Below are 64,471 nucleotides of genomic sequence, written 5' to 3' on the forward strand. Positions count from 1 at the left end.
TGCAGAAAACAAGCAGAGGTACTTAGGAGGATGCATATTATGCTAAAACATGAGTCCATCAGAGGCAGCTGTGTTACAAAATGGAATGATCTCTTCACATTGTTCTGCTAGAGCTGGGAAGCTTCATCTGAAGATCTCTTGTGAAGGCTGGAAGTCAGTTTGCCAAAGCAGTTCTCTTGTCCTGAGAAGAAAGAGACAGGATGAGTGCTACCCCAGTGCCTTGCATGTGAACCTTGCTGTCTAGAAGGGAGCCATACTGCAAGACTCCCTAGCACCGATCTCAAGTAGGATTTTGGCTTCTTGTTGGACCACACAGGCATCTCTTAAGGCTCTCTGCCTTCTCCTGTTTTTCCTCACCTGTCCTCTGTAGCCCTTCATGCCGGACAGGGTTATGGTTGTTGTTAGTGGTTGCTGATCATTTCAGATGGCCTTTTTTCCTCCCTCGGGGCTCCCACCCCTCCCCATCCCGGTCCTGGTTATATGTGATGTTCCCTCTTCCTGCCTTGTCCCAACATTTGTTCTCTGTTCTCACTCCCTCATTCTCCAAAGGGCTTGGCATGTGTCTTTCATCTGCCTAGAGTGGGCTCCATGGGTATGCAATGAGCACAGAAGATAATTAGTGACTGATGCCTCAGGGTTTTAATTTGAACCTCGTGGTGCAGCCAGGCCTTGAATGTAAATAAGGCACATGCTTTTGTTTGTGTGAGCATGTGGGGTCCTTCGAGAGCTCTTCAGTGGAGACTAACCTGCTGCTCAGGCCCAGGTGTGACCTCTACAAACAACCTCCGACATACTCAGAAGGCTTACGGTGTGCTACTCACTAACTCTTTTGAAAATTTCCCTCAGTGCTTGAACTTGCAACAAATTCCACTGGAAACACTGGTGAGCTACTTGCAACTGCACACGTGCGTGAAAACTGTGGAGTTCGCTATGAATCTTTAGCGAGGGAACTGTGGGCAAATTTGGAGGACGTGGTCAAGCTTTCAGATGGCCAACTGGCATCCATTTCTGACACACACCCCCGGCCCCTATTTACTAAAAGAAACTAAGTCTAAACAAAGGGAGTAAAATCAAGGAAAAGATGCTCCTAAAGCTCAGTTATTAACATTACAAAGAAAATGAGGCAACAAATCAAAATCAAATAAACGCATCAAGATGATCTCAATAATCTCAACGCTAAAACAGTTAATCCTTATAAACACTAAGAAAGGCTCTTGGGAAAGCAGCTGTCCCTTTGGTTACAAACATGCTAAAGTCAATTTATCATAGAAACTGGAGCTGCTTAAATAGTTTAGTTTTGAGACATTACTATCTAATGTTCACATCACAGAGACAGTTATAAAGCTCCCGTCTTAGATTTCCGTTCCTGCAGAGTAGGTAACCCTTTCCTCCCCTCTGTTGGCAGATTTCAACAGAACAACAGAACAACTCTAATAAGCAGAATTTTGATGTGTCTTTTTAACCAGAAACTATCTGGGGCAGTGTCAAGGACTCTACATTTTTTTTTAGCATAAAATACTTTATGAGCCCACATTTAATTCTAAAATATTTTCTTCCTAGTGCAGATTTTAGGGATGGACACATGCATGCATGCACACAGCAACACTTTCATGACATAGTGTGAAGTCTAAGAAAGTCCAGACATTTCCTAGACATTAAACACAAACAGCAAACACTGATAAAGAAGTCACTTCCCAGAGGACTGGGCCTGGAGCTGCAGTCACGGATGCAGCAGATGTCCTCTTGGCTCAATCCTTCTCATGAACAGACCTTGTTTGGGTGCTGTCAGGGAGGCAGGAGGCAGGGACAACATGACTGAGCAGGGTTTTGACTTCTTCTCTTTCAAAGGACTGTGCTTGGAGAGACCGGAGGGCCAGGCTTCTTTCAACAGACTCATTGACCTTAAAGGTGAGATATCCCAGACTGGTCCTTAAGCTTCGTGAACTTTGCTTACTCTGCCTGGTGACACCTCCCTCCCCAGCCCACAAGCAAATCCGGTGCAAGGCCTGACTTGGAGCTACCTCAGATTTGAACTTAGCAAGTGGCAGGTTTGGAAAAAGTCCCATTTACATCCACAGAATAAAAAGGTATTTGGTGCCTTACGGAGCAGACACTGTACGTCTGCAAACATTCTCCCGAGCCTTCATTCCCCGCCCTCCCCCTGCTTTTGTAAATAAAAAATTAAACGCGCAAGATGTTTCCTGAAGATTTTGGCTTGGTCTTATCTGGATAAAAGGTCTCATGATGACTCTGTTGCCAACTTATAGAAATTTCAACACAAAACTATCCTATAAAAATAGCTGCTTGCCAGGGTTTTGTTTGTTTTCTTCCCAACCATCGCTTGACATTCACCCATCTGCAAACTCAAAAATAAATGTGTACAATTTATTACTACTGTCATCGTTCTTCTCCTAAAGAAGGCAACTTATAGTCAGCGTTCTATTTTGGAAATAAGCTAGAAGTCAAGCAGTTTGCCTCTTGCATTCCTTTAGTGTAGCAGAACTTGACAATTATTTCTTTGCTGACTTGGCCTCCAAACAATGCTGGGCAATGCTGCCCCACGCTTCCACAGCTGATACCAAAAACCTCCTGTACCCCACCAAGAACAGCGTTTGTGGTATCCCTTTGGAGAAGGAGAGGCCGTGGTGTTTCCGAGGGGCTGGGATCTTATCATCAACCCCCGAGGAGACTGGCCTGGCTGCGGGGCAAGGGGACAGGGAGCAGGGGCTGAGCCCCGAGAGCTTTGCCCCAGGGCGATGCCACCGCGGGCAGGGTGGCAGAGCCCTCGTCTCCTCTCCCTGTGCACAGTCCTGCTGATGGGCCCCGAGCAGCAGTGGGGCAGCGTCACCCTGTTCCCCATCTTGGGGGAAAAGGAAAAGTGTCACGGTGGGGGAGAGAGAGAGAAGGGAGCCATCATGTTTCTCCCTCCCCAGCTGCCCTCCCTTCCTGCTTTTTGGAGGAACAGTGACGATAGCACTGCTCCGACGCCATCATCAGTTTATAGTAAATAGTAATAAAAATACATATTCTGTGTCCTTGGCCTTGCCTGGCAGGGAGAAAGCCTTGTCCCTCATCCAGAGAGTTTGGAACCTGAAGATGAACAACTCGGTGGGACTGGGAAGACCAGCTTTTCTCTCCTCCATCGCAGACTCAATGTGCAACAAGGAAAAGATGTCCAGAGCTGCAGAGAAGCGCCCAGTTGGCTCATCCTTTGAAAACCAGACCCTAAACCTTCTGTGCCTCAGCTCTCCCTCTCTGGTTAATGACAAAAGCACTACCCCATGTCCTGCTGAAAAATGTATTCAAAACTGAGGAGCGCTCAGTGATGGGGCACCCAAGTCCTCATAATAATAACAGGGAGCAAGATACTGAGGGAGGTGTTGTCCTAGAATGTCCCATTGCTCTTGGTGGGACTGGACCACCACGTTGATGGAAACTGAGCCATGCCGCCACATTGGCTTTGCAGAGGCACAAGGAGCTGAGGGCTTTGGCCTGGCGAGGAGAATGGCTGGAAGTGAGGATCACCTGGGGCTCACGGCACTGGCAGTCCCAGGGAAGAGAAGGCAGGCCCACCGCTTCCTTGCTCCAAAGAGGAGGGAAAAGAGGAGACTTGGATCCAGTCACCTGGTATAAACATTAAAGGGATTTTGCATGCTTATATTTTTTTCCTCGCAGACAAATTATGCGGCTTTGGGTTGCCATGGCTCCTGGTTTCCCTGGTTACCCCTCGGTATGGGGTGGGGGACAAGGGAAGATGAGGGGAGAGAAGGAGGAGCCCAAAAAAGACAGGAGCCAATTGCAAAGATCCTGAACAAGGCAGATGACGTTGGCAGGCTTTTTTTCCCCAGGAAAAAGAACAAAAAGGCAGAATGGGTGTCTGTTGGCAAAGACGGTGGCTGTGTTTTGCACCCTTTGATGTTTTAGAATTCAAAAGGGGGAGAAGACTGTGCAACAAAATTAACTGTCGGTGAAAACCTACAGCCCGGTGTTTAATACTTCCTTAAACTCAGAAACAAGAGGATCAGTGGGGAGAGAACCATGATGTGAAAGAAGAAATCACAGTGATGGGAGTGCCTGGGGCCAAGTGTGGGCTGGCAGGCGAGGCCAGGCTGCCTCTATTGGCACCTACAGCAGGCCGGCATGGCCAGGCAGTAGAAGAGCGTTGATGGGACTGCAGCTCCAGAGCAAGCAGGTCAACACAGCTCTCCTCACCAGCCCCATCCCACAAAGCCTCACGCAGACCATCCCCTTCCAAAAATCAACAGGACAATGTACACAAGGAGGGCTTCTTTACTTGGCCAAGCCCTTAGTCCTTAGTGAAACACCCATGTTGTTTTCAAGCTTTGAGTGTGGACTAAACCAAGCCTGCGTGAACCCTCTTTCTACAACTGCATGTTTCAGTGGTTGGACAAGAAATCCAATCTGATCCCAGCGGCAGCTCGCCAATAATCCTCTCACCTTTCTCTTAATATCCTGTGACTCAGTGATATATGTCAGGCCATTTAAACCCCGGCAGTGGAGTTCAGGTGCTGTACCAATTATATTGAGTGGATGGGGAGACATGCTAGTTGAACGGGAAATAGGTCAGAGGAATGATTTAACTAATAAATTATATTAATGAAAAGTTCTTTAGGGAGCTGTTGGGTTTATAGTTCTGCGGAGGAGAAGGGGGTCAGCAGGAGCCAGGAGAAAAATGAGGGAGTGGGTAATGAGAGGACCTGGCAATAGACCTGGGTAAAGCAGGGAAGAGCAATGAATGGGCGGCTGAGGAGATGGGAAACAAGATGAGTTGAGCATGTCTGCTCTCTCCGGCACAGACCCAACTGCACTGGGCACTGCAGTCATCTTCGCATGGCACAGACATGCTTGGGCTATCTCACGTCAGGAGGAAAATCGCTGCCTTAACTGAGCTCTCTGCCCAGGTCAAAATAGGCAGTTTCTCATCAAGGCTAATTAGCTGGGATATGGTGTCTCACCAGCACAGCTATACCGACCTCCAGCCCAGGCAGTAGCTCATTTGGGCCTAGCCCGGGAGCCTTTACACAGCGTTGCATTTGCCACATAGAAATACCTACAGGCCTGTCCAAAATCTGCTGACATCGAGTCTTCCCAGCACTGGGCTTTGAATCAAGCCCAAGTCTGGCGTCTAGAAATAGAGTTAGCAAAACTGAAACCATTGCCAGGAACACATAGTATCCTTGGGTTACCTTCATTAACAGTTCAGTTTGAAACGATTCCTCAGAACTAATTTGCTGTGCTCTGATTGCTGGCGTTTGGAAGCGCAGGGAAGGGTTTCAGCAAGGGGGGAGCAGAGATCCTGCTCCTTTCTGCAGGGTCCCTTGTTGTACCTGAAGACAAATCAAGCCAAGGCACACTTTCAAATAGGACTAAAGGTAATTCATTCAGTGTCCTACAGGGAGTGTAGGGCATTACTAAATGTTGGGTGCAAATTACAACAATGAATTAACAAGGTACCTTTGGAGTCTGGTCCCTGCCTGTGATAACAGAGAGATAACTTCAAAGTTACGTTGTCATCACTGCAAATGAGGACCTAGAAGTTCATGACATCTAGTTTTACTTGTTTTGAAGTTAGACAACTGTCGGCAGCCAGGGCCGTAGCTCCACCTGTGTGGAAGGGAGGAGGCCAGCTGGGACCGTGTGCCTTGGAGGTGTCCCTCTTGGGTATCTTCTGTAGGGTGGGATGAAGCCTCTCCTGGTAGTGCCTGTTTCTCTCCACCACTTTCAGACAAAGCCCAGCCAACTGATTTCAGTTACCTGACTTGTGAGTGGACCATGCCAGGTGTGCAAGCCCCACCTGTTCGGTCTGTGATGGCTGTTGGCAATGAAAGCTGTGTCCCCTGTCCCCAGAGCTCCTGCTGCATGTGCCCAGGCCTGAAACCCCTCCTGGCAGCTAAGGACAAAACCGCTCCTGGAGGGAGATGGGATTTTGGCCTTCTGGTTTCTCTCTGCCATACAGCATCCAGTCCACACAGTTTATTGCAGGTTGTGGCTGAATTTCATTTAGGGCTGATGCTGAGTGAACCACAGAAACAGGGCCTTTATCAGAGCAAATTTATTTTTGTAGCAAGGTTTGAAGAAGTTTTACAGTACCAGCCGTTCAAAAAATAATCTTAAGCATTCATGAAACGTTATAAATAGGGGCTTTTATGTATTACAGACAGGGCAATAAATGCCAAAGGGGATTTATTGGTTATTGCTGCTCTGATAAAAGAGTCATTAAGAGTTGTAAAAGTCCAAACGATAATGGGGAGATGTTGTAAATGCTGTAAGTGAATAGAATGAAAGAACATGATATAGTCGTCAGCTGAGGTCACTTCCTAATAGCTTATAACCCTCTTCTAACCACTGAAGAGCAGCCAGGGTTTGCCCAGCCAGGCAACTGAAAATGCCCATCAGCCACTCCTGTTGGGGTACTGGGGCTTCCTAGCCAGCATCTCACTGATGAGCATCTTGAGAAAGCCCGAGCCTATAGACTAAGCCTATACCATGTGGGGACTGATCTCTGAAAGGGCAAGCGTGGACCGCGGGTGTGTGTCACACGTGGGACAGCACCGGGGGCCGTCCTGAGCGAGGCACTAAAACGGTCAGACCTACCTGCCCTGAATCTGCAGCTGTGGTGGAGACAAGCCCCATCCTCCTCTGAAATGCAAAGGGAATTTTGTCTGAAACACTCCTGCAGGATTGCCAATGACTTAGCAACACTCTTTGCTTTATCTGCCCGGCACACAGTGTCTGACCAATGAGTGCCATCAAAATTTAAATGCGAAAATGATTTTAAAATGAACACCATCAATTCCCACAGCTTATTATGAGCAGAGCTGCTGACAGCATCAGTTATTAAGGTCTCCAGCATGTCCCATTAGGAGCCTTGTTTTCTGTTGCTTGTGATTTTGTCAAACTTGAACCAAAATTTTTCATTCCAAATCTCTGTCTCCTGTTGAATTACTGTGGAAAATTTCAGGCAGATCAGTGCAGCTGTGTCCAGCTGTGAGGCTAGAGGAAAAGACATCATTCGGCCTGTGTTAAAATAAGACACTGGTGACTTTTTCTTTGAGGAAGTTTAATTTCTCTATACTCAGAAGTCTGTCATGGCAACGTTATTTCTTTTCGGCAATCTACTTTTTCGCAATTTCATGGGAAAATCAGAGAAATCTGGTAAATTATGTTCTCTGAGAGAAAAGTAAATCAGCATGTACCCAGTCGAGATGCCAGTGCATCACACCTGACCCTCCCGGGATGCTCCAGCCCAAGGTGGCCGTGACTTTACCTGCAGTTACAAGTGGGAAGTGGTGTCGGTCCAACGAGGGCTGGATGCCACAACTAAGGGGAAAAGGTGATTTTCGGTCCCTAACGCGACCTCTGAATGCAGCTGTGAAGAAGTTGTCGCCCCATACGAATGCAGACCTGTGGGAAATAAAATGATTTATAGGATATAGGTGGGATAAAGTGTGGGAAGGAGGGAGAGGAGGTTTACAGCGGGGCAAGGAGTTGTGGATGGAGGTGGAGTGTCTGTACAGGAGACTTTGAATTTTGCTGGTGAGTCGAGTGGGCTTTGCTGCAATAGCGCCCGAGGGAATTGCCCTTGGTTTGTTTTCCCCATTTCCCCGCACAGGTGAAACCCCCACCTTCCGCCCCCTCGGCAGCGTTACTGCAATTGCCAGGTCAAACATCCGCAGATGGGAAAAGCCTGGGACTCCCAGCACATCTTCTGTTTTTCTGAGGTACTCCAGCGATATGATCGTACGAAAAAAAACCACATAGGAATAAATAGCTCGGTTTTCAAAGCAAGAGAGCATACAGTAAATATGGGCTGGGCACACTCAACGCAGAGTAAACAAACTGCTCATCCTGGGCAGCGCAGGAGGGGAAGACACCAGTGGGCGATCATGTGGCTAGAGATTGTATCATTAATCATAAATCAACTGGGAGAGAGATGCCGGTTGAGTAAGCATCCTTAATTCGGGCATTTCTTAACTTTTGAGTGCTTGCCTGTGCAACCCAATCGTGTTTTCAGCTTCTGTGACACATATGATACCGTGGCATGCTGCGTATCAAGGCACGGCAGGCTCTCTCTGACCTAGTAAGAGAGGCACGTCAGATTTATTCCCATAACAAGCCTTGAGCAGGCACACTGCAGACCTGTGCTCTGCAGCAGATGAGCTAAGGAGCTTGGCATTTCACCTGGCCTTAATTCCCCCAGTCAGCGCAGACCAGCCGAGGCTCCTTGTGGAACCTGACGGAATGCAGAAACCCTATAGAGCCCAGCCTTGGTTAGTAACTTATTTGCTCTGGCAGGTACCGCAGCACCTTGGAATATCGATTGCACATGAGTAAACTAATCTGAAGAGGATTACAAGATTGTCTGGCATGTGGGCAAACAAGATGGATAATTTTTCTTCTAGTGGGATCTATAAGTCATCTTTTATTTGACTAGCCAGATAACTTTCAGATATTAAAATACCTCTTAAAAATACTTCTTGAAAAGTCTTTTAAACCCTTTACTTATTTTAATCAAAAGAGCATTGTTGTTGGTTATACCTGGTTTTAAAAGCTTTTCATTTTCCAGCCAGGAGCAAGTACAATGATGCATTTTACAGCTAAACTATAAAACACAAGGAATAAAGAATTTCTGAACATCACATGAAACAAGAACTTACTCTCTGAATTATTCGCAGAACACACAAATAAGGAATTTATGTAGAGAAAATGGGGACCACTATGCCTACTCAAAAAGGAAGTTCATTAATGAAATAGTATGAGCAACTATAACTGTAAACAGCATTTTAAAAAACAGTATCAGAGAAGGCTTCTTAGGCAAATATTGTCAAAGAACTGACCGATTTGACATTACTAAGAAAAAATAAGGCAGGTCCCAGCCCTGCAAAGGCCTCAGCAAATTATCAGCATCCTCAGAGCGGATAACCTCATTTCCAGGGCACCGCTGAGAACAGCCAGACAAGTTGGTTTTGTTTTCCATTTCGTTTTTGTCTTCTTGTTATGGTAAATGGTATGCTGTTGTTTTGGTTTCCAGCGCTTATGGTTAAGCTACTTACAAACAGCATGACTGTAACTTCACCCATGGAAATGACGGTGGATTTATTTACAAGATATTCATTTGCACTTGTGTAATTGAGTGGAGAATTCTCCTCCGACCTGCGTGTTCTCGCCTGGCATTCTTCCTGTTTGCTTCTTTTTAATTACTTCTAATATGCATACTAATGCTCTTAATAACTTCGCCCATGAAGTCTACATCTGCAGCGGGCTTTTAATTTACAGCTTGAATGTTATTGTTTTCGTTTTCTTCTGTCCAATAACAAAGCAGCTACTGATGCTTCCAATGTGATCAGAGGATTTAAACACCCCTTCGGTGTGTAATGGGATGCTCACTGCTTTGCCAGTGCCGTTCCTGGAGCGAGACAGGAACACGCACGGGACAACCCCGCGTTTGTACCGGTCAGTACGTCACCTGCTTACAAGCCCTGAGCATCCTCCTCCACAAAGCCCAGGCGGGCCCCGCGTTAAGGTTCCTAACTGCTGAAGCACACTGCAAAAGGAAAATCAGCAGCCTTGTTCCAACCCGTGTTCTCCTCATCAGTTCCGTTTCTTGACTTCTGCATCCCTCTTTCCCTTGTCACCAGTTAAAACAACGTCACAGCCTTCATAGAAAGCAACCTGCCACTTCTACGTCAAATCCTGGCTGTGATTGTTGTTGCTTTGCTTACTCATGCGGCAGCATGGGTTTCATAAATTACAGCGTAGCACGGAGCCTCTCATGCACTAACAAACCTCACATCAGGGGATTAACTTAGAAGCCACGAGAGTAATATATTGGGGATGCACTTGCCTGCATGGTTTTGAGTCTTGGAAAGAGTCTTTCTTTCATCTAATTGCAAAAGTTGGGAATTTGCTTTTTTTTTTAAAAAAAAAAAAATCCAAACCAAAAAACAAACACAAAGAAAAACAGAAAGATAACTGAGATTCTTCCCCAGGCACGTGGCTTCTGGAATGTGAGTTAAAAGCAAAACATAAAACAAATATAAAGCTTTAGAAGTCACGAAAAGCAGAACCACTGCAAAGACTAATTTGTGTGTCATATTTATTGTGCTACACAAGTAAATAAACTCTGAGGTCACATAGCAAATAATGATTGTGACAGATGATCTACACTGTAAAAAGTTCTAGGTTTGGTCCAGATTTTTAAACATAAACTAAATAATCTTCTGATAAACTATGTTTAATGTACATGCGCTTTAAAAGCCCTTTAGCTCTGCAGTACTATGTGGAGTAAACAAAAATCAAACTCTGTATTTACATACAGTAAATGTGCAGTGATGTGTTTTGAAAAGGAGGAGAATTAATGATGCATGAAGGGTGCTACAGGTGGAGGTGGAAGTATTGACCTCTGGTTGCTGAAAACTTCTGAGATGCAAAGGGAGTCACACAAAAATTTAACTGTTAGCTTTCCTGGGAGGTTTTTCTGGGGTTTGTTGGTAAAGTTGTGATTCACCTTATTTTCTGTTGAAAACAAAAAAAAAAAAGTTTTCTGGAAAAAAAAAAAATGAAAGAACGGTCTCAAATGAAACAAATATTAGCTTAAAGAAAATAAAAATTATATTAAAATTTTACAAATTTACATTTATTTACATTCTCCATTAAATGAAAAATATAATAAAATATAATTAATATCTTAAAAATAAACTACTGAGAAGATGTTAGTAGAAGTTTTGTGGACTTCTTTACTAATGACATACTAGATGACCCACACTCTAAAATCTCCTTCTTCTTCTCTACTTATCCTATATATTTGTTACCTTCAGTTTGTCCTTCTTAGTATTAAGCCTTTTTCTCTCTTTCTAACCCCCACAGTTGTGCTGCTCAGGCACCGCCAGCTCTCACTGTGGATACAGCTCCAGGTATGGCTCTTGCCACCTCTCCTAGCCAGCTCTCTCAGGATGGGATGAGTGGCCCTCAGGAGATGTCTCTGTCTATCCCATTAGCTCAGCTGGAGCTGGGATGAGGAGCTGCATTGGCATGCCAGGCATTCAGATGGATCAAGATAGGGGAGAGGAATCTCACCCCTCATTTCCTGGTTTTCCCAGGATGACATGGCACTGAACTGTTCAGCCTGGGAGGAAAGAGAGGAACCAGAATAACCAAAGAAGAAATCTGATTCCACCAGGACCTACCTAACCCGAGCTCTAAAAATGGGGTGGAAATATTCATTTGTGTTTCATTTTAAGTAACCCTCATTTATAAAGCAGTGTAAAAGAGAAGGGATCTTCTGCCTTTCAGAGAGCAGAGCTCCCACAGGAAATACATTTAGTGATCATGGCCACGGGGCATCAGATCGGGTATGACAAGAGCCATTAAGTTAATAAATCACTACGAAACCAACGGCCAGTGCTACTGGGAATCAAACAGAAAAGAGCACAAGACTGGCTGAATTCTGCACTGATCAACTTAAAACAAATTAAGTGGCAATTTGAGGGCTATCAAGGATTCAAAGAAGGTCAAATCTCTCCCACAGCGGTTGGCATCAGATGGGGCATGGCGTTTGCTAAGTGAGAGAGGCTGCCCTGCCCTTCTCCACCCTGAACCTGTTTGTGGGTAAATACAGTAATTCAACGTCCCAAATGACTTCAGAATTTCAGGCTACTACCCTGACCCTCAACTCCATCTTTCTTGAAGCCTTGTTTATCAGTGCTAACGACCTATTTCTAGGGGCAAGTCTTTATCTTGGCTGATATACTGTGTTCCCAAGGGCTGATGTAACAAGGGTCGCAAATGTCTTGTGACAAATCTCTTCCATCCTCTCTAATTCCCATGTGAAATCAACTCGCATGTCTCCTAGATTATACACTGTCGAGCAAGGAGACGGCGTCTTGGCACGAGCACATTTAAATCCCCCAGGTGCAGGGAAGGAGAAACAAAGATTCATTACAGTAATAAAGTTTCAGCCTTCTAGGGATGAGGTCAAATGAGAGCAGCAGAGCGCTGGCTAACAGGAGAGCAGCATCTTATGCACATGCGAGCTATAAATAAGCCTCCCAACGCATGTCTGTTCCACAGGGTCCACTGAGGGAAAATGTCCACCCCATCAACGAACATTTCACAGGGCAAGAAATGTTCATTGGGCAGTGTAGGATTATTTATTTTTTTTCTGTCTGAATTGGCTTTCTTGGCTTATTTACCTTTGAACCCGGCCAGCAAGTGATGAGTCCTGACAATTTCTGTATGTTGAATCCAGTGGAAAACTGCTATGTGTTACTGGTGCACTTCACAATTTTGTATTTACTGAGAATCCTTTTTTTGTAATGATGGAAATTTAGCGTTTAGGGTAGGAACCACTCATTGCAATCAAGTCTGGAAACGGCAAGGGTGCGCCCCAGAACGCTGCCCACTTCTTTTGAGTCATTGAAAACACGCGTTTGTACTAATATGATTATATTACCACATATTAGTATGTTTTTGTTACACAGTAAAAGCTACCAATCAAAATGACAAAGCAAACTGAAAAGTACAACTAATATCTAGGTTGCAACATGTTGCCATAACATTTCCAAGAAACAGGAGCCTCCTGGGAGTGGTGTAGGTGGCATTCGCTCACCTCGGAGCCCCAGCGTCTCTATCAAATTGCATTTCCCCGCCACCGCGCATGCCGGAGCCTGCCTTAATTTAGACTCTGCTCTCATAAGACCGTGAACTCCCTCCAATGCTCCCTATTGTGGGCACAAACGGCAGCCAGAATCTCCCAGGACTGGTCCCATCAGCCTCTTGCCCCTCCATTCAGTTCAGCAGAGTTACATGACATACACGTTAGCTTGGATTTCGTTCGGTACTTCTCCAAATGCAGGAGGAGGAGGGAAGAAAACTCCGCAAGCACATGTAATACCCGCAGGCTGATACTTCCATTAACCTTTCTAAGGAAAGGCAGGCACGCTTGTTTTCTAGCAGTCTATCAGTTTTCTCCCCATTTATATACATAGTCTTTGCCCTGGCCATAAGGTGTCTAAAAGAAAATTTATTGCAGGGGACTGTCTATTGATTTGTAACCCGGCACATCTGGAAGACATGAACAAAAAAAAAAAAAAAAGCCTATTCTTTGAACTAATGAAAACTTAAACTTTAGCAAATAAGAAATTGTTTCAGAGTAAAATTGACTGACATTTTGAATACTCACCATATATGCCTGGTTTTAATTTATAGTCAAATCTTGTTTACAAAACTCACTAGAGAAGTTTCAGTGATATTTGTGGGACTATTTGAATTCGGGGCCCTTACAGTGATTAATTATACCCTCCTGAGGTATATTCCAGGGAAGGGTTACGTGATTGCTGCTTCTCAGGGTCCGTGATGTCAATGGGATGGATACCGTAGACTCTCTTGAGACTATCCGTAGTGTTTTCTGTGAATGAAACAAGCTAGTCCAAGACCAAGCAATTCAAGTAAACTTTCTTTCTGGGAGGGAATCCAGGTTTCCCCCTCTTTGTGTTTCGTTCCTTCACATCTCTGCCAAAAATGATGAGTTCAAGGACTATGTCTAAATTTCCTGTCAATTCCTGTCCAAGTCGTTGCTGTTGACATCCCGACTCACTGAAGAGGAAGGTATTATCTGCCTCTGTCAACAAACATCATTCTCTTTGCAGTTCCTAGGGCAGGACCAAACTCTTCACCTGTAAGGTCAGAGTTACGTAAAGCTGGGAAGGGTATTTAACTAATGACTCTGACTTGATGCACACAGGAAAAAGTAGCGCGGCCAGCTAAGCTCAACCACAAAACCTGGTTTCCTCAGATTCTCCCATCACAGGAACCATATAAGCATTTGGCACTTTCACTAGCAATACGTACCAACATGTTGAATGTTTGCTCATCTGAACTCTCCTCATAAATCTCTTCAAATTAATGTCTTCATAAATTGCTCATTAATGATAGATCTCTCATCCACCTCCCATCCAGGCTGTCTGTTGTACCTGTGCTGAAAACACTTGCATCATCCACTCAAAAACGCCCAGAAAGATTTACAAGTAAGCAAAGAATCTGCTTTTGTTTTGAGATGACTGTATTCACATCAAATGTCAAGTTTAGCCACGTCTTCCTTGAAGCAAACCCATAGCTTTCCTTCCCTCCCTCCACCTGCCAATGTATATCTGCTTCTTGTGTAAGGATTGCAATAAGGCATTACAGTAACAGCCATTATAACATCAGTAATAATACCACTGATAGTAAATATCCTGCACTAATATAGCACCTTTCCTCTAGGGATCACACTGTGCTTTAAAAAATCAGCGTGGGCATCTTCTCCAGAGCTTCCATTTGAATGGAATAAGCAGAGATCCCTGCCTAGCCACCTCCTCCCTCATGACATTGCTCCCTTTTGCCCCCCTCTCCGTCCAAGTACATCCCTTCAACACAATAAGGTTTCATCCAGAGCTAGCTGAACGAGTTAAACAAGCTATCGGGGGGTACCACAGTGGTACGACCACTTTCGCTGGAAGCAGAGCACAAACTTGAGTGCGGCGAGCATTGCAGCAATGCAGCTGTGCTGCTTTCTGCGCCCAAGGTCTGACCAACTTGATGTGTCTTGGGTGGTGGAACTGTTTGAGAAGAAATATGCAAAAATGATTCCAAGGCGAGTGGCATAAGGATGGGGAGACTTCGGATGGAAGAGGAACAAAAGAGTCACATCATGGCTTGTATGCTTAGGTGTGTTGCCCCCGCTAATAGAAATGCATCTGTCAAGAAGGGGAAGAGTTGGTCTGCAAACAAGCTAGCGATATTCTAGTAACGACGTGAGCTTTAACATGTGGCGTAAATCATTCCTCTTCTTCAGACGACCCAGTTTTATCACTGGATCAATCTCTCATCTTCATTAATTACTATTGAAATGGCAGGCAGCAATCCATTTACTGTAGAACAAGCAGGAAACAAAGTATTCAAAGTATGATGATTCAGTGCTTTAACTAGCCCAAACATGATAGGCAAAGCTTGCTGCCGTCACTGGTGATTCCCCAAGAAAAGCATTTATGTAACTGTATAGTTACGCATAATTATACAGGGATGTGTGTCCTCCTTACGTGTTAGGTTGATTTGTTCCATGCATTTTTCATAATGCCCCGTGTCTCATAAAAGCAGTTATACGGACTGATGTAGGTGCCAGTAAAAGCAATAATTTTGAAAGCTGCAGTTTAATTCAGACAACGCCAGGCTTGGGGACCATCAGTTCTGGGAATGAAGTCAAAGCCCAGCAATGCCGACTGGGAGTCAAGAAAAGCTCAGGGAGCAGAACTGCGCTCCCTAGAGGAATCATACTTCTCCTTAACAAACTGCCTGGCTTACGTTTTCTCCTCGGAAAATTGCAGCCGGCATTTCCAGATCTGTTTGGGAGTTGAGAACCCGCATCCCAGGTGGAAGTTGCACCCTAGATTAAAAGTGACATATAGTCCCATCCACTTCTTTTCCTGCTGTCTAGGAAATTCTAGCAGGCAGCAAACAGTTTGGTAGCTTGGTAATAGCTAATCTGCCTGGTTGGAGTGTGTTTTGCCCGTGTTGGAGTCTGTTTCTACTCAATCCACTGAAAAGCAGCACCAGCTGCAGAGGGCTGCTCCAGTCCAAGATGTTTTAATAACACTAGATGCAACTCTTGAGGAGGGATCTAGTGTCTGCTTAGTGTTAGGGCTATGAGTTGTATTCCTGATTTATAATCTACAAGCATCAGGCCAAACTCTTTCCCGCTTAAAGCTGGAAACCCATCAAAAGCAGTGATACTGCCCTTCCTTCTGCCAGCAGCAACACAGCCGGACAAGAATATGGGGCTAAGGGTGGGAGTGGCTGTGTTGGGATGGGGCAATGTGCCCAACCTGGACACTAAGGCATAAATACATTAACAATTGCCCTGCACCACTTTTCTGAAAAATACTTACGTGAAAAACCAAGCGTGATAATTCCAAGAGCAATTTCCTGGATGTGCTCAGTTATTCCTGCTGATGTCAGTGCCAGGGACGCGGCTCCAGTGACTTCCAGTCATGCTAGCCCTGCCCTGCAGGGATAACAAGGTGCCTGAGAAGTGACCTGGATTCTAGCGCTTGTTTTGCACCAGCTGAAGTGTTTGCTAAGCGCTCATCATCAGCACCTGTGTGATGCCACAAACTGCACTGTCATCACACAAATGTCACCAGGGACGTCACCGGGAGCTGGGGAGGCTGTGCTGCTCGTGGCCAAGCAGCTGATTAATGGTGAGGATGCTGCATGGGGAGGCAAGGGGCCAGGCTGCCTTTCCATGTTGGCAGGGCAGGCGGGAGCAGCACCTTTTTCCTCTAGTAATGCACCCCCGACAGCCAGGCTCCAGAGACAAAAGAGCCTCCAGCCGCCAAAATCTGCAGGGGATGCTTAAAAAACCAAAGGCTGTCAAACCCAAGGGAAGGGAGAAAGGGGGAAATACAGCTTTGACCAACCATAGTGAAACAAGCACAGCTCGGATCTAGCAGACGTGATAGTGAAATCAGGGATGTGAGCTGCAAGGGGTGTCACCATAAGCAATAAAAAAACAAATTGTGGTTTAGTAAGAGCTGACCGATGTCCTAGGTGGCAAAGCGTGAGTCAAAGGAAGTGCTGAGCTGTGAGTCATCCACCTCAAAAGGCTTTATCCTTGGATAAAAGTCAAAGAGACAGCTCAGGGAGAAAAAAGGAGTGCAGGAAAGAGCCCAGGCAGTGGCAGAGCACTGGGCCCCCTCGCAGAGCAGAGGCCACGTGGAGGGCAAGGCTGCTATCGGCCAGTTATGCTCCCTTGCAGCTATTTCTGGCCAGCCACACAATATGCTGCGTGTTTTACAAAGACAAGGGTCAGGCTCCTGCCCTGAGGAACTTTGTCTACAGGACAAACAAGAACTACAGCAAGAGTAGAAAGAGGGAAGTGGTGCAGAAAGCAAGTCACATCACTAAGGGTGTGTGTTTAAACAAATAAACAAACAAACAAATAAATAAATATCAAATGTTTTTTCTCCTGTAGTCCTTTTATCATGACTTTGTTACTGATACAGTGCTCCCCAGCACTTGTGCTGGAGGAGTAATACAGCAATTAGCCAGCTGACGTGGCCTGGTCTTACGAAGAAAGATGAAAAGCGAGAAACTAATACAGAAAATTACAGGTCACATAAAGGCAACTGTGATAAGGATCAGTGCATTTTTGGAGGGTGAAAACACAAAGAAGGGTGAGGAATTATTTAAAGTGGTACAAAAAAGGGATGGAGAAGATGATGGGGTTGTTAGAGGGAAGTAGAAGAGAAAGTGGACAGGATGAGAGGCTGTACAGCATAAGGCAAACCTAAACACAGGCTGATTTGTGAGTTAGTTCTAGATTACAGGGAAGCGTCTGGAGTGACGGGAAGAAGTAAAGAAAATGAAGGTGCAGGATCTCATGCTGCTTCAAGGGCAGTATTGGAAAACACACCACTGAAGCCATGGTAAATACAAGAGGCGGGGTAGAAGACAAGAGAAGAGGAAGATGGTGGTGGTAATCACATCATTAGTGTCTTCCGTTTGGGGGGAGCATAAAAAAAAATTACAAAGGCCCCAGTAGAAATCAAAACATAGATTTACCACCAGCGGGTTGAAGCAAAGAGACAACAGAGCCAAAGCATGTCTCCATGTCCCCAACTCGGTTTCAGTGCACAAATCTAACTCAGCTCCATTGATTTAATGGATATTGACCAAGTTTTACAATGAAGCAGATGACAATTGAACCTGACTCACTGATATCCTGGTCAAGGTAGGCAGGAGTCGAAGCGATCAAAAGCACTGGAAGCTGTGCTGAGATAAAGTAGGAAGAGAATTAAATAGGCGGAAAAATCCCAAAGGTTCTATATGGTTTGTGTAGTTTAATTTTCTGACTACTTAGGCCCAGTTTTAAGTAATGCTTCTATATTGTCATTATCCCCCAACATCCCCCACTTATTTCCTTGCATTCCCCATATCAGGCGGGAGAGCACAGTGCAAAACTTTGGTCCCATGAACACTTATGTAGGCGGTATTTTTTACATCCTGGTAGAATACGCAGCTTTGAGGAGGGAAGGATCTGAAATAATTAAAATAAGCAAAACCTTGGGATACTGATCATCCAGAACCATAAGTTAGAAGCCAGAAAATTAACCCCACAAAAGGCTGAGATCAGGAGAACGAATGAAATATCTGCAGTAGTTACCTGATTATTGAAACTAAACTTTACAAAAAATTTTAGGCAAGGCATCTTTAACGTATAAAAACATAAATCGGTTTGTTTATATCATAAACAAGTACAGATTTTTTACTTTTGAGTCATGACAAATATATCTAGTATTAATGCTTTATACTAAGGTACATCTGTGTCTGTTTGCCTCCTGACATCTCTCAAAGAGAGAAAGATTGTTAAACTAGAGAGCATCAATATCACGGACTTGTAAACAAAAGGGAAAGTTATGTCTGTAGGGCTTAGAAATAATATGTAAATAGAGAAGGAATGCCATCATGCAGATACGTGATGCATGTTTGTACAGAGAAAGCTTGGAAAAAGAACACAACATCCCTATATTTATTCATTGTAATGTATTACAGCACAATGTTTAGGGCACATAAATAAGCTGCCAAATTAAATAACTTCCATATAATATTAGTAACAGAAAGTATTTTAGAAGATTGAGGTGCAGCAGTAATAACATTTTCAACATTAGTCTAAAAAGTATTTCAGCGTATTCATTCTGGGAGAAAGAAACCTGCATGAAAGATGATTTTTGGTTCTCCCACCTTCAAATGTGCAGTTTTTCCACAGAAGACCTTGGAAAAAAAATGAAAATTAAGTGAGCAGGCTGGATTTTTCACTTTTCTACTATCTGTACAGTTGTGCATGTAAATAACTTGATGCACATTTATATTTCTACTGAATTGAAGGTGTGGGATGATCCACATGCTGGAGCATCAGTAGAAAACTGGAGTTGCGCAAGAAATGTAGCAAAGTACCGTAGGAAAGAGCAGGTACAAAGAAGGCTTAATAAAAAACAAAATTTAGAGCACAATGGAGCAGTCATTTGTTTTATTCCTGTCCATGTATTGGTGGTCTAAGTAAAAATACTTAAAATCATTATCGTTGTTTTGATTGCAATGATTATTTGTGCACATTCTGGTAACGTACAACTGAATCAAGTTATGAAAAAATAAACCAGATCAAAACCAATTACATTAAAAAAGCAATGGATAATTTATGGATCATTAAAAACATAAGCAACTCTTTTAACTATCCAATAAATCAACATTTGCAGAAGTATTTTAGATTTTATTAAAAAATCCAGGAAACTTATAAATCTCATTTTACGCTCCAATAGGACAGACAAATTGGTTTAGTTTTTCCTTGCAGCTGCTAGACAAGTAACCAAATCAGTTTTCCAGCAGTTGATCAGCCATTGGCCTGACCGCGCGTCAGAAGGCATGTCAGAAGGCATGTGGTCCCCACGGGGCGATTGCCATAAACCTCTTCAGTAGCTCCTCCAATGTTTTGCTCCTGAGAGGATTAAATAAACCCAGTCGCTCTGCTCAGAGATGTAGTCCTGCAGCGGAGAGGGGCAGTTGCTGAGAGCTGCCGGGTTCACAGCCTTCCGACCCAAAATTGAGCCCAGACAGCACAGCCCTCGGCAGACCATGCCCGGGGAACTCCCTCCCTCCGCACACACACATGCAGACAGCACAGATCCTGGCCACCTCCCAGCTATTTTCACTCTGGATTTTTTCTAAACCATTAGTTAGCAAATGGCCAGGTGTCTTCAGCAATCTTTCAATATTCGGATGAAGCCAACTCGCTCCCAGAGATGACAATCCTAATCTGACAGTTCATGTTCAGGGCAAGACTCCGCCAAAAGGTGGCAGAATTTAGCACAGAGCACTTACACAGGGAACGATGTCTGTGCCCTGATAGTGAACCTTGGTGCACCTACACACACGTGCCCTGGATCATTAGAGAGATTTCCAACCTTTGACACTACAGGTCTGACCTAAGACAGAGAACAATCTGAGCTGGTACAGCTAAGCATCAGGTCTTGCCCCAGCCCTCCCAGCTTTTGCTAGACTACCTCTGTCAAGACCACTGTCCTGTAGACTCTAGAGCTTCTCAGCACACTTTTAATGCGCTGGGCCCTATATACCACCTATTAAAGAACTCACCCTGACCATCTGACGATGAGTGGAGGTAAATCCCATGCTGAAAGCTACCAGTATTACATCTGTGGTCTGTTGAATGGTTGCCTGCCAACTCAAGCCCATGCCCATACTCAGTCCATCCCCTAGAGTGTCCCCAAGACACTGGGAAGGAGACAATATGGTGCTCCTTGGAAGACACGCTGCTTGGGAGCACCCTCCCCTGGGCTGGGTCCTGCACCAGCTGTCTCAATCTCCTCTCTGCACAGCAGGTTTGGGCAAGCCTTGGAGGTCCTTCCCAGCCCTCCTCAGGGCTGCAGCCAACCACCAAAACACAAATTCCCGCCATGGCCCAAGCAGCCAACTCAGGCCTGAGCTGGTGCCCACCGCAGAGATCTGCAAGCAGATTCAGCGCATGGCAGGGTGAGAACTTCTGTCCTTGACAATCCTAACCCAAGAATCAAGCATTCAGGTGTCATCTGCAGCAAGACTCCTTCTCAGCGAGACCTCCTGAGGTGTGTCCCCAAGCAGTGGTCAGGGAAAGCACCAGCCTTTGTCCTGGCCTGACATCCCACGTGCAGCACAGAAGTAGCTTATGTTGCCATAGCTGCAAAATCAGGGGATTGCCATATTGCAATGAACCTGGCTCCATGTATATAATCAGCTCAGCTTATTGTTATGGTCAGAACTCAGGACTTTCACCAGCAAAAATCCAAGCTGCTACTACTTTAGGGCGAAATATACTCTTTCTCACAGCATCACTACTTGTGGATTGGTGCAACTGAACACTGCGTTTTGCAGATTCCCCAAAATGACAAGGTCTTGACTGGGAAAGCCCATAAGGGCTCCTGCAATAAACGATGTAGGAGATTAGGGTCACCGTACCCACATCATCCTATTCTTTGCATCTCTTCCTTGGACCCCTATCTGTTGTCATTTCAAGAATAAAGTTCATAACTTCACTTTACAGATCCTTCATCACCAGTCCCACCCTTCTAACTTAGCTACTGTCTCTAATCACATCCACCACTGAACATGCTGGCTTCCCCCAGCTCTTTTGTTAAGTTACAGAAAACACTTTTCCATGCTATCCTTTGCACTCTGAAGGCATACCCAGCTCACATTCACAAAATTACCCCATCCCTCCAAATCCTTCTTTTGCCAGGGTGCTGACAGTAACCATGATAATAATTAGGTGGCTGGTAGGCTGAAATGCCCACCTATTCCACTGCCTAAGGATGTTTCATCTCTTCCTTATGTTCTTCCACTGGCGTCCCTTTACCCAAACACCGCCCATTTTCACAAAAGCAGACTGTAACTTCATTGGGGATGGGGGCATCCTTTTGTCCTGCATTTGTACAGCCTCTGTGACAGTGGGGTGCAGGTACCATGCTCCAGTAGTTCACCATGATGCAAAAAGGAGCCCAAAGCAGGCACTCATCGAGGCTCAACCAACCACTTCTCTCACCAGGCCCTTGCAGCTGACCCAGAGTTTGGTGCATGACCAGCAAGCCTGGACTCTCCAGGTCATGCCGTGCAGGAGGGAGACCGCCACTCCCACAAAGGGAGGCTCTTCGCAGAGTGCAAGTGAGGCGCCGAGCAAGTGGCACCCACAGGAGATGCTCTGATTCAAGCTGTCCTTCTCAGTACAAGAACATGGACCTGTTGGAGCATGTCCAGAGGAGGACCACGAAGATGATCAGAGGGCTGGAGTACCTCTCCTATGAAAGCAGGCTGAGAGCGTTGTGGGCTGTTCAGCCTGGAGAAGGCTCTGGGGAGACCTTATTGTGGCCTTTTAGTACCTAAAGGGGCCCTACACGAAAGGTTGGGAGGGACTCCACCAGGGAGTGTAGTGACAGGACGAGGGGTACGGTTTTAAACTGAAGGAATGGAGATTTAGATTAGATATTAGGAAGAAATGCTTTACCGTCAGGATGGTGAGATGCTGGAACAGGTTGCCCAGGGAGGTTGTGGATGCCCCATCCCTGGAAGTGTTCAAGGCCAGGCTGGATGGGGCTTTGAGCAACCTGGTCTAGTGGAAGGTGTCCCTGCCCATGGCAGGGGGAATGGAACTATATGGCCCTTCCAACCCAAACCATTCTATGATTAGGGCCCCGCAGCCTGTGTGGGCCCCTCTGAGGGCTCACGGTCCCTCTGGAGCTGGGCTGGCAGTGGGGGCGGCAGGGAACGGCACCTCGCTGCCCGTGAGACGTTAATGTGGCGGCTGCGAGGTGGGGTGGGCTGACAGAAGGCCGGAGCTTCGCGCCTCCCGGTGCCAGCCGCAGGGGCAGGCCCTCTACCTTCTCTTCCCCCGCCAACAGCGGGGCCCCGCGGCCGCCTGCGCCTCGGTACGCGGCCGCCGCGCTCCGGCCGCCCCCCCTCGCTCTGCCGCCACAGTTCCGCCGGAGAAGGCGCCCGACGGCGGGAGCAAGAGCAGAGTGGCAGGAAGCGAGGGGCCGCTACGCTCCGCTCGCCGTGTTATGCGAGAGCGCTCCCGCCCCCGGGGCCGACGAGAGGCGGGGGACGGCAGAAGCGCGGGTGGGGCGGCGTCCCCCCGGAGAGAGCGGAGAGGGGCCCCGGCGGCGGGCGACGGCCGCAGGCCGGCGATGGAGGAAGGTGAGGGGGGCCGGCGGAGCGTGTGTCACCCTTATCCCCCTCCGCCGTCGGTGGGGCGGGCGGGGCTGCGGGCGGCCCTGTGCCGCCGTACCGGGTGTGAGGGGGCGCGCGCCTAACGGCCGCCTCGGCGGGGCCGCCGCCTCCTGCAGGCCGCCGAGCAGAGGGGCGGGGAGGTCGGGAGGTCGGTGCGGCCCCTGGCCGGGCCGGGCCGGGGGCCGTGGCCGCTTCCCCGGGCGCAGGTCGGCGGTGGGGCTGCGGCCGGGGCTGGCGGTTTTGTGTCAGGGGCAGTAACGCGCGTACGAAGAAGGTGAAATGCCCGCCGGCGGGACTGGGGTCGGCCTCTCCCGGCAGGGCTGGTCCCACGGCGGCCGGTGGCCGTGCCGGGTCGGGCCGGACCGGACCGGACCCATCCCTCCTCGGCGGTCCCCCAGGGCCCCGCTGGCGAGGCCTCCTCTCCCCTGCCCAGGGCAGCCCACCGTTTGCAGCACCAAGCGGGAGGAAGCTGGGTGGATGGGGACCCAGAAACGTGGGGTCTGTTCCTTTTCCCTGGCCCACCGTTGCACCCCGGGGCAGCGTCTCGGCTCCGTGGATGCCTCTGTGCATGTGATTTTTCTCTGGCATCCCTTCCGTTTCCCCGTTTCTATGTTTTAGTTTGTCTCCTCTCTCACGTTTAGCCGCACACACAATCATTTTTTCTCCAGGTCTGTTTTGTGCTAACCGCCTTTGTGGGGACTGGGAGATGACATTCAGTTTTTTTGGGGAAACCAGCAGAAACGTGACTGCAAGTAGGCACCCAGAGACATGCAAGAGGAAAACTTGCCTGGCCTTCAAGGACAGGGAACTACTAGAGGGAGTCCAGCGGAGGACCGCAAAGATGATCAAGGGAATGGAGCACCTCTCTTATGAGGACAGGCTGAGACCTGGGTCTCCTTAGCCTGGAGAAGACCAAGAGGGGACCTCATTAATGCTTGTAAATATCTGAAGGGCAGGTGTCAAGAGGGTGGGGCCAGACTCTTTTCAGTGATGCCCAGAAACAGAACAAGGGCCAACGGGCGCAAACTGGAACACAGGAAATTCCATCTCAACATAAGGGAGAACTTTACTTTGAGGGTGACAGCACTGGAACAGGCTGCCCAGAGAGATTGTGGAGTCTCCGTCTCTGGAGAAACTCAAAACCTGCCTGTCCAGCCTGCTCTAGGTGACCCTGCTTTGGCAGGGGGGGTTGGACTAGATGATCTCTGAAGGTCCCTTCCTCCAGAATCCCTACAATTCTGCAATTCTGTGAAAACAAGCATATGTGGTACTGTCCCATGGCATATACCAGCCTCTCAGCTGGGGTACTTTGAGCTGGACATGATTTCTGTTTATTTAAGTAGTCTGGTTGTTTGTCTCCCACAAATGCGTCCATCTTCTCTTGAATCTGTATAAACTGTTCGTTTACAGGACATTCTTTGAGTAGGAGTGGTCTACATAAAGGTGACGTGCGATGAACTGGTTCCTTTTAGCCTGACTCATTGGGTTTGTTTGATAACTTCTTGTTCCGGTATTAGAAAAGGAGGTGAATCACTGCTCTCTATTCAGCCTGTCTGTGCGCTTCACTAGCTTGTAGGCCTCTGGCATGTTTCTTTTGGTCATCCTCTTTCCCAGATTGAGGCACCCTCAACTTGCATCCTTGTTCCTTGTATGGCAGCCATTGCACACCTTTGATCATCCTCGTGGCCCTTCTCTGAACGTTTCCCAGCTCTGTCTTATCCTTGTTTAGATGAGAGCACAAGAATTGCAGACAGTGCTCAATTTGCAGGCGAAAAGTGGATTAATATAGCGTCACACAGGAGCAATGAGTTATGCTTTTCTGCAATAGATACACAAAGATAAGTGGAATGCATGTTGTCTAAACAAGAGTTGAAAACAGTTGTACTGGGAACTTACAAGGAACTGGAAAGGAATCTTGGATGAAAAATTGTTTGCTGGATAGAGAGGTACTAGAGATTGTGTCATCAGTTCAAAATCCTACATTATTTTTAGTTGTCACCTTGTTTGACTCTCATTTCACCCCATTTAAAGGATTCATGGAAGTGGAAACACAATTTTTCTTGTTTGAGGCAGGTGCAAATGAAACAAGTAGCATACTTGGATCTTTCTTTGTTGCTTTGAGGGGGGAATCTGTTGAGCAGTCTTCAAAACTGAGGTGAAGATCATTTGCTGACTGAGATACAGTTGTTTCAGAATTAGAATTTTAAATTCTTCTTTCTTTGGGACTTTTCTATTACTGCTGCTAACTCTGGACTTTATAAGTGTGTTACACTTTTAATATGGCTCACTTATCTATCAGAAAAGCAAAATAAATGCCTCCAATGTTCTCAACTGCTGTTGCTCTGGTCATAACTAGAATGACGAGGGCAGACGGTGTCTTTCCAAGCACATATCTGCCAATTCTGGTGATCTAGGGTTTTTTCCTCACATTTTATTTCGTGTGGTACAAGTGATTTTTAATTGCGTGTTTGCCTTGCTGATTAACTTCATATGCATGACATGAAGAGATACTGGTGTATATTTCATTTCGGATTGACATAATGATAAATGTGATAGTGAACACCCTAAACCTTGTTTTGTTTAATATCTTTCCAGTTCTTGTCTTGTTTAGAAAGGTACACATTTTCTGTTTGTTCCATGAAAAATGTTATCATTGAGATCTTGGTTTGCTCAGAATAATTTATAAAATGCTTTGAAAACCCTGTTAAAACACAAAAACAGGTGTCCTGATACAGGCAGACACCACTTTAACAGTTTATTTATGTTACTATCTCTAGTTTCGTTGGGCGTTAAAAGTAGACAGATTTAGACTAGAAGTAATATCCAACTGGAGTAATTAAAAGCTTTGTTGTGGGATGTGAAGATTGAGACTTCAAGTTTGAAGTTGAATGGCTTTGTGAAAGAGCTGGTTTAAGCCCAGAGGAAATCAGTGGCTACAAAATGTCAAGCAATGTTGACAGCAGGTCAAACTGGAGAGCTAAAAATTCTGGAGTGTGACTTCCACTTAAACCTTTTCATCACACTTCTAAAATTACATAAATGTTGTGGGGTGTCATCTTTAATATGGTAATTGTAACAGACTTTTTGCAATGAATCTTTTTGTATGGAGACTTTCACTCTGTGAAGCAGCTTTATTGCCTTTCAGACTGTAAAATAAATAGGCCAGGGCTTCTAACTGATGCTGTTTACAGAAAACTTAACAGAAGCCAAAGAAGCCGTCGGTCTTGTGATGTGATCTATATGGCCTAGCAGGCCGGGCTTTTTAATTGCATGTTAGACCAAAAATTCATAGATCTGCTTAGTTCCAGTAGATCTGGAAACGGGGAAAAAAGTGGTATTTTAGTTGCTTTATAGAAGCTTTCACCATATGAATAACAGGCAGCTCTGTTTAAAAGCAATGGACTAGCCCAGTTTTTGTATTACAGTAATGTGCGTAGTACACTTCTGTACTATACATCATAAAACCAGGATGAGAGTAGAATGGAACTGGCACCAATTTCTCCCAGTGTCTGTATCAGCTTATCTAAACTACTGCCTTCCTTCAGTTGTGTAATGCGTTCATCACGGAATAAACCAGTCAGCTTCCGGTTTGGGTTCTGGGTAATCCCAGAGTATGGCCTCAAAAAAAAAACATTTGATTTTATAAGGAATAACATAGGAATTGATTTCTGTATTGTTACATTTTTATTTCAGTTAGGCATATGACATATTTTAATTGAGTCTTTTGTCAAATATATCTGCTGTGGTATTGAATCAGTAGCAATAACTGGCTGTTACCTGCTGCTGTGTGGATTTCTCAGAGTGCAATTTTACGTATTGTGTTGCAATAACTTAAAAAAATGTCTTCAGGGGCAGCAGACCTGCGACAGAGAAAGAAGCAAAACTGCACGGAATCTGACAAAATGGCTCCAGAGGAGAGAAACAAAGAAAACTCAAAGCTGGGAAGATCGCCAAAATGTAAGCTACAGAATTTTTAGCCAACTTCTGATTCTTTTTCATTATTCTTTTACATTTTATGGGAAGATATTTGTAGCACAGTAATTTATAACAGGCTTATTTTGAATTAGATCTTTGAATGTTTAAGAAAAAACAGGCATGCACATTAGAATTCTTTAATAATGGCATTTTATGTATTGCAGAGTAAAATGGTTGTCCTGGATTGTTTCAGGTTGGGGGGTGGGGTGGGGGGGAAGAGAAAGGGGGAGAGGAAAGGGGTTAAGAATCTCACTGTTGTTTGAGTACAAACAAATGTTTTAATTGCGCTTGGCATGATCTTTCGGTTGGGAAGCTGAAAGGCATGAAGTAATGGTACTGAAACACAAACAGACAGAAAGTCCTTACAGCTTTTCAAGAAACAGAACTAAAACCAGGTGTAGTGTTAGGTGAGTGCTCACCATGCTACCCAAAACTTTAATGTTAAGAGTGCATACTAACCTGAGGGAGCTGCAGGTGAAATAGACACCCATTGAAGGAGTTTGGTAAAGTTCACATTGGTTCCTCTCATATTTAAAAACCAAATGGAGAGTAGAATGTCTCAGTATTGATGTTAGATGTGGTATTGCCACCTCTTTCTGTTAATGTCTTTAAGAAGTTTGTGGTTTTTTGAGTAAAATCTAGAGTTCACTCTGTTTATTTGGAAGACGCTTTCCCTTCTTGGAATTCATTTGAAAATTAAGCTCATTAGAATGGAGAGAAATTTGAAGTGTAGTGTCAGTATTTTATCTGAGAATCCTATGAAGCAGTGGTAACGACTGGGAAAGAAAACTGCAGGACAGGAATAACAAACCGTTTCTTGATGTATCTGTGCTGCTGATGGTATGATAATTCTGATGCCACTAAGTTCACTTGCTGTTCAGAAATTAATCATATTTAGGGCATACTGTTTGTTTCTAAGTCGTCTGGACTATTTTACCTTTTTCACTGTCCCTTTTCAGATATGTTAATTCAGCGTTTTGCGAAACTTTTCTTTGGCTGTCTTGCGGCAGTCACTAGCGGAATGATGTATGCTGTGTACCTCTCAACATATCATGAACGGAAATTCTGGTTTTCCAGCAGGCAGGTAAAGAAAATAGTTAAACTACTGAAACAAAAGCCAAATTGTGTCCTTGAAATAAAAGCTGATCCATGTCAGGTTGGAACTACTTGCTTGTAGAATCCCATGTCGTTCTAGTCAGGCCTGTCTTTGATATAGTATCTTTTTTTTCACTTCTTTTTTTTTAAAAAGTGTTTCTCCTACTAACAATAATCTTGTCTTGTTATGCTTTTATATGTTTTTCCATGCCATCCTTTATCATTGAAATAACTTTCTAAAATTTGGAGAAAAAAAAAAGAAGCATACTGGGATTGCATAAGCTAAAAAACAGGAACGCATATTTGGGTTTTTTTTGTTGTTGTTGTTTTGTTTTTTCTTGAAGAACAGTGTTATGTAGTGGAGTATGGAAAGTTGAATGAAATTCAGGTTTGTGAACATGAAAGGATCCTGTGGATCTTGTGCAGATTTATGATGTGGTTTTGAGTTGCTCTGATTCTGAGCATGTTTGCTAAATTATAGAGAGCATTATATACCTGACAGAGGTGCTGTGAAGATTAATGTTTTGAGGAATACTTCGAAGATGTACAGTGGAGTCATAACCATGTACTGTATTACAAAACCAGTCTATCTGAAAATATATAGTCTTTTATGGGAAGAGATTGCAGGAGGTGAATATATATTTTTTTTTCTAGGAACTTGAACGAGAAATTACATTTCAGGGTGACAGCGCCATTTATTACTCATTCTATAAAGAACTGCTAAAGGCTCCTTCCTTTGAAAGAGGTACAAAACCCGTTTATTTTATTAACCTTGAAAAGTCCTGTTCCTTTTGGAGACAGTAAAAAAACTCATGCAGACTGGGGAGACTGATTTTATAATCATCTATAGGTATATCAGTCAGATTAGTTAAACACTGCATGCTGACGTAACTTTTCAGTGCCTTCTAAAAAACAATATTCAACTATTTTGTATTCCAGTGGATTGCCTTTAGTCAATACTCTGGAATAGGATTATTACTCTCATATTGCCCCATATGGAAGTTTTCTTTAGGTTTGCCTATGCTACATAGGGGATTTTTTGCCATGTAAGCATAATTGATCTTTAATTTGGGAACGGGGGATGGAAGTGACTGTTTTCCATACTTTGTCAGAAGATGGTACGGTTTCTGTCAAGAGTTGATCTGCTCAGTCCTGTCCCTGATGGAGGTTTCTACTCCTGTTAACTCTGACGAATAGATGTTGATGAGCGCTGAGTGATGGGGACAGAAAACAGGAGGGAGAATAAACTGGGTGGCAGTGGTCTCTCCTCCCTTTGCGCTCCTGCTCTTTATCCTGCATTGGCTCAGGAGCTCACTGATCCCAAGTCCCTAAACCAGCATAAAACTAAAGCAATGAAAAGAAGATGGAACACTTTTGTGCTAGTTTAGTGAGTACAGGAGGCCACCTGGGCCTCACGTGGGGAAGAGGCATGAACTCCAGGAGAGAAGGAGGAGTGAACAACCCTGTCTCACAGAGGTCAGCCATTGCATTAGTTCAGTCCCCTCGTGAAACCTCATCTGAAGCCAGTTAAACTTTGTAGGTATAGTTTTATTGGTTAACAGCCCAGCTGATGTGTAGCTCGTCAGCAATATATAGTAGGTCTTTGGTACAGTCAGTTCCTCATTATCTCTGTGGAGATTACCCATGTGGGTAGATGGACTGCCTCATTCAGGCGTGCTGCCTCTGCAAACAGACAGACTCGGGTGTCTACTAGGTATTATGGGGGCACCCAGTTTTCAAAGTTGTATCATTGCTGTGCTGAACCCCGTTATAAGTCCTGCAGGACCTGGTTCGGCCTGGAGAGAGCCCACTGCAGACCACACACCAAGATATGCACAGAGCTGAAAAGAGTAATCTTGTTTGTCTGTTGGGTTTTTTGTCCTTTTTTTTTCCCCCATTCTCTAATTTGGTTTATTTTACCTCTTCCCTTTGTTGTCCTAAGCAATGATTTTTTTTAATTATAGTATCTCAGAATGATGTATCCTTCAAGTATGCCAGCTTCAATTTCATCTCAATCCCATACAAAGGCGTATTGTGTTAAGTGAGTGATTCTTAGAAGTCTCAAAAAGGCAGGGCTGAAAAAGGTGACGAGGCCATCGTATCTGACGTCTTTGTGGAGACAGGTTTAATACATTGTTCTCATCCCTGTTAGATCTTTGTCTCACTTTTTAAGAACTTCCTGTGAAGGTGATCTGTAGGTAGCTGGTTCCAGGGCTGCATCAGTGTGTTACTGAAAAGACTATGCTTCAGCTGGTTAGTTTTGGGCCTTCTATTTAAAGGGTAGATCAAAAAATGGTAATAACTTTGTTGCTAAATTGGTAGGGCAGAATGGCACCTGTCACAGAAATTTCTCCTTTCTTTAAAATTAGGAGTGGTGAATCAATTAGTGGCTTTAATGATCAAATCTGTTTCCCCCTACCTGTGAGTACACTTTCACCTCTTTTAAGAACAGCGGTGTTAAGTGATTCCAAGAATAATGTATTTTTTTTGTCTATAGGTGTTTATGAGTTGACACACAACAATAAGACAGTATCACTGAAGACGATAAATGCCGTCCAGCAAATGACTTTGTACCCAGAGTTGATTGCTAGTGTTTTATATCAAGCATCTGGTAGCGAAGTATGTGCATTTCTCCTACTTTCTGTGCTTTCATTATGGTTGTGTATGGGTGCGTATGAGACTTTCTATGCTGTATACAATAAATACATGCAATTTTTGTTGAATGAATTGAGCTAAGCCTCTCACCAGGTTCAGGTTCTCCTCAATTCTGGTCAGTCTCTGGCATAAGATCTTGGGGGTTTATATGCACTAAACTTTTCTGTCTGTAATTCTTTACATCTACAAACTGTGTAGAAAGGTGAAGAGTATCTGTGCTATCCATTAAAAACAGGAAAGTTAGTTCCTTTGGAGTACAGAAGTCTATTATAGTGGTACCTGTCTCTACTCATTCCCATATAGGTAAAAGGGAAAAACACTTTTGTAGATAAAGCTTTTGTCTCTCTCTGCTCTACTTGGGCTTTGTTCTGCTTACACTGCATACTTGTGTCCTTTCTCATTTATCTTTTTTTAATTATTATTTATTTATTTTATATATGCTTCTCTGTGTTTGGAACCGTTTTGCCACATCTTTACTTCTCTAAGTTCCTCCCCAACATAATTTCTTCCAGTAGTCCTTTGAACTTTATATCTTACTGCAGTATAGATTTATTAGATCTGACACATACAATGTTCATGCTAAAGCCAATACAAAAATCATGGCACTAGCAAGCTGAGTTCTGAAATATGCTCTTAATTCACGCCGCTTTGTTTTCCCTGAGCCCAAAATAAAAGCATGCTCCATACTTTTCTAGAACAGGGGCCGTCACTTACCTGCTTGTAAAGCACCTAGCACACTGTTAGCAGTATGCAAATAGTAAATAGTAATCATTTCCAGCTTCAGCTCAGTTGCCGCTATGTCTCTTCGTTTTTATTTGTAATTTCAGGAAGTTATTGAACCAGTGTATTTCTACATTGGTATAGTTTTTGGACTGCAGGGAATTTATGTGACTGCATTGTTTGTAACCAGTTGGGTTATGAGTGGGACTTGGCTGGCAGGAATGCTGACTGTAGCATGGTTCATTATTAACAGGTAAGAAAAACATCTTTATACAATCTAGTTTGTCAATAAGACATTTTAAAGTATTAGAGCAGATTGGAATGCTTTCTATTAAACTTTGTGTTCTCATTGTGAGAGCAAACCCTTACACTGAATACAAAACATTTCCCAGAGATGCACTGATTCTCATGATTCTTTTACTAATGGAAAGGCCTCCTGTTGTCCAAACCATCCAGGCTGCCAGTTGAACTGACTTTATGTATTTGTGTGAATATGGGAGTATTCTCACACAATTCCATTTTGCAAAAAAATTTCCTCAGAAGTTTTTGGTTTTGTGCTGGTGAAGAATGGAAACAAATTTTCAAAGTCGCTGTAAAACAGAATTGCTTTCTGTGGCCAGCTCTAACTGTTGTGATGGTTGTTTTGTTGCTTAGAAGGAAATGACCGAGTGCATTTTACTTGTAAAGAGTCTTTGATTTTTTTTTTTTAAATCTGCTTTTTATAGTGTTTTTTTCTTCAAAGTGGAATCTTTGTGGATGATTCTGATCTCAAGATTTTTTTTTATTTTAAGATATTTCACAATTATAGGGAGCCTCATTTGGGCAATGAGAACTTGTGTTCAGTTCCTGATTTGTCACCAAGTAGCTCTGAGGCTTTCTATGAACTTGAGAGCACTTGAAAGAAAAGAGCTATGGAGGACTAAAATGTTAGAGATATACCTTTAAAGTTGAACTGTGGGGAAACATCTTTTAGGAGTGTGAAGTCATCATGACCAATTCTGTGATTAGTAGCTAAAAATACTGTTCATCAAGCTGGTGTGAACAGTGGAAAGTAGGGAAAATGGTGAATAAATCTGTATTTTTTTCAACAGCAAAGAAGATTAAACACTGTTACCAAATTGAAAGGTCCAGTAGTTAAAAAAGCTCCAAATATGCCTCTGTAAGAGGCTTCAGAGGTAAAAATGAAAGGTGACGCTTTCAAATATCTAAATGATAAAGGAGATAGAGGCTCCTTTTTAAAAGCATAGTAGACACAAAGACGACTATGTACCTCTGAAACTGATGCTTTTGATCACATTTGAAAGTGTGACTTGTGCTTCTAAGTCACTTTAGCACTTTTTAAAACTTTCTCCTACAGCTCTAATTGTGCAGATACTGTCAAGTCATTCCATGAGAAGACCCTGCTGCTGTTCTGGCCCGTGCTCCCCATCCGTCTTTAATCTTTTGTTTTGCTGGGCAGAATTTTCCCTGTAGACAGAGTATCTGCTGGTGCTGCTGCTAAGAGGGAGCACTACTTTGGATTAAGTATGTTGTGCTCAACCGCATAAATCACTTATTTATAACATATTGTATGAGAACTGAAAGGAGTCTTTTCTCTCAGCTATGAGCTGATTTTCATCGCAATGTGAAAAGCTGCTGTTACGGCGGTGGTCCCCTGCCTATGGACATAAGACCATTTAGCACTGCTCGTGGCCAAAGAAAGCACCGTTGTCACGGTGCAGGTTGGCAGAAGCAGTGTGTGATGCGTCCAGCTCGCACAGTGTTGTGGTGGGTCAGAAAAGGCTGGAGGCAGATGCTTTTTGGCTTCAGTCCTATAAATGCTACCTAGTAAGGAGACCTGCTGAGTAAAGTCAAGTAAGGATTGGACCTTCCATGCTGGTATTAAACTTGTGACCTGTATCAGCAGTGAAATTGTGTCAGTATTACTTTACACCTAATACGGGAATAGTTTGCTTGCAAGGCCACACTGATAACTAGAAGTGACATTTAGGCTTTCCTTGATATTTTTGTTCTGTAAATCTTTTAATAATTTTGTTTCTCTGTACTTTATTGTAGGACAGATACAACAAGAATTGATTACTCCATACCATCAAGGGAAAATTGGGCTTTGCCGTATTTTGCATGTCAAGTAGCGGCTCTCACAGGCTATTTAAAAAAAAACCTAAATTGTTCTGCTGAGGTAAAGCAAAATTAATTTCTTAATAAAGAGTTGCTGGTAGAACTGTGCTCTAGAGTAGTTACTTCTGTCGCTATTGCCCCACAACACAGAAAACAGCAGATGTTTCGTTTGTTCTTTTCAAATCAGCCACTTGGATTTCACCTAGGCATGTGCAGTTTTTGCTAAGTGACTTGTGCCCTGCACTGTTATGCCCCCATGAGGGTTCAGAAAGAACAGTGATAATGGTAAAGCTCAATGGTAATGAGCTGTGTGCTGTCTTTTTAAAATTAACTGATGCGGAATTTTTCTCACTGTGTAAACTATTTTGTTGCTCTTCCTGTTGCTCGGAGAAGATAGTAGTAACTTCCTTTCCCTGTCTTTCTGTCAAAGATGTTTATTCTGATTGGCTTTAAATGTTTTTGAATGTTTCAGTAATTACTTTCTTCCATCTGAGAACATTTTAAATATGTCTGAAGTCAATATTTTAATTATTTCCTAAAATAATAATTAATTTCCATAGTTTATGTTTTAATGACCTCTCAGTTACTTAGTGACAGAGATGCATAAGTATGAAATTAATGCTTTTTTTTGTTTTTCTTTTTACCTCTAGAAGTTTTGTTACCTTTTGGTGAGTGCTTCAACATATACCTTCATGATGATGTGGGAGTACAGTCATTATCTCCTGTTTGTCCAGGCTGTTTCTCTTTTTCTGCTAGACAGCTTTTCCCTGGCACAGACAGAGAAGGTATTAGAACTCTTCAACCTACTGATAGTTGGGATCTTAAAAATGTCTTAAATACAACCTCAGAGGCGCCCGCCATTACTGCTCAGGAGCTCCAAAGGGTGCAGACTGAGTGATGACTTGAGTGTCTTGCAGCCTGCATCCAGATGAAGCACGTCATGTCCGTTGGAAAAATAAAATGGCTTTAAACTCACTCTCTTTTGGACTACTGTGTTTGGGACAGCTTTCCTAAGAAAAGGGTCAGAAACTAAACAAAGCTTCTGGGACCTGAAACATCCTTGGAGAGCTGAAAGAATGATGAATGATACTCAGTCATGCATCCTTTTGGCCCGCTTACCTCTTCTTTTCCTTTCCCTATTCACAGTAGGATGGGGCTGACCAGAAAACTGCTCTGTTGGCTCTGTGCAGTTAAGGGGCTCATTTTCACCCTGAATGGCCTGCCCTGTACTGATTTAGCCAACAAATAGGCTAGACAGATGCTGAAGGCCAATTGATTTTTCAATTCAGTACAAGAAAGTATTTGAATTTATTCTGCAAAAATGGTTCTTAGAAATGTTGGAACAATAAGGCATTTTTGCTCTGTGTGTTGCAGTGCTGTATCTGCTACTTTGTACGTGTGCCTTCTAGTTTTGTTAGATGTAGCTTCCATTTCAAACTGCATGCAATTCTAGTTCATCACCTCTTCTTTCAATTGCTTTTTTTTCTGTTCCTCATCAGTGGGAAATGTTTGAGCTATTTAGTTCAAAGCAGGGTCCTTAAAATATAAGGGAGAAGACGGGTGTTTTGGTAAAAGTCAAAAATCAATTATCGGGGTTTATAAGATCTGCTTATCAATTAAGAAAATAACAAAGTATCAGTAACGGTCTGTGTATTCCTGAGATAGGTTAAATGAACAAATTATTGTGAGGGCAAGGAAAGTGCATGTTTCCAATAGCTTTTTCTCACAAATTCTGTGTTTTCATACTGTTCTGTTGTGGTTACTGCTTCATGCTGCATCACAGTGAGGTGTTGCACAACAGGGAGACCTTTTAAAATACTAGTACTTCTGGCATTTTTACAGAATTCTTGTGAAGGAATTGTGCTGTAGTTAGTCAGGCTGACCAGGATCATTTTGGTGTGAAATGCTTTGCAGAGCTAAACAGTACGCTGTTAGATTCATGAGTTGGAGGGTAGAGATCCATTAATCCCCTGATTAAGAGAGGAATGGAGTGAGCCATCTACTGCTCTGAAAAGCAAGACGTATATCCACTGTAATTTCATTTTATTGTGTTTTATTTTGTTTCTTCGACAGGTGCATGAAGTATACAAAATCTACTTGTTTTCTCTCTTCTTGGGGTACCTTTTGCAGTTTGAAAATTCAGCCTTACTAGTGTCACCATTACTGAGTCTTGTAGCAGCTTTAATGTTCTCTAAATGCCTTCAGGTAATGAGATTCTCCTCTGACTCTGAGTGTAGTTTTTATTCTTTAAACTGAACTCCAAATGATATGGCATTCTTAAAATATTTTTGCAGATGAATATGAAAAAAGGTACATTTTTGTCAAGATTACTGAAAGTAATGTACATCTATTTGGTACTTACAATAACAGTGACAGTAAACTTCTTACTAAAGGTAAGATTCCTCTTTAAAAAGTGATTTTAATTGTCAAAATCTAAATGGAAAGTTGCAGATGTATCTTGGAAAAATCTTTTGAAGTGTTGCTTATCTTGCTGATCTGAGAGTTCAAATTGGAGTACTAAAAATTGAGTCATTCTGTGTCTATATAAAAAGTGTTTAACAAATGAAGCAGCTGGGTTTTGTTGGGGTTTCGGTCTTTTGGATGAGGTTAAAGCATAGTATAGAAATAGTCTTTAAATCACACTTTAGCTATTTCATAAATGTGGTTTTTGTTAGAACTTGGATGGCCTCTACAAACTGGTCTGAATGTTAAAACAATATTTGTGCACGGAGAAGACTTAGTAGCCAGATATGAATAGTCTCAGGGTAGATGTTAATTTTCAATTAAATTTCAGTGAGAACATGGGAACAGAGACCTTCACTTAGTGTAGGAGTCAGCTAGGAGTTGAGATTACACAATGGGATTTTAGCCTGACCTTGTATTTTGATTAGCTACTCCCTTTTGCTGGTTCTAGTCTTTTACATAATTTATTATGCTTTTCCTCTATGTCTCAAACTCACCCTGGTTCTGTTAATTAACGGTGTTGACTTAAAAATAAAGAAGCTAGTGAACCCTAAAAAGTTTGAGAGAATGCTCAGACCAGATTTTTTTCTTGTGCCATTCAGACTGGCTAGCCTTGCTGTATCTCCATGAAAGTAAAATCTAACTTTGAAAAATATGAGTTAAATTACGTAGACAGTACACAGAACTTTTGGCTGCTCAAACAATTTATGTGAAGATTACAAATACTCATAACTTTTGCTAGGCTGCAGTCCTATTGTTTAGTGGAGCCAAACGCAATGTTCTTTGGCTTGCTTGGGGGTAAGTTACGTCTGTTTTTCATGATCCTTTTTGCACTGCTTGGTAGTCTTCTGACAATTTATTGACAGCTTTTCACTTGTCCTCCTGTTGGGGTACCTGGAGGGAATGGTATTCTCAAGGCAACTCTAAAGATAGTTGGGTTTTTTTAAAGTGAAGATTTACAATACCACACCGGTACCATAATTGGCACACACTTAATCCAATTTGTTAGTTTTAACTAAATCCTGAATAGTTGATTGTTCCCTGCCATTTTGTAATCTGAATGAAGTGACTATGTGAAAGCTGCATCCAGCACTGGATAAGATTTTTCTCTGCTAAATTAATCTTTCAGATGTTTGTTCCTCATAAAGAAAATGAGCATTTGCTGAAGTTCATTGAAGTAAAACTTGGCTTAAACACAACTAAGTAAGTTTTTAAACTCTTTACACCTTCTAAGATATCCGAACTTCTGAAACTGCTCTGAGAAGTATAAAATTTCAGTGGCTTGTGAGAATTTTATAGAGGAGTTAGGGAAACGGTTTCTATTTGTCGCCTGGTTTTAAGATTGAATTTTAAACAATATTCCTCTACAGAATTTACTTAGGATTTTGAGGTTTCTGAGGCACCTCAATATTTTTCATGCTGTGGGGTGAAAGCATTTCATAGATTTTTGTTTTCGTTTGATGTTGAAGAGCAAAAACTTCCTGTACTCTGTCTACTGTTTCTAATACGACTTGAAAGCAAAGATAATAGGGTAAAGGTGGTGGTAGTAACTATTTATAGCCTGGAAAAGAAAGGGCTCTGAAGAGAGTCATGAACTGTCGATACTATCTCAAAACAGGGTTGGGTTGTGGGGTTTTATTTTTAGTTTTGTAAGAATAACGCCCCCAAAAAACCCTCTGTATGTTTCGGAAGAAACTAGGACGAGGGACAACTTAAAAGTCAGAGGGAATTGTTGGGACTGTAAGAAAAACGCTTGCATCTGTAAAAGAGATAAAGTTGGTCTACAAGAAGAAGACATCATGGCTACAGATTTTCTGGAAAACTTCAAATGGAGTATTGGTAAGGACTGAGACACCGCCTGAACCCAAGCCAAGACTTGCAATTCTGTGCAGGAATTGAGACACTCTCCTGGGAACTGCATCTCTTACAAAGCTACTTCATGACCTTTCAGGGAAAGAAGTGGAAAATGACATCACACATAACTGCAATTGTTGGGGAATTTTTGGAAGACAACATGTAACGGCGTTGACTAAAATGCATTGCTTAACACACATATATGCATGTTCTTAAGTGTTTTGCAAGAAAAGAGAGGACTGCTTCTGGTCAGAATTTCAGTTTATTCAGCTATCAGGTGTTGCAGATTTTATCCCCTCTCCTCCCAGGACTTGCTACATGTTACTTTCCAGGATGTCAGACTCTGCAATGAAGCCAGTGATTGTGACAAACTGAGTGGAACTATGCCTAGAAAATTGTGTAACTGTGGGTTGGAGTTATGGTTTGCAGCACAAGAGCTTCAAGATCTGTCTTTTAAGGCCAGTTTGGACATGCCCAGCTGTTAATCTTTAAACTGATTCTGTCTAATTGAAAGTGGTTCAGTTCTCTAGTCTTCCCTTGGGGAGAAAGATAAAGAAAAGAGGGAGGAAAGCAAAACAAAATAAGGCAAGAATGCATTCACGGCATCACATGCTGCACCACTTCCAGTTGAGAATACACAATGATGGTGCTTCTTGGCAGAGTATATAATCTTTCTGCTCATTAATTGGGAACGAAGAATGATCGAGTGGGTTCGGCTACAGAACTAGAATTTCAGTATTAAGGATTCTATTCTTGGCAGTGCCTCGGGCTTGTTTGTGATCTCAGATGACCACTTTCCCTTCTTCATCTCCCCATTTGGAATGAGGACAAGCATACCTTCTTGCATCAATATCTCTAAAACCTTAATCCACTGTGACAAAGAAATGCTTTGTGGTCCCCATAATGGAGTTATATGGGAGGCTGGGGTTTTGTCATATAAAAGAGTTGTAGTCTGGTCTCACAGATTCTTTTTTGGAAGATAAGCTTTTATTCTAGTGTACTTGCAAAGCAATTTCAAATGATAAAAGCATAGCTTCTCAAAGATTAGTTTCAAATAGTTTCCTATTACATGAATAGGTTAAACTGCGATTGGTTGTGTGCTGTGTTGGGTTTTTTTTCTGATCTGTGGGGTATTGTTGTTGTTTTTAATGGGATGTTTTTTGCCTTACTAGGAATTTTACAATGAATTGGCTCCTTTGTCAAGAATCTCTTCAGGCACCCTCCCAAGACTTTTTTTTGCGACTAACACAGTCATCACTGTTGCCTTTCTATATTTTAGTATTAATTATCTGCCTCTTTTCTGTAACTCAGGTCATTTTTAGGAGAATATGGTAAGTGACTTATTTATACTGAAAAATAAGAAATTAAAAATGAGCGGTTCACAGATGTCTAAGTGAATGGTCGTGATGTTGCTTCAAAGTTTGTTGCACCATTGAGCTTGCAGGGTGTGAGCACCAGTGGAAAGGCCCACCAGAGGCTCCTAAAGAAAGTCCTTTAGTGACAAGCTTCTTGAGCATCCCTCCAGTCAGGACAGGGAGTTGTGATTGGTTTGTTTTCCAATAGGTGCAAGTCCTGCAGAGCTCTGGTTAATGTTTTGTGATATGTTTATGTCTCTTCCTATTGCCAAGGAGAAAGATATTTTGTCTGTTTTCCCCTTCCAACAGCAAAGTTATCTGACTGTTGATAGAGAATTTATTTCCCTGTTTTGGGTTTGGTGGTTTTTTTGGTTTTGGTTTTTTGGGTTTTTTTTCCAAGTTTACGTACTGTGAAGGATGAGATGGGTGGATGGGTGGAGTCGAGAGGATTTCAGATTTCTAATGCTTCACTGTGTTTTGGGGTTTTTTAAAACTCTTGTTTACTGTGATAAGGTCCATCAGCCTTTGCTGCTCAGAACAGAGCTGAAGTAAAACTGACTCAATTATTTTTAGTTTCACAGTGATTCACAGTTCCCTTGAGAGAACAGCTAGTGGAGCTGTCTGTTTACAGACTAAGAATAGCAGCACTGTAGATCCTAGCGTAACTTGTCTTGGAAACTCAATGGCTAGGAAATTACCTCTTCCTGGTAGAAGATGAATGGTGTAACTTCTGTGGCATTAGGGCAAATTTCTTCTTTGTCTACAGCAAAAATCAATAGATTTTTTTTCAAGGAACAAGATTTCTAATAGATAAAGATTATACAGCTATAAATGAAAATGTTTGTCAGGTTGGGTGTGTGGCAGTGTATTCAAAACAGTGAAAACAACTTTGATTTTTTGCTGGTGATTGAAATAGCTATTTCAGTGACTCCATTATGTCCAACAGCTTTTTAAAGAAAAGCTTAAAATAAACCTTCTTCCCCTTCAGGTTTTTTTTTTTTTTAATTTTGAAGCAGTTAATAATCTCAAATATTTTTCAATTTGTTGTGAGAAAGCTTATTATAAAATTGTAACCTGAAATCACATCATGGTAGAATAAAATGTTGTCTATTGTGTGCCTTGCTATCTCATTTGTAGAAAGCCATTTGTTGTAAGATTTTGGTTATGATTTTTATTTATAATGTATTACTAGAATTTTTAATAATAGGACTAAAAACTGGTTTTGTTATCTTTCTTTGTCATAAAAGGGTGTACACATTCCATATGCAATTATCATCCTACAGATTCTGTAATTCTTTGCCAAGCTAATGATATGAAGAAACTTACTTAGAGTGCACGTACAGCATGCTTCATCTACATGTTTGCGGAGTATGCATGCTCTTAAATTAGACTGTCTCTTGTTGCTGAATTACCTTAAAATGGGATTTATGGTCATAGGCAGTGATCCCATTGTATTAATTCACATCCATTGCTCCAGAGAGGTTACAGTCCAAAACAAGGGACAGCGGGTACTGATAGATCATTGATGAAGTACAAAAACCAAATAAGCAGTGCAACAATACTGTATGATATGACACAGAGTGATCTCAGTATACTGCTGACTTAATGGTCATAAAAGTATTCTTATTGGCACCTTTGCCTGAGATAATGTCTGAATTAAGTGATGTCTCGTTTTCTCCAACTGCAGTGGTGAACCACTGAAAGAGACAGTTAAACTTGAGGATGGTCGAATTGGAGAGAGGCCAGAAATAGTTTATCATGTAATTCACACAATTTTACTTGGTTGTCTAGCGATGTGTTTGGAAGGGTAAGTCTGATTTTGATGTATCTCTTTTGAAAGCAACAGAGAGTTCCTAACTGGACGTGATACACCATTCACCCCTCTGAAATTCACCCCTTTTCAGAAATGTATTTGGCATATAGTTGTACTTAGTAGGGGAGAGATTTGACTATAGAGTGGATACAGGTATATGATAAATTGTGCTTGGTCTCTTTAATGTTTTTTCCAAGCTTTAATGCAGCCAAAATCTGAGACATTAATTGAAGCAAATTTGTATCACTTTCTTTATGATATTTAAGTGTAATTTAAGTGTGCTGTAATTCTTTTAATATTGTATTCTAGCAAGATCTTGTGTTCTAGCAAGATCTTGTGTTTTGATGAACAGTGTATGTTCTGGATTATTGGGACATGGAAGATTTCTTATCCATCTTCTCGTGTCTAGGCTAGCGTGAAGTATACCTTTTCGTGGCATGATGAAGCAGTAGTAAAACTATTTTTCAAAGATATTGTGTTAGTCCTTAAAACTACAGAAGCTAATAATGTTTGGAAGACATTATTGTTCTAATCTTGGCTCTCAGCTAAATCAGCTTGAAGGTGGCAGACTTGTGTTTGTGTTATGCTCGTCATCCTAAAATCTGAATATTCACAGATTCTTAAAGTGAGCGGACTGTTGTGTTACCACGTAGTTGTCTTAACTTGATTAGTCTATCCTTAAGAGGCAGACAATACCAGCAAATCGTAAAATGTTTTTTAAATATTTTCCTTTCCTTTCTTCAGGAACTTCCTTATAGTGCAGTGTCTGTACAGCTTTGCTGAATAGCTGCTTTTTATCCTTGCTTGGCTGGAAAACCGCAACAGCCAAGTGACTTTACTAGTCTCTTTGTTTTTCTTTCATCCTCCCCTGAACTCTGTGAAGGATTTTGTCATCTTTGACCTTGGATCTTGCTCCTACATCTTGCAGCAGATAATCAGGTGCCTGTTCTTCTGCTAGAGATTTCCTTGGTTTACCCTTCAGTGACATCAAATTTGATCTCGGGTTGCTTGAACATCCAAGACTGTGTTTGACACATGAAAAAAATCTGAATGTTTTTATAAATAGCTTGAGTACAGAGGCATGTGCAGAGTCCCAACTAAGTTATTGCAATGTTTTTCAGAACAAAATATCTGTGGACCCCTTATGTTTGCATGCTTGCTGCATTTGGTGTGTGCTCTCCTGAACTTTGGATGACGCTTTTCAAGTGGCTTCGACTGAAAGCTGTGCACCCGATATTGCTGGTGAGTTGCTGTTACCAATGTCTTGGGAATTACAGCTAGCAAGCAAACTTTTCAAACAGCAATTACCTAAGAGCTATAGAAGAACCTGTTAAAGGAATGTGTAGTTCCGTGAGGTCACTGGATCTTGTAAAGTCTGCTTTTTCTGCGTCTTTCATTCTTAATGTCACAATTTCACATGTTCTCTGGCACCTGGTGATAAAGTTGTGTTCACGCTACAGCCTTTCCTTATAAGAAGCAGGGCTGTCTTCATCTCTCTTTTACTCATCTGTTTAATTTCTTTTAACAAATCTTTGAGACCTCAAGCTCCCTGTCATTGTGCAGTTTTTAGCAACTTTATGCATTTGTTTTACTAATAAAATAAGGATAGGATATTACTTACCTTGATTTCAAGAGGCTAGTAGGTATAAATATTTTATACTTACACAGAGATTCACTATGTCACTTGTGAAAATGCCGTACACTGTTACATCAGAAACATTGACAGTGTTCTTCCAATCAAGGAGTGACAATATGTTCATGTACGTGGTAAATACATTCCTTTATATACCTCATGCTTTCTGCCATATAGACCTGGTTTTTTACTATTAACACAGTAGATGTGTTAATAGCTTATTACCAAGAGAATGCCTTGTGTGCATTCTTTACTAAATGTTTCCTGTACCACGCGAGCTATTTTCTCCTTTTTGCAAAGCAAAATTTATATCAGCTAGAATGATGGTGTGCTGAAAAATGAGTTTCTGCGTTTTGCACATCAATAGTGTCAATCTGACCAAAAGCATCAACAAGATCAGAGGTTTGAAATGCTTGTTTCATGCTTTTTTCCCTTTCTCAGACTATCTCATTGTGTTTGTATGTGAGGTGTTTACTTTTCTTCTGTTCTCTACATCGTGTGCACATTGCATCATTGTTATTTTTGAGTTGTAATTAACCATCCCTAATATTGATGGTAAAGTTATCATAGGTCAAATAAGTTCTTCCATGCTAAATGAGGCAAATTCTTGTTTGTGGAGAGTTTCTGCCTAGTAGAAAACCGCAAATTTTCACCTACTGTTACTCTAAGGTTTCAGGCATAAATGTAGCCTGCTATATGAACAGAATCAACAGGTAGTCCAAGGCTGGAGAACAGTCCATAATCCATTTCTTCTAACATGTATTTTCTAGGCACTTATTCTGAGTATGGCAGTTCCCACAATAATTGGATTCAGCTTGTGGAAAGAGGTAAGAAAAGTACCTTTTGTGAAAAATACCTTTTGGTTTTTGTTTTGTATGTAGGCACAATATGAGTCAACATGATGGGCAAATATAATGAAATAACCTGGTGAAATGAAATATATATGATGAAATAAAAGCTGTCATCCACTGAAAATATGTTTTGAGGTTTTTTTGAAAAACTTTACATTTTTCAAAGTGAGGTATTTGACAATTTAATTTGTTAACGATCTCTTGTTGTAATTAGGAAGTATTTACATTTAAACAGAGACTTTATTATATTCAGCTATTATGCTTTGGATATATAAATGTGACTCAACAAAGAAAACACTGCCAAATAAAAACTCGGAATGTTGAAAACTGTGTTGCTTCAGTCTTGGTTTTAGTGAGAGGGAGTGAGGTTAGATGGAAGGAAAATTATGGGAGGCCTTACGCAAATAATCTGTTTGAAAAGCTCCCATCAAATTGTAATGGAGTTAAATCCTTTGTGCAGAGATGGTGTAGAGGTATGTATATCCTACAGTATGGGAAGAAAAGCTACAGATATTCCCACGTTTAAAATAAATACCTAGATGTTAACTGCAAGTCACAGACAGACTGGGGGAAAGATTATTTGGAAATTAGTTTTTAAACTTCCTCAAGTGCAATATCCCATAAAGTATAAGTGTCTACTATACTGACATAGCTTCAAAATAGGTAGTTTGAATAGTTTTATAAGAATTCAAGGAATTATTTTTTAAAAAAAGCATTCAAATATAAGCCAGGCTTGACCAACAGTATTTTAACAGATTTTGTAACATCTATTTTATCACAGAAATTTTGGTTGCAATTTAACCTGACACTTTACACATTTCTGCCAGAACAATAGATATTGTCCTGAAAAAAACCTACAGTTGCTCAAAAGAGTTATGAAATGTATTACAATAGAGGAAATTGGTTAGTTGACCAAAGAATTCTTTTTCGGGTTATGTTTCAATAAAAGCAGTGTCGGGGTTTGGACTCTAGAGGGCTTCATCTATTGCAGATCCAGCTTTTGCTTTTAAGCAGTGGTGAACAGTTTGCGCTCCAGGTCCATAACTCATCCCTGAGCTTGCAAACTTTGATTAATAGTAACGGGACAGTAAAATGCCTTGGGGCTCTGAATCTGTTACCGTGGCTATAAATGGCTGAGTGTACAGCTCAGCATCTTTCTGCTTGGCTGCGTTCTGACTCAGTCTGGCACAGTCCCTCACCTAACTAGATTTTTCTGAGGGCTCTGATTGATAAGTGAAGCTGGTTCTCCTTGGGGTGGCAGTAGCGGTTCCTTTTTCTGTCTTCTGTTCCAGGGACAGTTTACGCATGTGTGTAATGACACTGCTACAGCTTTGAGCCCCGACGTGAACATATGGCAGCTGTTCTTGTGCTGCCCTAGCATGTCTGGTTGTAGACTGCTGTCACTTGACGGCTGAATTGTACAAGTAATGGGGGTGGAAACTCCTCAGTTAAAAGCGGGCTCCCGTTTCCAGCTGTCTCAAAGTTGTCCCTTTAGTCTGGCATAACCTGTAAACTTTATCCTTTTCAAAAAGAGCTGGCATCCAGTAGCTTTCACTTACCATTTATAAGAGCATGAACATGCTCCAGCCCTTCAAGGCTGAACAGCTTCTAGTCATGCCTTCTTCAGATAACTACTCAAAATGGCTTTAGGACTTACAAAATGGCTGAATAGGAGCCAGCAGTGTGCCCAGGTGGCCAAGAAAGCCAACAGCATCCTGGCTTGTGTTAGAAATAGTGTGGCCAGCAGGACTAGGGAAGAGATCATTCCCCTGTACTCGGCACTGGTGAGGCTGCACCTCAAATGGCGTGTTCAGTTTTGTGCCTCTCACTACAAGGAAGACACTGAGGTGCTGGAGCGTGTCCGGAGAAGGGCAACGAAGCTGGTGAGGGGTCTGGAGCACAAGTCTTATGAGGAGTGGCTGAAGGAACTGGAGTTGTTTAGCCTGGAGAAAAGGAGGCTGAGGGGAGGCCTTACATGAAGCTACATGCTACAGGCTTCATGTAGCATGTAGCTGTAGCATGTAGCTTCATGTAGCATGTAGCTACAGGCTACAGCTACATGAAAGGAGGTTGTAGCGAGGTGAGTGTCGCGACAGGGGAGGTTTAGATTGTACTTTACGAAAAATTTCTTCATAGAAAGTGTTATCAAGCATTGGAACAGGCTGCCCAGGAAAGTGGTGGAGTCACCATCCCTGGAGGTATTTCAAAGATGTGTAGATGTGGTGCTTAATGACATGGTTTATTAGTGGACTTGGCAGTGCTAGGTTAATGGTTGGAATCGATCTTGTGGGTCTTTTCCAACCTAAATGATTCTCTGATTCTAAAATTGCCCCCCATCTCAGTAAAGGACCTGTTGTTCCTTTACCCCCCAAACCTGGCAGGATAGGGAAGCTGTGGTGCAGGCTTGCAATCTGGGCTGGTCTCAAGGAATTTGCATTCTCTCTAACTTCACAGAATCCCTCCTTTTTCCAAAATGTTTTTCAAGAGCATAAACTGAGATATCCTACTTCATACAGTATAGTGTACTTTCCTTCACTGCAGTCATTGAAGTAAAAGTCTGAGGAAAGTCCAGAGCAGATTACCCACATAATGCTCCTCCAGGAAATTTCTTCTCTCCTTTCCTGCTTGCACAGCACTTTTCCATCAAATCACAACAGTCCAACCGCTCCTGCTCAAGCAGGTTTACCATGAGGGATTTGTCAGCTTCTTGGTTCAGTGTCCTTATTGATATGCATTCGCATATGAAAACCTGAAGTGTGGTTTTGCTGCATTTAAGGCTAGTTAAAGTTGATGAATGTTGTTGCCACGTAATTTGGGGGGGGGGGGGGTGTTCCATTTTTTTTAATTATAAGTATTATAATAAAATAGAGAGAGATGAGAACTTGTGTTTAATGTACTTATTTTGGAGAAGGTCTCCTGCTGTCAGGTAAGTATAAACAGCATGTTTTGCAAAATATTCAAACAAAAATACCAGTCAGGAGGGAAAACTCAGATGAAACCCATTTCTGTTATGTTATTTAAGGCCTTAATGTAATGAGGTGCTCTATAGATTATTTTTTTTAACTGTAAGTAACCAAAAATATGTTTCCATCAGTTTCTCCCTAGGATAATGACAGAGCTTTCAGAACTACAAGAATTCTATGATCCTGATACAGTAGAACTCATGACATGGATAAAGTAAGTATGAAGTCTTAAGTTTCTATTTTACTTCTTTATGTCAGGGTATTTTTATCTCAGTGTTTTGTGGAGCTACCTGTATGAATCTTGAGTTTTCCCTTGCTAAGTCATTACATGATGTAGGGGTAGATGGGAGGAGAAATGTGTATTTAAAGTTTGGTATTAGAACGAAGAATTTATCATTGATTACAAGAGGAAAAGATCATGAAACATGCAAGCAAATCACAGGTATCATCATTGCTAGACCCAATTCCCAAATAAAGGTGGACATCTTAGTGCTTGGTTCTTTGCACACTAACTTCTCAGTAGATTAGAGGATTCATGTTGATTGTAATTCCACAGGGGACAGAAACGCTGAAATTTTTGTGTGCACAAGCCAGTAAAATGAAATGCCTGAATGTGAGGATTTAGAGACTTCAGTCAAGAAACATTCAGTTTAACATGTATGATTCAAACCTCCCCTTTGACCAGAAGGCTGGAAAGGTTCTTATCTGGCTGGCTAGGCAGGGCATAGCAAATCCTGACCTATATTATATAGTTCATGCTGAGCCATATACATAGTTAATTCTGAGTCAAGTTATTTTCACAGATATATTTTTCTTCTCATCAAAAGTTTCAGAACTGGGTCCTGGCCTCATTCAGTCTAACTTTGAACTATGTCATTAGGAAGTATACTTCTCTGAAAGTTAGATCCCATGTGTTCAGATAACTAACTTACCTTCAACTGTATTTTTTTTTAGATTATTTTCTGTATTTATGTAGTCTTTAATGTCAACCTGTTCATCTTCAGAAAAGACAAGGCTGGTAATTATGGTGTTCCAGCCAATTTCTTCTTTCTGTTAATAATAGTGTATGTTGTTTGTCACTCCTGTAGCTCTTCAAGGCAGCAAGTGGAATAATGCCAAGTACCTAATGGCTTTTGCATTAGTCTGCATATATTACACTTCAAGTACATAATTAATCATGGTGAATTGCACTGAGATTCACTCAGCTAAGAGCAATTTGACTGCCCTTATTTGTAGCAGCTGTTCATATTTTTAATGGAAATAAGGAATTTTTTTTTTAAGGATATACTTAGATGTCCATATTGGAATTTTAATTGAATGTCATTATTATAGTATATTTTCTTAAAAGTTTCTCTCTCATAAAATGAATTTATTTTGAATTTTCTCTGCAGGAAAAGTTGCCCAAAGTCTGTAATGAAGTGTGACAATGACTGTTTTCTTTCACTAATGCAGGAATACAAATAGTCAAAAAATGAAACCAAACCCAGAAACTTAATTACTGTAGGTGTTATTCTTTATCATGAGACTATTTACTTGTAGATGATTAAATACATATTCCTAGAGATCAAATGAAAATAATCACAAATCTTTCCCTTCCGAGATAACATCATGTGGTTTCTCCTTCTACCTACCCTCCCTCCCAAGCTTGTTTTGTCACAAGTCAGCAATCATTCAGAAAAGCAATAGTTTGATACGTTCCAGGACCTCTCTGAATGGTGCTCCATGGATTGCAAGGAGAGGAGGAGAATGGCCATCAGCCCTTGCCCCAGCAGGAGACCTTCCTTGCAAACTCCGTATTGCTGCAGGTCTGAGCTTTTCCTGGCAAGGAAACTACTGCCACTGCAGCATTAACACCAATTCTGATTAGACCCCCAATGATATCTTCATGCACTCCAATTCATACTGCAGCATTTTATGAGATTCACAGGGTTTAAAATTAAAAACACTGTTTTGAGAAATGCATCCTGTACTCAGATGTGTATGTTGATGTTGCTTTTGCAGACGACAGGCTCCTGTGGCTGCTGTGTTTGCAGGCAGCCCACAGTTAATGGGTGTGATTAAGCTTTGTACCGGATGGATGGTGTCGAGCTTGCCTTTATATAATGATGATGATCTTCTAAAAAGAAATGAAAATGTGAGTGTCCAGTTCCATAAATGTGTGTGTATTATCAGTGATTTATAGCCTGTTCCATCATGTAAGACTGATGTGCTTAAATGAGATGTGTGGGAGTACTGTAAATGTTAATGCTCCAAAGAAGATGACCTCGTAACATTCCTCATGACACACACATTTACATTGCTCTTCTGTGCCCCCAGGGCCACCTGGCAATGCAAATTATTTGTTTGGTCCCACTGCATGTGAGCAGCATTCCAAATACCATGACCCCCAAATATTTAATTTATCAATGATTTTTGCATTACATGAACATGTTTTCTTAATTTATAGATTTATCAGATCTATTCAAAGAGGTCAGCAGAGGATATTTATAAGATACTGACATCTTACAAAGCCAATTTTCTGATTATTGAAGATTCAATTTGCAATGAAGTGGGACCTGTAAGAGGATGTAGAGTTAAAGATCTATTGGATATTGCTAATGGTCATGTAAGTAACAGTAAGAAAAAACGAATGTTTGAATGCATAAATAATTCATTTTGAAAGAAATAATCTTATAATGCTGATCTTATTTTTCTGATTGTAATTGGCATGTAGGCAAAAACTAAAAAGTTTTAAAAGTGGTCAATTAAGTTTTGGTTTGTCTTTCTTACATGCCTGTAATCTTACCCCATACTATTTAACTGCCCTAATCCCTCCTAATACATCAGTATCTAGCTGTGCTGGTTTTGTGCCAATCATTAAATACCATTTAAATATATATAAATGTTTAAGACTGTAACAGCTGAAGAGGTTATTACAAAAGCAGTAAAGCCCCGCCTCAGCGGGTATTCTTTACTAACTTTAAAGATGAAATTTTGAAATGGATAAACCCAGTTCTTCTAAGACTCTGCCTGGGGTGAGGACCAGTCTGCCATTCAATTCAGTACAGCCTATTTGGTAATGATGAGGTTATGAGTTTGGTTCAGCCTTCCACTTAGCTTAGTACCCCAATAGATAGTTTAAGCCACAGCTGTTAGAAAGATTGGTTGAATAAACTGTAGAGTTACAAAGATACCCATGAATGCTGCTTCAGTCATTGCCATGCTGTGTCTGCTCTGCATGCTGATGGAGCTGCTCTTGCTGCTAAAGTAGGGAGTAGGATGAGGTTTATGAAGTGGTCTCATTACCACTTCTGCTTCCTGGGAATTCATCGAAAGTTTTTAATTTAGAGAGGCAGGAGTGGCTGTAAACTCACTTAGGGTTTGGTTGCTTATGCTCAGGTCACCAGGGGAGGAGGAGTCACCAGTTACTTCTAAGCCATCACAGGTTAGCTTCATTTACTTGGTTTCCTGACTAAGAAAAAGAACTCAAGCATCTGTTTGACGTTACAGCCTGTTGTATGTTAACTATACCAAGTTAATACTTGGTTTGAATGCTTTTTTTTTTTTTTTCGAATGGGGAGGTACATATGTTTCTTGTATATAGTCTTACATTCCATTCTTGGAAAAATACAAGCTGTTCATCTGTGTTAGGTGTTTTATAAGTTCTACTTTGGATGATACACGTTTCAAAAGAACTTGTAATGCAAGCATTTGATTTCTGTACTTGCTTTCATTTGGGGGAGTAATTGTGGGGGTGATATGTTTTTAGGGAATTACTCTTTAATTTCCCCAGGAATCTACAAATGGTGTCAGTTTCACTTGTAGGTTTCCTGGACAATTTATCCATGGATGATAATGTCTCTGTTTTTCTATTAACTTCCTTACCATTGCTGAGATCTATGCTTTTTCTTTCTTTGATTTGCTGCTAAAATCTTGTATGCTGTGATTATTTCATGTTGTAACCAATACACTATACGATAACAGAGTGTGTGTGTGTATGAATAACCATCATCATTGATGATCAGCATATGTTATCTCTCAGTCTCTTCTCAGATCTGTTTTTGCATGAGTAAGCTTCCATTCCCTCTTCACACTTGGGATGTCAGCTGGAACAATTAACCACAATTTCAGGATTCCGTTCCCTCGTACTCCTGCATCTCTCATCTACACGCTTCTTGCATCCTTCTCTCTTGCATATCTCATCTCCACGCTTCTTGCATGCTTCTCTCTTGCACATAATCCTGATACATCCTAACTTCAGCAGCACAGTTGCACTGTCGGGTTTTTAAGTTTTTGTTTGATTCATGTATCAGAATTGGTTTCTTCCTTTAGTTCGTAACACCCAGTTATTTAGCAGTTCATCCTAAGAAACACTTCCCAGTACTTTTCAGAGCAGCTGTTGCTTGTGATAATTTTAATTAAGAGGGGGGAAACATCAAAAGACAATATCCAGTGCAAGGAACCTGTCTTTGATAAATGCCACACACTCTGCACTGTCAGTACACAAAACTAGTCATTTAGTATTTTCGTGTAATTAGGATTGTCAAAGTGACAAGGGTTATCCGATTTATAGTGGAGAGATGAAGAAGGCGAAAAGAAGGTTCATGATGAGAGTTTCAGTTAAAATCTGTTCAGATGAATGTCTGTAATCTAAATCAAAATAACAAAAAAAATGGTATATACATTTAAAGGTAGACAACTGAGCATTCAATATTTTTAGAACAGTGGTTGGCTAGTAATGAACATCACTTATGCTTGCTGTCTGTGGCCGAGTCCATACCGACTTGGATGCTAAAAATGCTAGTTGTAGAAAAAATATTGGAATGGCCAACAGGAATAAAGTATTTTTTTCAGAAAGTTGGCATAGTTTGTTCCTGAATGTTGGTGTGTTTTCTCAGGAAGCTTTGAAACAAAACTCTCAATTTGCTTGCTAACAAAAATTGTCTAGATCATATTGAAAAATTATCAAGACATTGCAAACTAATGGGAGGTAGGGCATATGTAGTTGGAGACTGCAGCATTTCTTTATTCTCAAAGTAAGAGAGACAGTGGAGAGGCTGTTGACAGGTCTATGAATGTGTTTTCCAAATTGCTGTGTTGAAGAAAAGCGTTACTTTCTAGCTTGGACTGTGTCCTATAGTCCTAGTTTATCCTAGATACCTTGTTTCTGACACTGTCTGAGAGCATATAGCTATTGATGGGGCAAGACAGATGTTTTCCAGCAGTCTGTTGCTGAAGGCCTGAAACTCAGGGGAAATATCTTTGCGTTTCGTAGCCACCGGTAGATTTTTCTCCGTTAATTTGTGGTACCACCTTTTTTTAAACCCATGTAAACTTATGCTATCAGAACGAGTAGTGAAGGGATTTCTTCAAGGCTATCAGCTAGTAGATGCTAAAGCGCACAATTTCCTTCCAAGTCAATTGGTTGGAATTTATAGGGTGATACGTGTGTGTGTCTTCAGTCTTTATTAGGTATGTCAAACTTACTTGGCCTGGAAAAAGTAATTGAGAATTTCCTTCCCTACATAGGTAGTTTGCTATATGCAGATCAGGTTTGAAGTACTGGGTAAATGGGGCATGTGGATAATTTCCACTGCTGTTGTTCTTTATTGTGTGAATAAAGTACACTGATTTTAATGTCTACTATCCTGACAAAGGTTTTAATTCACCAAGGCTGTTTTAGATGCTTAAACAAATTATAAGGGAATATATTTTCAGTTTATTGGAATCATACAGTGCGGAAATTAAACGTCTATTGTAAATGAAATTTTCAGAATACAGAAGTAAATTAAATGTACAGAATTATGTTCTGTAACCGCTTATCTTCAGTATTTTAATTAGATCTTCTTTTCTGACAGGTGGTTTGTGAGGAAGGCGACAGTTATGCCTACTCAAAATACGGACGATTTTGTCATGAAATCAAAATGAACTATTCTCCATATGTGAATTATTTCACTCGGGTATACTGGAATAGATCCTACTTTGTATATAAAATCAACACTGTGATATCCTTCCAGTCATGAAAAAGCATGCAAGCTTCTTTCTGAGGATTGACTGTGAATGAAATTCAGTTGGAAAAGTTCCTTTTGATCAAGGAAGTTATTTTTGCAGATACATGCGCGCACATGCAGTGTATTGACAACTTTATTTTACCAGACTGGAATTCTTTGAACTACGGATCAACAGACACATATACCATCCTTGAAGGAAATGGGAAAATATGTCAATTTTACAGTCTCTACAAAGCGTGAGAGTCTTCCACGTTTTTGCATTTTTCTTCCCATTACAAATCATCTTAATCTTCATGTAAATGAGATTTCTAACTTTAGCGTTAGAGAGCTAATGTGGGTAGACTTCAGTAAATGCAGAAAAATTGTTTAAAGAGCTCATTTAAGTCATATAGCTTTTATTTTCTAGCAAGAAAGCAATCAGTATCCCGAGTCTTTTCAAGTAAGTGTTTGGGTTTTTTGGGTTTTTTTTGTTGTTTTAATTCTTCCTGTCTTCCACTATAAACATTTTTATGTTTATCAAACTCACATTCATGCATCTTACGTATAGTTATAGTGTTTGTATAAATCAAGTAAGGAAGATTTTATTTAAACAACACTTCCATAGATTAAGGCGCTGATCTCTACGTTGTTAGAGAGACATTGGTGGAAGTGCTTGAACTTAGACCTGGCAGTAGGAGTTGACGAGGTCATATCTTCGGTTTGGAAAAAACTTGTCTTCAGGATTTTTCCATGCTTAAATGTGGATGTGTGTATGCATAAGTGTGTCTTAGCAGCCATCAGAATGGGCCAGTATACACAAGTATGCCACGCTTGTTTAGACAAGTGTAGCAGGACAACTAGGTTTGCTACTGAGACTTCTGCACTTCTGTTTCACCCCCTCTGTGTGTGTGCTGGTATGTGTGTGTGTGTGTGTGTGTGTGTGTATGGGGAGGGATGGGTGGTATTCATTTCATTCAACTTACTATGTGATAGTTATATTAAGGTAGTGCCATAACTGTAATTTAAAACACTAAAATCACCACCATTAATAAATAATGGTACAGTTGTTCATAGCTATTTTTTACATCAATTATGCAATTACACTGAGATCTTTGAAAATTTGGGAAAGTACTCTGCAGTCTTGCTTCCCTCTAAAATTTGTCTTCCTTATGTGACCCCCTTTGCCTCTACAGCTATTTTTCTTAACAAATTATCTGTTCATCCTCTTTGTTGCTCGTTGATATACCTTCAAGATAATGCTTTATCTTGAAGAATGATGCTTTAATTCCAACTCTGGGCCTAACCCTGGTGTTGTGAATGGAAAATCCAATAAAAGGTAATGGTAACTTTGCTTACATAGGTGTAGCTGGACAAAAAAACAGGATGTAAGTTTTGGAAGAGGTTATTTCCTCTGTTAGGAGTTACCTATAGTTATGGATTCTTGCAACACCTGGCCCAGAGACCAGTCTACCAGCCATGTGGGAACGATTCTTTGGAGCCCAGATGTCTTTAATGAAGAATCTAGCGTAATAGGATGAACCTTCAACTGAAAAATCTGCAGACCGTTCTGCACATGAGAGCTGCGAAACGATCCTTACCGCGCTTGTTGGTAAAATGCAAACTCAGAGATTTTAACTCTGAAATTATTAGGAACTGCAGCACGTTGGTGTATATGCGTGATTCCGATCTGCTCTATGCAGATACATTTGCTTACTTGACACTAACAGGTAGTGCTGAGATTTTTTTAAAACCTATTATCGCTATCGGAGTGATTTAAAAGAAAAAAGCTTTATTTTAAAAGTCAACGTGTCTGTAATCTGTTTTTTCCTTTCAGTTGTATTTTTAGGCCTATGAGTCGTGACAAGTTGTTAAATTATGCATTTTATTTGAAACCAATGTTCAGATGAATCCATCAAATATACTGGATGTGATCATTGAGAGGAACATTTATCAGTATAACTTACAAGTTAAAAGTAAATATCCTTTCTGGGGATGCAGGCATTGTGTTGAGGGTAGCGTGTATACGTGTGTGTGTGTGTGTCTCTGGCAAACGCAGTCGGCATTTATTTGCTTATGCACAAGTGCATGTTTTACTGCACTGAACTGTTTCAGACTTTTCAATTACCACGTAACAAGAGAAGCTGGTGTATTAACTTGAGCTATGGCAAGCCTGCAGGAACCTTCTCTGTATGTGCTAGTGTGGATGTAGATGTAATATTTGGAAGTAAGTTTAGAGTTCCTTATACAGTTTAAGTTTGTTTGAATTACTGTCAAGGAATTACATGTCTGTGTGTCAGTCATTTACCCGCCTGAAGTTAATCATTCGTGAATACCATTTCATAACAGCAATAAGGCATTCCAGGTAGCGAACTTCAGGGTTACAACTGCACTTGGGTGGATGAAGTCGCATAGCTTACGGCTTCATGCCTTAGACTGCCATGCCAAGATGCAATATTTAACCATCCTTGACTGCCTGTTGTGTTTTACCCCAATGCTGTATGTATGCGTTACCACATAGAAAGTAGTTTGAATACTTACATGTAGAGCACACATGTTAAGAAAAACACAAACGAGGCCACCCGTACATCTAAAGAAAACTGTCTTGTAGCACATTGGCCTTTATACATGTTTAAACGAACATGTCGAACTTTATTTGAACTGTGACATAGTTGTTGTTATTAGTTTTGTCATAGTTTTTAAGATGTATTCTTGATACTCCAATTGATTCTGCTTTAGGAGAATCATTTACAATTTTTACCTTGCTTTTTATATTAGAGAAAATTGTATTGCAGCACCATTGGCACAGCAGCCTTAAGTAACGGAAGGAGCCTTTTATGTGGGAGAAATGTTGCTGTTGTTCCAGGAAAAAGGCGTCATTTTTAAAACGAGTAACTGGAAGAGAATCATATCTTACAAAGAAAATTATAAGCTTGAATTTCTTATCCAGCTATGGATTAGCAAAAATATCATTGTCTGTTCTAACCTCCACCTTCTGTGTAAAAGAAACAGGAAGTTTCATGATATCCCTCAGAAGGACAATAACAATAATGCATAATTACATCGGACTTGTACAGACAACCCTAGCTTGGTTTTCAACCAGGTCACAGGTTTAACTCCCTGAAAGGGCTGGGGGAACGTTTTGCAAATTTTGACCTGTTTTGCTGTAGATGTTGCAATTCAGTTGAAACATGTGCCTTGCAAGCTTTTATTAAACAAACAAAAAACTCGGTTTGTGTTTCTTTTTGTGAAGATTTTTTTTTTTTTCTTTTAAATTTCTGTCCCTCTGATTTCTAGAGCTTCCACTGTGTCTTATTAGCCCAGCCCCCCGGGATGCCTGTGTAGTAAGTGGTGCAGGTGGGATGGGCGCCAGCCAGCTAACAGCTGTGTGCTGGGAAGAGTGAGAGTTAAAATAGCAATCGGTGTTGCTGTTTCGCTGGCTTATTTCCTCCTTCACAGTTCCAATTTCTGATACGCTTGATCATAGTAAATGCAAAAAAATTACCTTGAAAGAATAAATTGAGAATCGTGTTCTCAGGCATTCAGCTGTTACCATTACAGTTGTGGATTAAAGTTTAATCAAGCCACAGCTAAACTGACGTGTGCAGTTTTGTCTTAGTCTTAAAAAAACACTCTTTCACTTCCTGAATTATCACATACTTGAACTCAGTTGATAGATTTTGCCAGGAGATATTTGAGACTAATTAAGTAAAGGCATTTCAGAACATAAGCTTCTATTCATGTTATTTTAAAAAAATACTGGTTTTATTTCTTCCAAAGTAAATGGAAATAGGGTTTAATACAATACAATCGTAAATACAGTATCCTTTGCAGGCGTAAGGAGGAGATACACAAATATTGAAGAGGGCCAAAATGTTTAACAGGCATTGAAAATTCTTCAAACTGTTTGCTCTGGTGGCACTACTGTGTACTGAAAGGTAGGAGTTTAGGGACCAAATCTTGTTCTTACCACCTTATTTTTACTAAGTCATCTGCAAATGTCCAAATCTTGTGACCCTTCATCAGCTTTTCCATGCGATTCACATGAACAGGAGCCGCGAGATCAGGTCGTAGGGATTTGTAAGCTGTCATTGAAACGCTTCTTAATGACTGCTGTTAACTACATATAACCTGTCCTTTAACCAAACATCTAAGAGGAGAAAGCGTAGGCTGTTTGCATGAATGCGTGGGCATGCATGTTGCATTTGCATTTCAAGACATCTGGTTTACTGCTGTGATTTGGAGATGTAATGAGTAGCTTCTATTATTGCTAGTGGTGGTTGAATCTGTAAATCCCCTGTATGTTGATGGGCAGATGGGTTCTAGAGTGCTGTGGTATGCGAGATGAGAGAAAAGCTGAGTTTATGCCAACACAAGCAATATTTAATGTGAAATAATACCTCAACATAAATCTGTATAGTCATGCCTTTAGTACTCTTTTTAACACTTCGATGGGGAAAAAAAAAGTGAAAATATTAAAATGCGTAGTGTGTGTTTATTTTAGTAATCATTTTTACTTCACCCATACAGCTAAAAGGAAATATCATCATTATGTTGCTGCACTCGTGCTATGCCAAATGCAGGGCTAGCGATGCCTAAAGGTCTTCTGAATTGTTTGGTACCTCAACTAGATGTTTAAATGTGTAATTGATCTGGCAACATTTTTTATTTCAGCTCAATTGAATCTATGTAATTCTGCCTTTCAAGTGGTGTTTAAGGTTACCTCTTTATTTGGTGGAAGAGAGGTGGGTGTTTAATGCCTTTCAACGTTTCAAACTCTTACTTCAGTAATGCAGAAGAATTGTTGGTGGTGCTTTACTTGTTAACGGTGACGTTGAGCAGTAGCGTGTGTGGCACATGGACGTGTCTATGTGCAGGTATTTAATAACAAATCTAAGGAATCTGATTCCTGTTATCCTCTTTGTTGTCTTGGACAGTTTTTTATCAAAATTATGTATACATAGTAAATATTTTTTCTCTTGTGACAAACTTTTTTTGGGAAAAAAACAAAACTGTAATAAAAGCTAAGCCCAGAAAGTGTGGATTGTTTGGGACACAAACTGTTTATGTTTTCTTTTGAGAAGTCCGATACCCTTTCACAAAAACCACGTAGTTCATAATGAATTAACCGCCTTCCTCTGTTGCGGTAATAAAATGAATTTTGTATTTTGTTGTATTATTGGCATATGCAATTCTCAGTCAAGCGAATGCTGTACAGCATAGTTCAAATGTCTGTCTGAACGGGGCAGCATAAATTCTCTGACAGCTCTCGAGGGTTAGCGGCCTGCTCAGGCTGGATCCATATGTCGTGTTGGGACGTACTGGTGTGAGGATGAGCAGCAAAATGTGAGGTGCTTCATATGGAAGTATTGAACTCGGACTTTCTCCCGAAAGATCCTCCTACAGCAATGTATTGGGTTTGCATGGCAAGGGTTTGGTAGAAGAGGGGAGCTACAGGGCTGGCTTCTGTGAGGAGCTGCCAGAAGCTTCCCCTGTGTCTGACAGAGCCAATGCCAGCCGGCTCCAAGACAGACCCGTGGCTGGCCAAGGCAGAGCCCATCAGTGACAGCGGGAACACCTCTGGGATAATGTATTTAAGAATGGGGAAAAAAAAACCCTACAGTGACTGTAGCTGGAGAGAGGACTGGGAATACGTGAGAGAAATAACTCCGCAGACACCAAGGTCAGGGAAGAAGGAGGGGGAGGAGGTGCTCCAGGCACTGGAGCAGGGATACCCCTGCAGCCCATGGTGAAGACCATGGAGAGACAGGCTGTCCCCTTGCAGCCTGTGGAGGTTAATGGTGGAGCAGATATCCCCCTGCAGCCCGTGGAGGACCCCAGGCTGGAGCAGGTGGATGCCTGAAGGAGGCTGTGACCCCATGGGAAGCCCATGCTGGAGCAGGCTCCTGGCAGGACCTGTGGATCCGTGGAAAGAGGAGACCACAAGAGGAACCCATGCTGGAGCAGGTTTTCTGGCAGGACTGTGATCCCATGGGGGACTCACGCTGGAGCAGTCCATTCCTGAAGGACGGCACCCCATTGAAAGAACCCACACTGGAACAGTTTGTGAAGAACTGCAGCCCATGAGAAGGACTCGCGTTGGAGAAGTTCGTGGAGAACTATTTCCCATGGGAGAGACCCCATGCTGGAGCAAGGAAGCAGTGTGAGCAGGAGGGAGCGGCAGAGATGATGAACTGACCACAACCCGTGTTCCCCATCCCCTGCACCACTCGTGGCTAGGAAGTAGAGAAAATCGGGAGTGAAGTTGAGCCGAAGAATGGAGGGGTAGGGGGAAGAGTGATTTTAGATTTGTTTTTTATTTCTCATTATCCTGCTCTGATTTCATTTGTAGTAAATTAAACTAATTTTCCTGAGTTGAATCTGTTTTACCTGTGACGGTAATTGCTGAGTGATCTCCCTGTGCTTGTCTCAACCCATGAGCCTTTTGTTGTATCTTCTCTCCCTTGTCCAGCTGAGGAGGGGAGTGACAGAGTGGCTTTGGTGAGCACCTGACATCCAGCCAAGGTCAAGCCCCCACAAGCAAGCACATCACCTTACTATGGTTTGAAGAACCCACAACAATTTACTGTCATTTAGACAATTATTCTATCACCCGATGACGCCTCCCCAAATGGGAAGGGGAATCAGGGAAAAAACAAGGAGAGCTGAGCGTTGAAATATAAACAGATTTGATAGACTAAGACTAAATAATTAACATTAATAATACTGAAGAACCAATATTGATCCCAATACCAATATAAATATGCGAGGATTATACTCAGGCCATGCTATCAGCAGGAAGCTGTGCGGTCCCAGCAGGGGACAGCAAATGTGGGACACTGCGAGCGCTGCGGCTTTGGGAGGAAGGGAAGGGGCTCAGGGGTCTGGCTCTGGGGCAAGAATCAGGATCGCAGCCATCGTAGAATAGAAGAAACTCCTCAGCAAACTTTCTAATTTACATTGAATGTGATGTTCGTGGTACAAAATAATCCCGTTGGCACCAGCTTGGGTCAAGTGCCCGGGTCTCGCTCCTCCTCGTCCCTGCACCTGGCAAGGCTCAAAAACACCAAGACTTTGAAACCCGCATCCCATAGCTGGCTATAAAGTAAATATTTTCACAAATTCAGACACCAGAGTCTTCTAAAAACGCAGTTTTCCCAAGCATTAGAAGGGACCTTGCCAAAAAGTAAAATTACTGAAAGATAAATGAATCCCTCGTCGCTCAAACCAGGACACGCCTGGAAATAAATTGCTGTGCAACATCAACTATTGTAACATCTGTGGTGAATTTTTACAGATCATGATTACATATATTGGAGCCTTCTATCATTTTATAAGATACTATTAGTAGGAGTGAAATCTTTGACTGCAGACCACTTTGTAATAACTTACTGTGTAATGACATGAAAACCTTGAGATTATTCTGGTTAAATTCTAAAGATGATAGAAATATCCAGTGAAATAGATCATACACTTTATATATTCTTCTTATAATCGGTGTTTGAGAGGTGTTAGGTAACATTACTGTTGGTTTGGTTTGGGGGTTTTTTGTCCCCCTAAATAATTTGTATTTTGTCTCTAGGGCTTAGTTTCCCAGATTTTCCAATATTTGCTGTGACCCAGACTAGCAATACTTCAATTCCTGTGTGCTTCCAGATTGCTCAGGTAACAACGGTGATTGATAGACATTTTTTTTAATAGTAACGAGATGAGATGCATCTCATTATGAATTAAATTGCATATACAGAATATACAAATGCAAAGCAATATGGAGCATTACAGAACTGTTCAGTAGGTTATAACACACCAGCAGTACATATGTTTACCTTCAGCATTTTGAGTAGCTTTACAATGCCTTGGAATTTCTTCTTGTTTCAAAGCTTTGACGGTAGTGTCTGCTGTCAGGCCTTGAGTCTTGATGGTACTATACTGAATGCTTAGAGAAAGACCAAAACCATGTCAGGCTGACTGGCTTTTTACACTGTTGCTATAAATACCAGCAGATTCTGGAAGCTGAGGGTGAATATAAAATGATGCCCTGAGCAGCTGTGGTCTCCCTGGAATAATCGCTGGGTGCTGGAAAGAGCCCGTGTGCTTTCTTTGGTTGACCTAACTCCATCTCTGGGCAATAACACAGAACCACTGCTGCAGGAGTGATTGACCTGGTTACGCACTTTGTAGAAAGGTATATTAAAATTAAGTCTTGTTTTCATTTCATCGTGAAAACTTATTTTGGAAACACACACTAGCGGTGTAATTTGTATCTGTTTCCACATTAGTAAAACCTAGATAAATGCTGCTGCTTTTTTATTATTTTTTTCTTTTTTTTTTTCCCTCCCAGTTTGGCCCATTTTATGGTGATCTGAGCTGTACTCTGAACTGCTGGTTGCATTGCAGGGACTTGTCCCAGCTGTGAGAGAGGGCCAGAGGAAGGCTCTTAGGCTTGCTGATAGCGTGGCCTCTGAATAGCAACTCCTAGATTTAGTGGTTGCAATTCATGGTCCTCAATTCACCAGGTAAGGTTTGCTACAGAAGACTCCTAAAAATAAATTTCACTATGACCCTTTGGCAATAGAAGCTGACAGTGTCCTGAAGAATGGAATGGAATGGAATGGAATGGAATGGAATGGAATGGAATGGAATGGAATGGAATGGAATGTGTTGGGTTGGAAGGGACCTTTAAAGGTCATCTAGTCCAAGTCCCCTGCAGTAAGCAGGGACATCTTCAACTAGATCAGGTTGCTCAGAGCCTCATCAAGCCTGGCCTTGAATGTCTCCAGGGATGGGGCCTCCACTACCTCTCTGGGCAACCTGTTCCAGTGTCTCACCACCCTCATTGTAAAGAAGTTCATCCTAATGTCTAATCTAAACCCACCCTGCTCTAGTTTAAAACCATTGCCCCTCATCCTATCGCTACGTGCCCTTGCAAACAGCCCCTCCCCAGCTTTCTTGTAGGCCCCCTTCAGGTACTGGAAGGCCGCTATAAGGTCTCTCCAGAGCCTTCTCTTCTCCAGGCTGAACAACCCCAACTCTCTCAGCCTGTCCTCATAGGAGAGGTGCTCCTATCTAAGGAGCTTATTTAACTCATTTCTATTTATTTCTTCTCCAAGAGCGATCTCCACTGTCCTTACTCAGGTTGCCTCTTGGATTAATGCTGTATCAGTCTCTGTGGCTTCCGCTCCAGTTTCACTGGAAGAGTCCAGTTCCTGTGGAAGAGGTGGCTACACTGAAAGAGCCATACTGTTTTCTTGGCAGTGTCCTGAGAAGGAAATGAGGTTACTCCGGAATGGTCACTCTTGCAGCATTTCAATATATTCTGTACGTAGATAGATAATTTATTTTTTGAGAATTGCTTACTGTTCCTCAAACTGCTCATCTGCCTGTTGATCCCTGATGAGCATGTAGAGTCAACGGTGAACAGTGGACAATTTTTTCCTGGTTTTCGATGTAGTTACTGGGGCAGAATATCACCCACTGACCCTAAAGAGACCCAGATGCAAGCCTGTGCTTTGACTTTCCCAGTCCCCATCATCTGAGCTGGACCTTCCTCCCCACCCCTCAGTTCCAGAAGGAAAATGATTTTCATTGAAAAGACTGATGGAGATGGTTAGTCTTTTCATCAATACTTTCATATTTCCAACAAAATAATGAAGAGTCCATTATAAATAACTTTTACCATTTCAAAACGGGTATTTAATGCGTACACAGCTGCCTGCCACCAGTAAGAGAAGTGTTCCAGCCATGCCTGGCTGGGATGCAGTCACATCATTTTAAAGCCATTAATCACAGTCAACGGCACCTCAACCGTGTTTGCATCTCTTTAAATTGTAGGGTAGGATGTGTGTCCACAAAAATACATATGTATAGATTCATTTTGTCATTGCACAGGTTTTGAGCAACTGGATGCTGGAAATAACACAGTTGTGCTGGTGAGTGTCCACAGCAGCAAGGTTGCCGCTGGTTCTGCTCTGTGAGGTGCGCCCTAAATGCCATCAGTGGGAGTGATGGGCAGCAGAAGTCTAAATTTACATCACCAAAATGATGTGTTAACGAGGGCATTAACAATAGAGGGGTTCAAATGTATAAGGGAGCACTGGGAATAAAACCCAGCTCGTGTCTTGCCGGGCTGTAGACAAAACCGTACGTTTCTAACTGTGCATGTGTGAATGTAAGAGAATAAAAAGGGCAACACCTCTTGCAATGTGGGGTACAACTGAGCCCTTGATTTTGAGAGGATTTAATTTGCTTGTTGGGAGTTGGTGTAAGGCCAGTAGGACGCATTGCATTTCAGAAGAGGGTATGTTGCACTGTAGCTCTCTACCAATCTAAACATCCTCAACCAAACGCTCATTCGGGTGGTCTGGCTGGCTCAATAAGAGTTGTAAGTTAATGAGCTTTCTAGTGCCTTTGTGAGGCAGGGAATTATTCACATTTTATTTTTACGTAGGGCACAAAGAGTAAAGATAACACACTCAAAGCTTGCTACAGCACGTTAGCCACGGACGGATCTTTCCTCTTGTTACTGGTAAACCATTCCTTAAAAATATTTGGGTTTAGTTTTTGCCTTCGCAGTCTGAGATCTCACATCGTGCCCATTTTTAGAAATGATCATCCCTTCACTTTCCTAAGGTAAAAATAAAGGCTGGCAGCTTGTAGTAACGTGATGTGATCACCCAGTGATCAGCTCTCCTTAAACCCGGTAGTTCCCTGGGTGGCAGAGGTGCAGATCTAGCAGTTGGTTGTCACCTTTGGCTGTTGCCCGTCATATTTGACTAAAGCTGATTGAAACGGTTTCTGACTTCCTTGAGCAAAGCTTCACTTCCAGCCCAGATACGTTACCACTGAAGTTACAACCCCCCTGCCTTGCTAACAGCCTCCTACTAAAACTAGCAAACCCGTGTTCGAAACAGCAAGAGGGAGTATTCCTAATTGAAAAAAATGTTAGCACGGTTTGACCAGCTGGATCCGGAGTCTTGGCAAAAGGCCGTTCCTCGGCTGTTGTTAGCGTCACCATGTGAAGGGAGACATTGCTGCTCCTGTTTGTTAGCAGGGATGGAAGACGCTGCTGGGACTCGTGCTTGGTTTGACGAGTAGTGGGGAGTGACTGGCATTGGAGCTGCCTGGCTTGGATTTACGCTGCCATTGATCACGTTATAACCGGTGAGATGATTCCCACTCCTGGATTGTTTTAGCAGCAATCTAAGGTGTGCTTACCTAGCTCAGAAGGACCATTTCAGTGCACACTGTTCTTTTCCCAAATGTCTTTCACCCACAGACTGAAATTTTAAATGCAATAATTGGTGCAATTCATGTATTATGCTGAGAGATGTTTTGCTCTTCCCCCTTCTGCCAAAAAAGCACCTTCCCTGAAGGAGCAGCAACTTGTATATGTACTCCTGGGAGGCCACGCTTCCAAGACAAGCCCAGCTCACATCATAAAAAATATGTCTTCCTGATCACAACTATTTGCTGACCATGGAGGTTAGTAAAGGTGATGCCCATCCATAACAAGGGCTGGAAGGAGGATCCAGGAAACTACAGGCCTGTCGGTCTGACCTCAGTGACGGGGAAGGTTATGGAACAGACCACCTTGAGTGCCATCACACGGCATGCACAGGACAACCAGGCAATCAGGCCCAGTCAGCATGGGTTTATGAAAGGCAGGTCCTGCTTGACTGACTTTTTCTCCTGTGACAGGGTGACCCGCTTAGTGGATGAGGGAAAGGCTGTGGACGTTTACCTGGACTTTAGTAAAGCCTTTGACACCATTTCCCCCAGCATTCTCCTGGAGAAACTGGCTGCTCATGGCTTGGATGGGTGTACTCTTTGCTGGGTGAAAAACTGGCTGGATGGCTGGGCTCAGAGAGTTGTGGTGAATGGAGTTAAATCCAGTTGGCAGCCGGTCACAAGTGGTGTTCCCCAGGGCTCAGTATTGGGTGTAGTTCTGTTTAATATCCTTATCAACACCTTGGATGAGGGGAAGGAGTGTCCCCTCAGTAAGTTTGCAGACAACACCAAGTTGGGCAGGAGCATTGATCTGCTTGAGGGTAGGAAGGCTCTACAGAGGGATCTGGACAGGCTGGATCCATGGGCCAAGGCCAATGGTATGAGGTTCAACAAAGCCAAGTGCTGGGTCCAGCTCTTGGGTCACAACAACCCCGTGCAGCGCTACAGGCCTGTGGAAGA

General features: G+C 42.1%; 1 protein-coding gene across 3 annotated transcripts; it reads left to right on the forward strand.

The window, feature by feature from the left end:
* The first annotated feature begins 22,587 nt into the window (after positions 1-22,587).
* On the forward strand, positions 22,588-58,657 carry DPY19L4 (dpy-19 like 4). 3 transcript variants are annotated; one of them, XM_074577444.1, is made up of 19 exons: positions 22,588-22,791; positions 26,674-26,781; positions 27,759-27,883; positions 28,549-28,639; positions 30,392-30,513; positions 31,377-31,522; positions 33,325-33,448; positions 34,038-34,172; positions 35,461-35,592; positions 35,682-35,780; positions 36,980-37,053; positions 38,877-39,035; positions 40,747-40,866; positions 41,994-42,114; positions 43,276-43,332; positions 46,451-46,533; positions 48,321-48,453; positions 48,766-48,924; positions 52,157-58,657. In XM_074577444.1, the coding sequence occupies exons 1-19, from the start codon at positions 22,656-22,658 to the stop codon at positions 52,319-52,321; spliced, it is 2,289 nt and encodes a 762-aa protein (XP_074433545.1). In that variant the 5' UTR covers positions 22,588-22,655; the 3' UTR covers positions 52,322-58,657. The 3 variants fall into 3 exon arrangements, with proteins under 3 accessions (XP_074433545.1, XP_074433546.1, XP_074433548.1); XM_074577445.1 differs by having other exon boundaries at positions 34,041-34,172; XM_074577447.1 differs by lacking the exon at positions 48,766-48,924.
* The last annotated feature ends 5,814 nt before the right edge of the window (positions 58,658-64,471 follow it).

Source organism: Larus michahellis, chromosome 2, assembly GCF_964199755.1.
Source record: "Larus michahellis chromosome 2, bLarMic1.1, whole genome shotgun sequence".
Taxonomy (NCBI): Eukaryota; Metazoa; Chordata; class Aves; order Charadriiformes; family Laridae; genus Larus; species Larus michahellis.

What these genes read in the sequence shown, in the direction of transcription:
- DPY19L4 (XM_074577444.1), top strand. Translation starts at nt 22,656, where the DNA reads ATGCGAGAGCGCTCCCGCCCCCGGGGCCGACGAGAGGCGGGGGACGGC. An exon ending in TCTGGTTTTCCAGCAGGCAG is followed by an intron (nt 27,884 to 28,548) that starts GTAAAGAAAATA and finishes TTTTTTTTCTAG; the next exon opens with GAACTTGAACGAGAAATTAC. An exon ending in CAGTAAACTTCTTACTAAAG is followed by an intron (nt 35,781 to 36,979) that starts GTAAGATTCCTC and finishes TTAATCTTTCAG; the next exon opens with ATGTTTGTTCCTCATAAAGA.